Source organism: Haematobia irritans, chromosome 3 (assembly GCF_050003625.1).
Source record: "Haematobia irritans isolate KBUSLIRL chromosome 3, ASM5000362v1, whole genome shotgun sequence".
NCBI classification, from domain to species: domain Eukaryota; kingdom Metazoa; phylum Arthropoda; class Insecta; order Diptera; family Muscidae; genus Haematobia; species Haematobia irritans.
In genome coordinates, this window is record NC_134399.1 from 183,747,970 (window position 1) to 183,820,058 (window position 72,089).

Consider the following 72,089-nt stretch of genomic DNA (forward strand, 5'->3'; position numbering starts at 1 on the left):
GTCTGTCTGTCCGTCTGTCTGTCCGTCTGTCTGTCCGTCTGTCTGTCTGTCTGTCTGTCTGTCTGTTGATGTATTTTTGTGTGCAAAGTACAGCTCGCAGTTTTAGTCCGATTGTCCTAAAATTTGGTATAGGGTCCTGTTTCGGCTCAAAGACGATCCCTATTGATTTTGGAAAAAATCGGTTCAGATTTAGATATAGCTGCCATATATATTTTTCACCGATCTGGTCATAATTGGCGTGTATATCAACCGATCTTCCTCAAATTCCGTACATCCGAATATTTTATGAGTCTCGAAAAACTTGCAAAATATCAGCCAAATCGGTTCAGATTTAGATATAGCTCCCATATATAGCTTTCGCCCGATTTACACTCATTTGCCCACAGAGGCCAATTTTTTGCTCCGATTTAGTTGAAATTTTGCACAGGGAGTAGAATTAGCGTTGTAACTATGCGTGCCAAATTTGCTTGAAATCGGTTCAGATTTGGATATATCTCCCATATAAAGCTTTCGCCCGATTTACACTCATATGACCACAGAGGCCAATTTTTAACTCCGATTTAGTTGAAATTTTGCACAGGGAGTAGAATTAGCATTGTAACTATGCGTGCCAAATTTGGTTGAAATCGGTTCAGATTTAGATATAGCTCCCATATATATGTTTTTCTGATTTCGACAAAAATGGTCAAAATACCAACATTTTCCTTGTAAAATCGCCACTGCTTAGTCGAAAAGTTGTACAAATGAATCTAATTTTCCTAAACTTCTAATACATATATATCGAGCGATAAATCATAAATAAACTTTTTCGAAGTTTCCTTAAAATTGCTTCAGATTTAAACGTTTCCCATATTTATACCCTTCACCACTACTGTGGTACAGGGTATAATAAGTTTGTGCATTTGTATGTAACGCCAAGAAGGAGTAATCATAGACCAACCTTTTAGTATACGGATCGGCTTAGAATTAAATTCTGAGTCGATTTAGCGATGTCCGTCTGTCTGTCTGTCCGTCTGTCTGTCCGTCTGTCTGTCCGTCTGTCTGTCCGTCTGTCTGTCTGTCTGTCTGTCTGTCTGTTGATGTATTTTTGTGTGCAAAGTACAGCTCGCAGTTTTAGTCCGATTGTCCTAAAATTTGGTATAGGGTCCTGTTTCGGCTCAAAGACGATCCCTATTGATTTTGGAAAAAATCGGTTCAGATTTAGATATAGCTGCCATATATATTTTTCACCGATCTGGTCATAATTGGCGTGTATATCAACCGATCTTCCTCAAATTCCGTACATCCGAATATTTTATGAGTCTCGAAAAACTTGCAAAATATCAGCCAAATCGGTTCAGATTTAGATATAGCTCCCATATATAGCTTTCGCCCGATTTACACTCATTTGCCCACAGAGGCCAATTTTTTGCTCCGATTTAGTTGAAATTTTGCACAGGGAGTAGAATTAGCGTTGTAACTATGCGTGCCAAATTTGCTTGAAATCGGTTCAGATTTGGATATATCTCCCATATAAAGCTTTCGCCCGATTTACACTCATATGACCACAGAGGCCAATTTTTAACTCCGATTTAGTTGAAATTTTGCACAGGGAGTAGAATTAGCATTGTAACTATGCGTGCCAAATTTGGTTGAAATCGGTTCAGATTTAGATATAGCTCCCATATATATGTTTTTCTGATTTCGACAAAAATGGTCAAAATACCAACATTTTCCTTGTAAAATCGCCACTGCTTAGTCGAAAAGTTGTACAAATGAATCTAATTTTCCTAAACTTCTAATACATATATATCGAGCGATAAATCATAAATAAACTTTTTCGAAGTTTCCTTAAAATTGCTTCAGATTTAAACGTTTCCCATATTTATACCCTTCACCACTACTGTGGTACAGGGTATAATAAGTTTGTGCATTTGTATGTAACGCCAAGAAGGAGTAATCATAGACCAACCTTTTAGTATACGGATCGGCTTAGAATTAAATTCTGAGTCGATTTAGCGATGTCCGTCTGTCTGTCTGTCCGTCTGTCTGTCCGTCTGTCTGTCCGTCTGTCTGTCTGTCTGTCTGTCTGTCTGTTGATGTATTTTTGTGTGCAAAGTACAGCTCGCAGTTTTAGTCCGATTGTCCTAAAATTTGGTATAGGGTCCTGTTTCGGCTCAAAGACGATCCCTATTGATTTTGGAAAAAATCGGTTCAGATTTAGATATAGCTGCCATATATATTTTTCACCGATCTGGTCATAATTGGCGTGTATATCAACCGATCTTCCTCAAATTCCGTACATCCGAATATTTTATGAGTCTCGAAAAACTTGCAAAATATCAGCCAAATCGGTTCAGATTTAGATATAGCTCCCATATATAGCTTTCGCCCGATTTACACTCATTTGCCCACAGAGGCCAATTTTTTGCTCCGATTTAGTTGAAATTTTGCACAGGGAGTAGAATTAGCGTTGTAACTATGCGTGCCAAATTTGCTTGAAATCGGTTCAGATTTGGATATATCTCCCATATAAAGCTTTCGCCCGATTTACACTCATATGACCACAGAGGCCAATTTTTAACTCCGATTTAGTTGAAATTTTGCACAGGGAGTAGAATTAGCATTGTAACTATGCGTGCCAAATTTGGTTGAAATCGGTTCAGATTTAGATATAGCTCCCATATATATGTTTTTCTGATTTCGACAAAAATGGTCAAAATACCAACATTTTCCTTGTAAAATCGCCACTGCTTAGTCGAAAAGTTGTACAAATGAATCTAATTTTCCTAAACTTCTAATACATATATATCGAGCGATAAATCATAAATAAACTTTTTCGAAGTTTCCTTAAAATTGCTTCAGATTTAAACGTTTCCCATATTTATACCCTTCACCACTACTGTGGTACAGGGTATAATAAGTTTGTGCATTTGTATGTAACGCCAAGAAGGAGTAATCATAGACCAACCTTTTAGTATACGGATCGGCTTAGAATTAAATTCTGAGTCGATTTAGCGATGTCCGTCTGTCTGTCTGTCCGTCTGTCTGTCCGTCTGTCTGTCCGTCTGTCTGTCCGTCTGTCTGTCTGTCTGTCTGTCTGTCTGTCTGTTGATGTATTTTTGTGTGCAAAGTACAGCTCGCAGTTTTAGTCCGATTGTCCTAAAATTTGGTATAGGGTCCTGTTTCGGCTCAAAGACGATCCCTATTGATTTTGGAAAAAATCGGTTCAGATTTAGATATAGCTGCCATATATATTTTTCACCGATCTGGTCATAATTGGCGTGTATATCAACCGATCTTCCTCAAATTCCGTACATCCGAATATTTTATGAGTCTCGAAAAACTTGCAAAATATCAGCCAAATCGGTTCAGATTTAGATATAGCTCCCATATATAGCTTTCGCCCGATTTACACTCATTTGCCCACAGAGGCCAATTTTTTGCTCCGATTTAGTTGAAATTTTGCACAGGGAGTAGAATTAGCGTTGTAACTATGCGTGCCAAATTTGCTTGAAATCGGTTCAGATTTGGATATATCTCCCATATAAAGCTTTCGCCCGATTTACACTCATATGACCACAGAGGCCAATTTTTAACTCCGATTTAGTTGAAATTTTGCACAGGGAGTAGAATTAGCATTGTAACTATGCGTGCCAAATTTGGTTGAAATCGGTTCAGATTTAGATATAGCTCCCATATATATGTTTTTCTGATTTCGACAAAAATGGTCAAAATACCAACATTTTCCTTGTAAAATCGCCACTGCTTAGTCGAAAAGTTGTACAAATGAATCTAATTTTCCTAAACTTCTAATACATATATATCGAGCGATAAATCATAAATAAACTTTTTCGAAGTTTCCTTAAAATTGCTTCAGATTTAAACGTTTCCCATATTTTTTTACTAACATTGTGTTCCACCCTAGTGCATTAGCCGACTTAAATTTTGAGTCTATAGATTTTGTAGAAGTCTATCAAATTCTGTCCAAATCGAGTGATATTTAAATGTATGTATTTGGGACAAACCTTTATATATAGCACCCAACATATTTGACGGATGTGATATGGTATCGAAAATTTAGATCTACAAAGTGGTGCAGGGTATAATATAGTCGGCCCCGCCCGACTTTAGACTTTCCTTACTGGTTTTTACTAAAATTGTGTTCCACCCTAGTGCATTAGCCAACATAAATTTTGAGTCTATAGATTTTGTAAAAGTCTATCAAATTCTGTCCAAATCAAGTGATATTTAAATGTATGTATTTGGGGCGAACCTTTATATAGCACCCAACACATTTGACGGATGTGATATGGTATCGAAAATTTAGATCTACAAAGTGGTGCAGGGTATAATATAGTCGGCACCGCCCGACTTTAGACTTTCTTACTTGTTTTTTACTAAAATTGTGTTCCACCATAGTGCATTAGCCAACTTAAATTTTGAGTCTATAGATTTTGTAAAAGTCTATCAAATTCTGTCCAAATCGAGTGATATTTAAATGTATGTATTTGGGACAAACCTTTATATATAGCACCCAACACATTTGACGGATGTGATATGGTATCGAAAATTTAGATCTACAAAGTGGTGCAGGGTATAATATAGTCGGCCCCGCCCGACTTTAGACTTTCCTTACTTGTTTTTGACTCACGATGTGCAATTGCTCAACAAGCTTATATAGATTTAAATATCAATTGCCAGAATCGCAAAATTTTTTAATTAGTTTTTATTTGTGTTGTGGCAACAGCAAAACAAACTGAACAAAAATCTGTTTCGAATTGTTGGTCTATAACAAAAGAATAATAAACAATCCTTTGGGAAAACATCAACCAACTAGAATAGATAATTTTTGCTGGTTTCGTCATTGAGTTTTGAGTTTTTTTTTCGGTTTGAAATGAAAACTCATAGTAGTATTTTAGTATATGCAATGCAATAACTAGTTTTTTACTGATGTTTGTACAGTGGCGCACACACTCAAAAAAAAAAGGATTTTGATATTGATTCCACGCCAAATATGTGGTTTTTTAAATAAAGGTATTTCAAGGAGATTTTGCATATTTGGTTTACAGTTTTGTTGAAATAGAAGCAGTTTTGTTAATATATCGATAATTGTGAATCAAAATTCCATAAAAGATATCTGTATGCTAATTTTAGTCTTAAGACAGGGTCAAAATCTTTGGAGCTAGGTAAACTTTTTTGTGTGTATACTAATTTTTTAATTGGCCAATGTCAACTTGGTTTTATTAATTCTAAACAAGTACGTAAAGTAGAAAGTCAGGCGGGGCCGGCTATATCATATCCTAAACCACCCCTACTGAAGTAGTAATCATAAGCATTTGTGGGGTAACATAGATATAGGTCTGGGAGATAAACATGTTTATGGGTGCTTTGTCTCAATCTTACTATAGCTCATAGTCAGTGTTGCCAGGGAAAATGTTCGGCTTGCAATACAAGGACAAAAAAATTCCCTACTTTCCCATACATTCTCAAACAATTTTCCCTACAATATTTTTCGTTAAATTTAAACAAATTTTACAAATCAAAAATCTGAGTGAAAATGTCCCTACATTGTGGCCCTACATCCCTACAAGACGCTAAATATTACAAAAAACTTACATATAGGGAATTTCCCCTACTTCTAGCAAAACTGGCTGTAGTTGATATTGCACCTACGGAGTTAGCATGCCACTAATATTGAGCCCATTATTAAAAAGAGAAAATCGCTCAATTAGTGTGGATAATAAATCCAAATTTGTAAAAATCGAGCAAAATTCTTACGTAAGAGCTACAAGTCAGTATAAATACGATCGGCTAGTACATCAAAATTTGAAATTTGAGTAACATTGGTTAATAAATAAGAGTATTATGGCCATATTTGGGAAAATGGAACGGCATATATATGGAAGCTATATGTATATCTGAACAAATTTGCATAATATTTTGCGGGTTTGATTAATACCACAAAAGGTTTTTTTGTGCAAAATTTGAGTAAGATCAGTTAAGAAATGAGGCCTCTATGGTCAAACATAAGGTTATTAGGGGCAAATTTTTCAAATATGGGAGCTATATCTACATCTGAACTAATTTCGATGAAATTTTGCACATACCGTTAGTACTATAGAGGACTGGATCTAGCCATCTTTGAGTAAGAACGCACTGAAAAAAATATTTTCGTGAGGCCAAAGGTTTCATGTCCTTAAAATACGAGTGCAAATTTAGCTTGGCATAGAAGACGCATTTTTCTAATATAAAGTTTTTTCCTTGTGCAAAAGTCGATAAACTTTTCAATGAAGTCGTATTGTCCTTATAATTAAGTGATTTCACTTAAAAATGGGTATTATAACATGAAGGAAAAATTTTTTGGGGTAAGGTCAACTTGACTTTAATAATTCAGAAAAATTATATACAAAGCAAAAATTTGTTCAAATGTTTTTTAACACTTTATTTTAAAGACGTTTTTTACTTGAAACATAGTATAATTACTACAGGAAGTCGAGTCTTACCCCCATTTTCATAAAGCTCCGTTTGTGTTCCGTTAACTAACCAACTTTTAAACCGTATTATAGACGAAGTTGTCATCTTGCCTTTATATTCCATAGGCCAGTTAGGAATTTAACTGACGAAAATTTTTGAGTTAAAGTTAACCGGAGAGAAGATATTTGCAATTTACTTTCTGTTAACTGTCAGTTAAAGCCTAACGGAGCTACATGAAAATGGCCGTTAATGTGGAAAATAAAGTTGTGGTTAACTCGTTTTTATAGGACTTTGATAGCATATGAAGAAAAATAGCTGAAAGAGCGAAAAATTAAAAGTTGCTTCCTAGAAGCAAGTACACAAAACCCAAATTTTAAAGAGAATTGTGTCTTAAAAGTATCCTTACTTGTATTCTCCGCTTCTTTGGGTCGGAATCAATACCAAAATTTTTAGTAAAGACAAAATCTTTGGAACTGGACATGCTGTTTTTTCAGTGCGGATAATAAATAAGCGTTGTATGGCCAAATTTGGAAAAAATACATATATATGGGAGCTATATCTCAATCTAACCTGATTTCGATGAAATTGTGCACATACAGTTAGGGCTCCAGAAGATTACATTTGGCCACCTTTGAGTACTATCGGTTGATAAATAAGGGTTTTATAGCCAAATTTAGAAAAATCGGGCGGTACATATATATGGGAGATATAGATAAATCTGAACCGTTTTCGACGATTTTTTGCACATATAGTTAGTGCTATAGATGATTACATTAAGCCAACTTTGAGTAAGATCGGTTGATAAATAAGGGTTTTATAACCTAATTTGCAAAATCGGGCGATACATATATATGGGAGCTATATCTAAATCTGAAGCGATTTCGATGGAATTTTGCAGACTTAAAGGGTAATGAAGAAGATTATCTTGTGCTAAATTTGATGACGATCGGTTAGTAAAAAAGTGCAACGTGACCCCATTGTCGAAATCGGGCGATACATATATATGGGAGCTATATCTAAATTTGATCCGATTTCTTCCAAATTCAATAGCGTTCGTCCTTGTGTCCAAAAAACTCCCTGTACCAAATTTCAATCAAATCGGTTAATAATTGCGACTGGAATACATGAACAGACGGATGGACGGACACCAAGCACTAGATCGACTCAGGAGGTGATTCTGAGTCGATCGGTATATATTTTATGGGGTCTAAAACCAATATTTCTGGTAGACACATTTTTTGGCAGACCAAACTTATTATACCCTGACCACTATGTGGTTTAGGGTATAAAAATTCTTCAAAATTAATGAAATCGTCTTTAAATATGTTCGATGTTGGCATCTTGACTACAAAGCAAAAAAGCGTTTAAAAATATGAGAGTTTTTTAGCACCTTATTTTAAAGCCTTTTTTACTTGAAACAAAGTATAACTTCTATTTGTAGTCGAGTTCGAAATTGACAATTCAAGTTATCGTTAACATGGTTTTAAAGGACTCTGATAGGACATGAAAAAAAACCTGAAAAGCGAATAAATTAAAATTTATTTCCGAGAATAAAGCACGACAAACTCAATTTAAACAAGTATATACAGCAGTAAGTTCGGCCGGGCCGAATATTAAATACCCACCACCATGAACCAAATATTAGGCTTTCCTTTGAAATTTTAGGAGGGCTTGAGGACACTACCCGATGACAAATTTAAAGATTTCACCTATGAGGACTATATCAGATTCTCGATTTATAAGAACCATTTTTGTTTGAGTTTTAGAGGAATCATTAAGATCTCTTGTAAATGTGCAAGAAATTATAAATAACGTCTTAATTTGAAATCTTAAATCTGTGGAAGTAAAATCTGGAAATTTTACATTGAGTTTCAAGCAATTTTCATGATCAGTGCGCCTTCTACACCGTCAAGAAGTGAAGTCGGTCTATATGGAGGCATTATCAAATGGACCGATAAAAACTTAATCCGATACACGTTTTTGTGAGCCTAAAATATCAGAATATTTAAAAAATTCAGGCAAATCAGATAAAAACCACGGTTTCTAGAAACCCAAGGAGTTAAATCGGGAGATAGTTCTTATGGGGGCTATACTAAAATATGGACCGATACTCACCGTTTTCAGCACACCTCTTTATGACCCGAAAATACCTCTAGATTTCCAATTTCAGGCAAATAGGATAAAAACTTCGGATTCTAGAAGCCCAAGAAATAAAATCGGGAAATCGGTCTATATGGGGGCTATACCAAAATATGGACCGATACTCACCATTTTCGGCACACCTCTTATGGTCCTAAAATACCTCTAGATATCCAATTTCAGACAAATTGGATAGAAACTACGGTTTCTATAAGCCCAAGACTCAAAATCGGGAGGTCGTTTTATATGGGGGCTATACCAAAACATGGACCGATACTCACAATTTTTGGCACACGTATTTGTGGTCCTACAATACCACTAGATTTACAATTTCAGGTAAATTGAATAAAAACTGCGGTTTCTATAAGCCAAAGAAGTAAAATCGGGAGATAGGTCTATATGGGGGCTATACCAAAATATGGACCGATACTCACAATTTTTGGCACACCTCTTTATGGTCATAAAATACCTCTAGATTTCAAATTTCAGGCAAATTGGATAAAAACTACGATTTCTATAAGCGCAAGACCCCAAATCGGGAGGTCGTTTTATATGGGGACCATACCAAAACATGGACCGATACTCAAAATTTTTAGCACACGTATTTGTGATCCTACAATACCTCTAGATTTCCAATTTCAAGTAAATTGAATAAAAACTGCGGTTTCTATAAGCCCAAGAAGTAAAATCGGGGGATCGGTCTATATGGGGGCTATACCAAAACATGGACCGATACTCACCATTTTTGGCACACCTCTTTATGGTCATAAAATACCTTTAGATTTCAAATTTTAGGCAAATTGGATAAAAATTACGATTTCTATAAGCCCAAGGCCCCAAATCGGGAGGTCGGTTTATATGGGGAATATATAAAAACCTGGACCGATATAGCCCATCTTCGAACTTGACCTGCCTGCAGACAAAAGACGAGTTTGTGCAAAATTTCAGCACGATTGCTTCATTATTGAAGACTGTAGCGTGATTACAACAGACAGACAGACAGACGGACAGACGGACATCGTTATATCGTCTTAGAATTTCTCCCTGATCAAGAATATATATACTTTATATAGTCGGAAATCGATATTTCGATGTGTTACAAACGGAATGACAAACTTATTATAAAACAAACAAAAATAAAAATAGCACAGCTCAAAATTTAAGTCCAATCGCTTTCAAATGTGGCACAAGTTCTTACTTTGGCTCAAAGACGATATTGGTTTTGAAAACATATGGTTTAGGTTTATATATAGCAGTCATATTCTTCTTCCTTACTTGTTTTTGAGTGTAGAAGTAGAAATTTTCATTCGATTTGTTTAAATTAGGATTATTTTGTTTTGTTAGAGGAATTTATAAAGATCATAGCTTCACTTTTCCCGCAATAGTCACTCAAATACTTTTGCCGACCCACTGTATTCCATCAGAAAATAATGAATCCAGTCCCTGTTTTACTTTGGTAGATTTGGTGTCACTGCTCTTCTGTTTTCTACTCACCAACATAGATTTGCATAGAAACAATGGCTTAGACTCTAAAAGCTCTTGTCTGTTTGTTGGATTTTTGGGGATTTTTGTATGAGATGGGAGCGTCCATAGACACTTTTGGGTACTTCGAATTCTCATATCAGTTGAATGTGATCTGTTTGTGAAGTTTGTTAGTTGTCAATTAGCAATGCAATGTTGGAACAAAAAGTCCAAGTCCTGTGTCCTCCCCCACTCTGTCCACTCAAGCCAAAATCCAAAATAAATACAAACACAAACAAACAACAGTCAAGCAACAACTTTGCAAAAGCATTTCAAAAACACCAAAAATCTCCTACTACTCCGGTAACACAATAATAAACTGCTTGAAGTGGAGCTGAGTGATGACAACTGTAGAAGGGTGACAGTGGCTGATACGGCCCTTGGTATTATTGGATAAAACTGGTCATTCATGACCACAAACAAAGAAAAAACTTTTATGATTGGCATGAGTGGTATGTGAACGTGTGCGGGTGTATGTGTTTGGAATGCGATATGCAACTGACTGATGTATGGAAGTGTTATCGTGATAATGGTTAGGTCCATTGTTGTATGGTCAAATTTTAACCGCACAACAAAGTTTTATTAAATTTATTAAAATCGATTGAAATCGACAAACTGGAGGTAAGGGAAATAAGTGCGATAATTACATTGTGAGAAAAGCAATTTCCGGAATTTATTGTACACCCAGGTTGTGTTCCCAAGATGATGAAAATGGAAAAAAATAAAGAAATGTCCTAGACCCAGGTCATGCATTTACTTCTAGTAAATTTGGTATCACAAAGGACTAAATTGTCAAAGTGAACCTAAAAATTGAGAGTGTTGTTGTGTTCTTAATTTTCCTAACTCCCATGCAATTTCCCTCACATGAGTCCAGGAGTAGACGAGTGTTTTTTATCTTGGGTAGTGCCAGGTACAGGCAACACTCAGAAGGAGACGATATATATATACATGATGTCTTTGGCAATAATGCTCAGCGCCTTTGAGTCGACCTATGTTAGCCATGTCCGTCTGTTAGTCCGTTCGTCTGACTGTGAACACATTATTGTGATAAATGATTCGGTTGCAGTTTTGCTAATGGACTTAAATTTGGGATTTTGGGTCAGAATCAATGAATAGAAATTTGGTTGAAATCTGTGAAGATTCAGATATACGTTCCACCCGATTTACACAATTTATATGACCACCGAGGCCAAAGTTCTACTCCAATTATTACTTAAATTTTTGCAGAGGGAGCACAATTCCAATTCGAGTTATGTGTTATGAATTTGATCAAAACCGCTTCAGATTTAGATATATCTCCCATATATATGTTTTAAATTTGTCATCAAAATACAAACCCTATTCTGAGTCGATCAGAACCTATAAAGTATGTTATGAATTTCTGAGTCGACCTAGCAATGGCCGTCCATCTGTCTGTTGAAATCATATTAACTTCCGAACGAAACACGCTTTCAACTTGAAACTTGCAACCAAATAGTTTGAGGAAAAATTAAAGAAAATTTTACAACAAATCTGCCAAAATTAGAAAAAAAAATTCTGAAGTTTTCGACCATATTTTTGTGAATATTTAATTTTTTTTGAATGAATGAATGATTCCTCGTATTAGCAACAAGTTTTTGGGTGTATACATATCCTTTGAATTGTAAATGAGTAGAATTTGTACCTTGTAACATAACTTGTACCAGCCACGGGAAAAAGATAGAATTAACTTGCAATGGATCGTATGAAATAACACGAGAACTTAAATTTCAAATGCATGAATTTTGTCAACATTTGATTTCTATCGAAAATTTTGTAAAATTTTTATTTCTAAAGAAAATTTTGTCAAAATTTTATTTCTATAGAAAATTTTGTCAAAAATTTATTTTTATAGAAAATTTTGTCAAAAATTTAATTTTGACAAAATCTTATTTTTATAGAAAATTTTGTCCAAATTTTATTTCTATAGAAAATTTTGTCAAATTTTTATACCCTGCTCCACACTGTGGAACAGGGTATTATAAGTTAGTGCATATGTTTGCAACACCCAGAAGGAGACGAGATAGACACATGGTGTCTTTGGCAAAAATGCTCAGGGTGGGTTCCTGAGTCGATATAGCGATGTCCGTCTGTCCGTCTGTCCGTGAACACATTTTTGTAATCAAAGTCTAGGTCGCAGTTTTAGTCCAATCGACTTCAAATTTGGCACAAGTATGTGTTTTGGCTCAGAATAGATCCCTATTGATTTTGGAAGAAATCGGTTCAGATTTAGATATAGCTCCCATATATATATTTCGCCCGATATGGACTTATATGGCCCCAGAAGCCAGATTTTTACCCTAATTTGCTTAAAATTTTGCACAAGAAGAACAATTAGTACTATAGTCAAGTGTGCCAAATTTTATTGAAATCGGTTCAGATTTAGATATAGCTCCCATATATATCTTTCGCCCGATATGGACTAATATGGTCCTAAAAGCTAAAGTTTTGACCCAATTTGGTTGAAATTTTGCACAGGGAGTAGATTTAGCATTCTAGCTATGCGTGCCAAATTTCATTGAAATCGGTTCAGATTTATATATAGCTCCCATATATAGCTTTCGCCCGATTTACACTCATATGACCACAGAGGCCAATTTTTTGCTCCGATTTAGTTGAAATTTTGCACAAGGAGTAGATTTAGCATTGTAGCTATGTGTGCCAAATTTGGTTGAAATCGGTTCAGATTTAGATATAGCTTCCATATATATCTTTCGCCCGATATGCACTTATATGGACCCAGAAGACAGAGTTTTATCCCGATTAGCTTGAAATTTTGCACAAGGAGCACAATTGGTAGTATAGTAATGTGTGCCAAATTTTATTGAAATCGGTTCAGATTTAGATATAGCTTCCATATATATTTTTCGCCCGATATGGACTTATATGGCCCAGAAGCCTGAGTTTTGGCCCAATTTGGTTGAAATTTTGCACAGGGAGTAGATTTAGCATTCTAGATATGCGTGCCAAATTTGGTTGAAATCGGTTAAGATTTAGATATAGCTCCCATATATATGTTTTTCTGATTTCGACAAAAATGGTCAAAATACCAACATTTTCCTTGTAAAATCGCCACTGCTTAGTCGAAAAGTTGTAAGACTCACTCTAATTTTCCTAAACTTGTAATACATATATATCGAGCGATAAATCATAAATAAACTTTTGCGAAGTTTCCTTAAAATTGCTTCAGATTTAAATGTTTCCCATATTTTTTTTACTAAAATTGTGTTCCACCCTAGTGCATTAGCCAACATAAATTTTGAGTCTATAGATTTTGTAAAAGTCTATCAAATTCTGTCCAAATCAAGTGATATTTAAATGTATGTATTTGGGGCGAACCTTTATATAGCACCCAACACATTTGACGGATGTGATATGGTATCGAAAATTTAGATCTACAAAGTGGTGCAGGGTATAATATAGTCGGCACCGCCCGACTTTAGACTTTCTTACTTGTTATTTCTACGGAAAATGTTGTCAAAATTTTATTTCTACAGAAAATGTTGTCAAAATTTTATTTCTATTGAAAATTTTGTGAAAAACTTTATTTCTATAGAAAATTTTGTCAAAATTTTACACACACAAAAACAAAAATATCCCGCCAAATATCGAGAGAACATTACACAGGTATACCTATAACTTTCACATGAAAATCTTAAAACTACTAATAGAGTATAAACACAAACAAATACACGAAAATCGACAAAACATTCAAACCGCGCGAACTCAACTGACACAGCTTTTATCACAACAAGATTTATCGTTGTACTTGGAGAGTGAAAACACTCTGTACAACAGCGTGACACACAAGAACAAAACAACACACATTAAAAAGCTAGATGTACTTAAACAACAACACAAAAAACAGCTTAACATTAGAACTCATAACGACTGGTTTGTGAATAAGACAGAGAAAGACATACCGAGAGAAGTGCAATGGATTCTCTCACTGGGTCCAAAACATGCTCTCCCGCATAACAATAAAAGTTTTCCACTATTACAAGATATCGCCGAAGGAGAAGATTGTGTACAGACAATTGAGAGCAGAGAGGAACAAGAGATGGCGAGAACAAAATTGACAACATTGATAAACGATCATTTACGAAGATCACAAATGAGCTTAAGAGATAAATACATATCAAGCACAGTGGTACAGACACGACAATATTTAAAGGAAAATGATGACATTCTAATTCTTAGTGCTGACAAAGGGGGAAAAACGGTTGCAATGAATAAAATTGACTATGATCTAAAGATGAAAGAAATATTACACGATATGTGTACGTACAAACGAATAAAAATTGATCCCACCTCTAGACTCCAAACGAAGAACAACAAATTAGTGGAAAAACTTTACAATCTCAATATTATTACCGAACAAGAGAAAAACAAGTTGACAAGCAGGACCGCAGTAGCTCCAAGGATTTACGGACTTCCAAAAATACATAAGGAGAGCACACCATTAAGACCTATTTGTTCTTCGATAGACTCGCCATCGTACAATTTATGTAAATACATAGTAGGTATATTAAGAAATATAACACTTGACTCTAAATATAATGTTAAGGACTCTGCGGATTTTAAGACAAGATTGGAAAATATGACGATTGAAGATGATGAAGTTTTAATATCCTTTGACGTGGTGTCATTATTTCCAAGCATTCCGGTAAAGCTAGCAATTCAGACGATTGAAAGAAAATGGACCATAATTGAGCAGTATACGAACATGACGAAGGATTTATTCATAGATTTAATTACATTTTGTATCAAGGACACCAGATATTTTAAATTTGAGGACAAGATTTATGAGCAATTAAAAGGTATGCCAATGGGTTCCCCTGCTTCACCAATTGTAGCAGACATTATTATGGAGGAACTTTTAGACGAAGTATTTAAAAATATTACTAAACCACCGATATTAACAAAATACGTAGATGACATCTTCGCAATCATAAAGGCATCAGAAGTCGACGAAACACTAAAGGCCTTAAACTCATTTAATAGACAAATTCAATTTACAAAGGAATTAGAACAGGACAATAAACTACCATATCTTGACGTAATAATACATAGACAAGGAAACCAACTGAGACTAAATTGGTACCAAAAACCAACGGCTTCTGGGAGACTGCTCAATTTTTACTCTAAGCACAGTAAACGTATAATAATCAATACAGCGACAAATTTCATACGAAGGATATTTAATATTAGTGATCCAGAATTTCATTCTGAAAATGAAAATAAAATTAAACAAATTCTCCAAGACAACAATTTCCCACAACGAACGATATATCAACTCTTATCGAAAGTAAAAGCCAACCTACACAACAACCGAGAATTGACCAAGAAAAAGGATTCAAAAATATACAAACCAGTGACATATATACCAAACTTCTCCGAGAGACTGTCCAAGTCTGACATATACAATAAAGAAAAATATCAACTCGCGTTAAAAACTACAAACACTGTCAACGGATTATTTAGTAAAACAAAAACAAAAATTAAGAATGAAGACCAACACAAAAGACATATATTGGTACGACAATGACAAAATTAAAAACAAGATTGTCTTCACATAAATCGGATATAAAAACAACAGACAAACCAATTGAACAAAAAACAGCACTTGCGGCCCACTGTACATTGACTGGTCACAAACCTAACTTTAATAACGTAGAAATCCTATACAAGGAAAACAACTACAGACGAAGATTTACTCTGGAAATGTTACACATAATTAACACTCCCACTAACGAGAGAATAAACTATAAAAAAGATATTGAGAACTGCGCGAGAATATATCGACATACGATACAAAAACACAGGAGAAAGTGATCACCAGTAGAAAACCAGACAGCGAAGTAACAAGACATCGGATAAAATGTAAATGACAATAGTTTAACTTTAATTTGTGAATTTTGTAATTAACTTTTGTTTAATTTTGTAATTTGTAGCCTTGAAAACGGTCTGACGAAGTCAACCGAAATATCGGAAAATAAAAAACTAGAAACCAACAATTTCGAGTTTAATTTATAGACCTATAGCCGAGATGGTTTTTAATTTTGTCATTGTTGTACCAATATATGTCTTTTGGCATAATATTTCTATAGAAAATTTTGTCAAAATTTTCTTATTATAAGAAAGATATTGAAAACTGCGCGAGAATATATCGGCATACGATACAAAAACACAAGAGAAAGTAATCACCAGTAGAAAAACAGGCAACGAAGTAACAAGACAGCGGAGAAAATGTTAAGTACAATAGATAGTTTCATTTTATTTTGTGAATTTTGTAATTAAATTTTGTACAATTTTGTAATTTGTAGCCTTGAAAACGGTTCTGACGAAGTCAACCGAAATATCGGAAAATAAAAAAACAAGAAACCAACAATTTCAAGTTTAATTTATAGACCTATAGCCGAGATTATGAGATAAAAAATCATAAGAAATAAAATATGGACAAAATTTTCAATAGAAATAATATTTTGACAAAATTTTCTTTAGAAATAAAATTTGGACAAAATTTTATATAGAAATAAAATTTTGTCCAAATTTTATTTCTAAAGAAAATTTTGTCAAAATATTCTACAGAAATAAAATATTGACAAAATGTTCTCTAGAAATAAAATTTTGACAACATTTTCTGTAGAAATAAAATTTTGACAACATTTTCTGTAGAAAAAAATTTTGACAAAATTTTCTATAGAAATAAAATTTTGACAACATTTTCTATAGAAATAACATTTTGACAATGTTTTCTATAAAAATAAAATTTTGGTAGATTATTTCTGGCTCGAGTGGCAACCATGATTATGAACCGATATGGACCAATTTTTGTGTGATTGGGGATCGGCTATATATAACTATAGACCAATATGGACCAATTTTGGCATGGATATTAGCGGCCTTATACTAACACCACGTTGCAAATTTCAACCGGATCGGATGAATTTTGCTCCTCCAAGAGGCTCCGGAGATCAAATCTGGGGAACGGTTTATATGGCGGCTATATATAATTATGGACCGATATGGACCAATTCCTGCGTGTTTGTTAGAGAATATATACCAACACCATGTACCAAATTTCAACCGGATTGGACGAAATTTGCTTCTCTTAGAGGCTCCGCAAGCCAAATCGGGGGATCGGTTTATATGGGGGCTATATATAATTATGAACCGATGTGGACCAATTTTTGCATGGTTGTTAGAGCCCATATACCAACACCATGTACCAAATTTTAACCGGATCGGATGAAATTTGCTTCTCTTAGAGCAATCGCAAGCCAAATTTGGGGGTCCGTTTATATGGGAACTATACGTAAAAGTGGACCGATATAGACCAATTTTTGCATGGTTGTTAGAGACCATATACTTATATCATGTACCAAATTTCAGCTGGATCGGATGAAATTTGCTTCTATTAGAGCAATCGCAAACCAAATTTGGGCGTCCGTTTATATGGGGGCTATACGTAAAAGTGGACCGATTTGCACGAATTTTTGCATGGTTGTTAGAGACCATATAGTGACACCATGTACCAAATTTTAACCGGATCGGATGAAATTTGCTTCTCTTAGAGCAATCGCAAGCCAAATTTGGGGGTCCGTTTATATGGGGGCTATACGTAAAAGTGGACCCATATGAGCCATTTGCAATACCATCCGACCTACATCAATAACAACTACTTGTGCCAAGTTTTAAGTCGATAGCTTGTTTCGTTCGGAAGTTAGCGTGATTTCAACCGACGGACGGACGGACGGACATGCTCAGATCGACTCAGAATTTCACCACGACCCAGAATATATATACTTTATGGGGTCTTAGAGCAATATTTCGATGTGTTACAAACGGAATGACAAAGTTAATATACCCCCATCCTATGGTGGAGGGTATAAAAACAAGAAACCAACAATTTCAAGTATAATTTACAGACCTATAGCCAAGATTATGAGATAAAAAATCATAAAAATTTTATTTCGATAGAAATGTTCGTCAAAATTTTATTTTTAAAGAAAATTTTGTCAACATTTTATTCCTAAAGAAAATTTTTTCAAAATTTTATTTCTATAGACAATTTTTTCAAAATTCTATTTCTATAGAAAATTTTGACCAAACTTTATTTCTAAAGAAAATTTTGTCAAAATTTTGTTTCTATAGAAAGTTTTGTCAAAATTTTATTTCTATAGAATATTTTGCCAATAACTTAATTCCTATAGAATATTTTGTCAAAATTCTATTTCGATAGAAAATTTTTTTAAAAATTTTATTTCTATAGAAAATATTGTCCAAATGTAATTTCTATAGAAAATTTTGGCCATATTTCATCTCTATGGAAAATTTTGTCTAATTTTTTCCATAGAAAAAATTTTCCAATTTTTTTTTATAGAAAATTTTGTTCAATTTGTTTTATGTAGAAAATTTTGTCCAATTTTTTTTTCTATAGCAAATTTTGTCCAAATTTTATTTGTATGGAAAATTTTGTCAAATGTTTATTTCTAAGAAAATTTTGTCCAAATTCTATTTCTATAGAATATTTTGTCAAATTGTAATTTCTATAGAAAATTTGTTAAAATTTTGTTTCTGTAGGAAATGTGGTCCAATTTTTTTCTACAGAAATTTTTTTTCCATTTTTGTATAGAAAATTTTGTTCAAATTTTATTAATATCGAAATTTTTTGTTTATAGAAAATATTCTTCAAACTTACTTACTGAAGAAAAATTTTTAACATTTATTTTAATAGAAAAATTTGTCCAAATTTTATTTCTATGGAAAATTTTGTACAAATATTTTTCTGTCCACATTGGTCCAGAATTATGTATAGCCCCTATATATACCCGTTCCTAGATTTGGCTTGCGGATCCTCTTGGAGGAGCAAATTTCATCCGATGCTCTTAAAATTTGTTAAGTAGCGTTAGTAGCTCTTTAACAACCGTGCAAGAATTGGTTTATAATTATAATATATAGCACCCATATAAACCGATCCCCAGTTTCGACTTCCAGAACCTCTTAGAGCTCACCGCGGGATGACATTTTTAATTTTTTCAATGGTTTTTACTTTTTTATTATACCCAACATCATAGAATGGTGACGGGGGTATAATAAGTTTGTCATTCCGTTTGTAACACATCGAAATATCGATTTCCGACTATATAAAGTATATATATTCTTGATCAGGGAGAAATTCTAAGACGATATAACGATGTCCGTCTGTCCGTCTGTCTGTCTGTCTGTTGTAATCATGCTACAGTCTTCAATAATGAAGCAATCGTGCTGAAATTTTGCACAAACTCGTCTTTTGTTTGCAGGCAGGTCAAGTTCGAAGATGGGCTATATCGGTACAGGTTTTGATATAGTCCCCATATAAACCGACCTCCCGATTTGGGGTCTTGGGCTTATAGAAATCGTAGTTTTAATCCAATTTACCTAAATTTTGAAATCTAGAGGTATTTTATGACCATAAAGAGGTGTTCCAAAAATGGTGAGTATCGGTCCATGTTTTGGTATAGCCCCCATATAGACCGATCTCCCGATTTTACTTCTTGGGCTTATAGAAACCGCAGTTTTTATTCAATTTACATGAAATTGGAAATCTAGAGGTAATGTAGGACCACAAATACGTGTGCCAAAAATTGTGAGTATCGGTCCATATTTTGGTATAGCCCCCATATAGACCGATCTCCCGATTTTACTTCTTGGGCTTATAGAAACCGCAGTTTTTATTCAATTTACCTGAAATTGGAAATCTAGAGGTATTGTAGGACCACAAATACGTGTGCCGAAAGTTGTGAGTATCGGTCCATGTTTTGGTATGGTCGCCATATAAAACGACCTCCCGATTTGGGTTCTTGGGCTTATAGAAACCGTAGTTTTTATTCAATTTGTCTGAAATTGGAAATCTAGAGGTATTTTAGGACCATAAAGAAGTGTGCCGAAAATGGTGAGTATAGGTCCATATTTTGGTATAGCCCCCATATAGACCGATTTCCCGATTTTACTTCTTGGGCTTCTAGAATCCGAAGTTTTTATCCTATTTGCCTGAAATTGGAAATCTAGAGGTATTTTCGGGTCATAAAGAGGTGTGCCGAAAACGGTGAGTATCGGTCCATATTTTAGTATAGCCCCCATAAGAACGATCTCCCGATTTAACTCCTTGGGTTTCTACAAACCGTAGTTTTTATTTGATTTGCCTGAAATTGTAAATATTCTGGTATTTTAGGCTCACAAAAACGTGTATCGGATTAAGTTTTTATCGGTCCATTTGGTAATGCCTCCATATAGACCGACTTCACTTCTTGAGGGTATAGAAGGTGCACTGATCATGAAAATTGCTTGGAACTCAATGTAAAATTTCCAGATTTTACTTCTCTGGTGAAAATCTACAGATTTAAGATTTCAAATCAAGACGTTATTTTATAATTTTCTTGCACACTTACAAGAGATGTTAATGATTCCTCTAAAACTCAAAAAAAAAATGGTTCTTATAAATCCAGAATCTGATATAGTCCTCATAGGTGAAATTTTTAAATTTATATTCGGGAAGTGTCCTCAAGCCCTCCTGAAATTTCAAAGGAAATCCTAATATTTGATTCATGGTGGTGGGTATTTAAGATTCGGCCCGGCCGAACTTACTGCTGTATATACTTGTTTATTTTCTATTTTTTTCTGGCATTCATTGTCCAAAATTTAAATTTTCACTTTAAAATAGAATATTTTATAAAACTTGTCCAGGAGAACTTCATCGGAAGTTGATACAACTTTGTGGAGGATGCCGAGAAAAGAAATGCTTACTTCGATTTTTTTTGCTTGCACATAATGTCCCTCATATGATCTAGAATATCCGATGGTTTTGTTACTAAGTATTGTATTAGAAATCCTTTAAAAGTTTTCCACACTTGCTCATGAAAATATATTCGTCCTTTTTCAATTTTTGATTTATTACAACCTAATGCAAATGTTCTTTCAAGTGCCTCACATCGATTTGGTTTGCCTTCGATTCCTAAACCACACGATTTAGTCTGCTAAAGAACATTTACACAAACCATGGCTCCTTTGTTAGCTGAACAACTTACTTTTTCGTTCGTTCCATACAAATCATTTCATTAATATCAGCCTTTTTAAATAAATCATTATACCATAAATTATCTCTATGGCTGCGTCTAAGACATGAGTAACAGAAACATGACGGGGAACATAGGTTGCTGGTTGCATAAATTATGATAAAAGTAAACAGCAGCGACAACCACAAAAACACATAAAACACCTGACAACGATGATTTCGTTTTTTGTTGTAGTTGTGGTGCTCGATGGATGGACGGACGGACAAAGAAAACCAGAAAGACAGTCAGACAATATTTTAGGACGAATACATTAGTCTGGCAACACGTGCTAAGAAATGGCAAAACCAGCGTTGGTTTAACCACAACAGCTATTGTGGTATAGTTCACCTCCCTGAGGTAGTTTTCTTTTTGAGAACGGTTTGGAAAAACTTGAAGGAAACTTTAGAGTTTTTTTATTATTTTGTTGAGGTTTAAGTTGTGAGTGTGACTTTGGTTTTAAGTGGCCCAGACATTGGCAAAAAAATATGATTTATAGACCCTAAACTTTTTGTTCTCTGGTACAATATGGGTCAAATGAAACAAATTGTGGCTTTATAAGAATTCCTATACATGTGGTTAAGCATAGAACTGAGTAGCTTAAGAGTTTCAGGTGAACAATAGCAACTATGGTTGATGATAAGTTTTTGTGGTTGCCTTTGGAACTCTTGACTAAAGATGGGAGTTCAATACCATATAAGTATTTGGATTGTGGTTATACACAAGCAAGAATAAATCTCACATGGAACGAGATGAACGGTAACACACATGAACAAAATCTTTTGAACATGAAGAATATTATCGAGAAAATGTCCTTAAAACAGTATTGAGGCTCTGGGCAAAAACTAATTTTGACTGGATGCTTCTTATTTGTATTTTGGGTTTTTGGACGTGCAGAAAAGGGTTGTTGGTGTGATATGCAATAAAGTAATGCGTAATTTTTTTATACCCTGCGCCACACTGTGGAACAGGGTATTATAAGTTAGTGCATATGTTTGTAACACCCAGAAGGAGACGAGATAGACACATGGTGTCTTTGGCAATAATGCTCAGGGTGGGCTCTTGAGTCGATATAGTGATGTCCGTCTCTCCGTCTGTCCGTGAACAGATTTTTGTAATCAAAGTCTAGGTCGCAGTTTTAGTCCAATCGACTTCAAATTTGGCACAAGTATGTGTTGCTCAGAATATAACCCTATTGATTTTGGAAGAAATCGGTTCAAATTTAGATATAGCTCTCATATATATATATTTCGCCCGATGTGGACTTATATGGCGCCAGAAGCCAGAGTTTTACCCTAATTTGCTTAAAATTTGCACAAGAAGAACAATTAGTACTATAGTCAAGTATGCCATATCTTTTTACTAACATTGTGTTCCACCCTAGTGCATTAGCCGACTTAAATTTTGAATCTATAGATTTTGTAGAAGTCTATCAAATTCTGTCCAAATGGAGTGATATTTAAATGTATTCATTTGGGACAAACCTTTATATATAGTCCCCAACACATTTGACGGATGTGATATGGAAAATTTAGATCTACAAAGTGGTGCACGGTATAATATAGTCGGCCCCGCCCGACTTTAGACTTTCCTTACTTGTTTTAAATATTATTGTCCCAAGCAGAAGATATCCGAAATAACATCAAATTTTAGAATCAGGTTAGTGTTGTTCGACTTGGCTATCAATTGTACGAATTATGACCTTCAGGTGGCCGACAAAGCCATCACATGCTGCACGAAAGTGACTCTGCGGTATTTTGGTCCATTCTTGCATAGTCCATTCTGGCATAACCTTAAAAGCACTTCCAAAAAATTTACTGCAAAGATGTTCTTTATTTTGACTACTCAGGAAGTTTTTTTGATTCAATTTTTTATAACTCGTCTTTTTCATATTTTTGAAGTGTAAGTGTAAATAAGTTTGTGCATTTGTATGTAACGCCAAGAAAGAAAAGTCTGAGACCCATCGTTTAGTATACCGATCGTCTTACAATTAAATTCTGAGTCGATTTAGCGATGTCTGTCTGTCTGTCTGTCCGTCTGTCTGTCTGTTGATGTATTTTTGTGTGCAAAGTACAGCTCGCAGTTTTAGTCCGATTGTCCTAAAATTTGGTATAGGGTCCTGTTTCGGCTCAAAGACGATCCCTATTGATTTTGGAAAAAATCGGTTCAGATTTAGATATAGCTGCCGTATATATTTTTCACCGATCTGGTCATAATTGGCGTGTATATCAACCGATCTTCCTCAAATTCCGTACATGCGAATATTTTATGAGTCTCGAAAAACTTGCAAAATATCAGCCAAATCGGTGCAGATTTAGATATAGTTCCCATATATAGCTTTCGCCCGATTTACACTCATTTGCCCACAGAGGCCAAGTTTTTGCTCCGATTTAGTTGAAATTTTGCACAGGGAGTAGAATTAGCATTGTAGCTATGCGTGCCAAATTTGGTTGACATCGATTCAGATTTAGATTTAGCTCCCATATATATGGTTTTCTGATTTCGACCAACATTTTCCTTGTAAAATCGCCACTGCTTAGTCTAAAAGTTGTAAAAATGACTCTAATTTTCCTAAACTTCTAATACATATATATCGAGCGATAAATCATAAATAAACTTTTGCGAAGTTTCCTTAAAACTGCTTCAGATTTACATGTTTCCCATATTTTTATACCCTGCTCCACACTGTGGAACAGGGTATTATAAGTTAGTGCATATGTTTGCAACACCCAGAAGGAGACGAGATAGACACATGGTGTCTTTGGCAAAAATGCTCAGGGTGGGTTCCTGAGTCGATATAGCGATGTCCGTCTGTCCGTCTGTCCGTCTGTCCGTCTGTCCGTCTGTCCGTGAACACATTTTTGTAATCAAAGTCTAGGTCGCAGTTTTAGTCCAATCGACTTCAAATTTGGCACAAGTATGTGTTTTGGCTCAGAATAGATCCCTATTGATTTTGGAAGAAATCGGTTCAGATTTAGATATAGCTCCCATATATATATTTCGCCCGATATGGACTTATATGGCCCCAGAAGCCAGATTTTTACCCTAATTTGCTTAAAATTTTGCACAAGAAGAACAATTAGTACTATAGTCAAGTGTGCCAAATTTTATTGAAATCGGTTCAGATTTAGATATAGCTCCCATATATATCTTTCGCCCGATATGGACTAATATGGTCCTAAAAGCTAAAGTTTTGACCCAATTTGGTTGAAATTTTGCACAGGGAGTAGATTTAGCATTCTAGCTATGCGTGCCAAATTTCATTGAAATCGGTTCAGATTTATATATAGCTCCCATATATAGCTTTCGCCCGATTTACACTCATATGACCACAGAGGCCAATTTTTTGCTCCGATTTAGTTGAAATTTTGCACAAGGAGTAGATTTAGCATTGTAGCTATGTGTGCCAAATTTGGTTGAAATCGGTTCAGATTTAGATATAGCTTCCATATATATCTTTCGCCCGATATGCACTTATATGGACCCAGAAGACAGAGTTTTATCCCGATTAGCTTGAAATTTTGCACAAGGAGCACAATTGGTAGTATAGTAATGTGTGCCAAATTTTATTGAAATCGGTTCAGATTTAGATATAGCTTCCATATATATTTTTCGCCCGATATGGACTTATATGGCCCAGAAGCCTGAGTTTTGGCCCAATTTGGTTGAAATTTTGCACAGGGAGTAGATTTAGCATTCTAGATATGCGTGCCAAATTTGGTTGAAATCGGTTAAGATTTAGATATAGCTCCCATATATATGTTTTTCTGATTTCGACAAAAATGGTCAAAATACCAACATTTTCCTTGTAAAATCGCCACTGCTTAGTCGAAAAGTTGTAAGACTCACTCTAATTTTCCTAAACTTGTAATACATATATATCGAGCGATAAATCATAAATAAACTTTTGCGAAGTTTCCTTAAAATTGCTTCAGATTTAAATGTTTCCCATATTTTTTTTACTAAAATTGTGTTCCACCCTAGTGCATTAGCCAACATAAATTTTGAGTCTATAGATTTTGTAAAAGTCTATCAAATTCTGTCCAAATCAAGTGATATTTAAATGTATGTATTTGGGGCGAACCTTTATATAGCACCCAACACATTTGACGGATGTGATATGGTATCGAAAATTTAGATCTACAAAGTGGTGCAGGGTATAATATAGTCGGCACCGCCCGACTTTAGACTTTCTTACTTGTTTTTACTAAAATTGTGTTCCACCCTAGTGCATTAGCCATCTTAAATTTTGAGTCATAGATTTTGTAGAAGTCTATCAAATTCTGTCCAGATCGAGTGATATTTAAATGTATTTATTTGGGACAAACCTTTATATATAGCCCTCAACACATTTGACGGATGTGATATGGTATCTAAAATTTAGATCTACAAAGTGGTGCAGGGTATAATATAGTCGGCCCCGCCCGACTTTAGACTTTCCTTACTTGTTTTTTACTAACATTGTGTTCCACCCTAGTGCATTAGCCGACTTAAATTTGGAGTCTATAGATTTTGTAGAAGTCTATCAAATTCTGTCCAGATCGAGTGATATTTAATGTATGTATTTGGGACAAACCTTTATATATATCCCCAACACATTTGACGGATGTGATATGGTATCGAAAATTTAGATCTACAAAGTGGTGCACGGTATAATATAGTCGGCCCGGCCGGACTTTAGACTTTCCTTACTTGTTTTAAATATTATTGTCCCAAGCAAAAGGTATCCGAAATAACATCAAATTTTAGAATCAGGTTAGTGTTGTTCGACTCGTACGAAAGTGTTGTTCGTTTGTACGAATTATGACCTTCAGGTGGCCAACAAAGCCATCACATGCTACACGAAAGTGACTCTGCGGTATTTTGGTCCATTCTAGGCGAAGCGCCGTCTTGCAATGATCGATATATTGGCAATTTTTAGTGCCAACTATAGTCCCAGGGGCAAAAGTTCAACGTCCCGGCAAAAAAAAAAAAAAAAAAAATTGGAAGTACTTCTATTTATTTTGACTACTCAGGAAGTTTTGTGATTCAATTTTTTATAACTCGTCTTTTTCATATTTTTAAAGGGTAATTTTAAATTTTTTTTTGTTTGAAATAGGTTAAAGATAGAGTAAGGATTAATAAAATTATTTTAACTTTGTCAAAAAAATGTTAAATTCATTGTAGAAAAATTTCGAATTTTTGGAAATATTTGAGGTGAAAAGTTTCGAACAAAAGTTAGAATGCATTAAAAATCATAAAAAATTATAAACAAATTATTTATATTGCAAAATATCACAAATTCGGATCACACCTTAAGAAGTGAAGCAAAATCAGTGAAACGGGTGTGGAAATGGTGGACATCCGTCCTATGACAAGCACATGTTAAAATCATCGCTTCTGCGTCAATTTTGCACCACTTTCTTATCCAAAAAGCACATTTTCACTACTTTCTTGGCGACGCTTTTTTGGTGGGGTATAAAGATCCCAGCAAAAAAAGAGCATCCGTAAAAGTACTTTAGATCCCCAATTTCTAATCCGGAAGTAGTGCAAACTTGGATCATCTCCAATTAATTTTACATGGGCTTGTCATACGACGGAAGTACTCCATTTGTAGATCCTTTGCATTGCTTTAGAAGTTATGCCTTTGAAGTTCATTTGGATGAAGAAATTTAAAAAATTAAAAACAAAAATTTTTTCTCCAATTCCACTTTTCATTTTTATCAATATTTTTTATTACACTTTTATTTTCTTGTTATCCAATTTTTACAATTGAAAAAACTTCTTCGCTTCCACCGGGGGTTGAATCTGTTTGTGATATGAATCTAATATGTTATGACATCACGGAGTGACATTCTAACTACTTCCCGAGATGTTCGTTATTATTATGAAGGAAAAACTAAAGAACGCTGGCTCAAATCTCACCAGCGACAATTTTTTATTAAATATTTTTCTATTATATATACCCCGCCTATAAACCGATCACTAGATTTGACCTACAGGGCCTCTTGGAGGAGAAAAATTCATCCCAGCAAAAAAAGAGCATCCAAAAAAGTACTTTAGATCCACAATTTCTAATCCGGATGTAGTGCAAACTTGGATCATCTCCAATTAATTTTACATGGGCTTTTCATACGACGGAAGTACTCCATTTGTAGATCCTTTGCATTGCTTTAGAAGTTATACCCTTGAAGTTCATTTGGATGAAGAAATTTAAAAAATTAAAAACAAAAATTTTCTCTCCAATTCCACTTTTCATTTTTATCAATATTTTTTATTACACTTTTATTTTCTTGTTATCCAATTTTTACAATTGAAAAAACTTCTTCGCTTCCACCGGGGGTTGAATCTGTTTGTGATATGACATTCTAACTACTTCCCGAGATGTTCGTTATTATTATGAAGGAAAAACTAAAGAACGCTGGCTCAAATCTCACCAGCGGCAATTTTTTATTAAATATTTTTCTATTATATATATATCCCGCCTATAAACCGATCACTAGATTTGACCTACAGGGCCTCTTGGAGGAGAAAAATTCATCCGATCCGGTTGAAATTTGGTACGTGATGTTAGTATACGGTCTCTAATAACCATGCAAAAATTGGTCCATATCGGTTCATAACTAAAGGGTGGTTAAAATTTCAAGGGCCAATGTTGATTTGGAATAAAACACAAACCATTTAGCAAATTATTGTAATTTTATTTTATTACGATATATTGGTATTATTCAATTATGTATGGAACAAACTATCGGCCAAATGGGCGCCGCGACCTCGGTGGCACACCTTCATCCGATGGTCCAAATTTTCGATGACGCTGAGGCATAATGGAGGTTCTATGCCGTTAATGTGCCGAATTATCTCATCCTTTAGCTCTTGAATTGTTGCTGGCTTATCGACATACACCTTTCCTTTCAAATAATCCCAAAGAAAAAAGTCCAACGGTGTCAAATCACATGATCTTGGCGGCCAATTGACATCGCCATTACGTGAGATAACACGGCCATTGAATTTGTTGCGCAAAAGAGCCATTGTTTCGTTAGCTTTGTGGCAAGTGGCACCGTCCTGCTGAAACCACATATCGTCCACATCCATATCTTCCAATTCGGGCCATAAAAAGTTCGTTATCATCTCACGATAGCGAACACCATTCACAGTAACTGCCTGACCGGCCTCATTTTGGAAAAAATACGGCTCGATGATGCCGCAGCCCATAAACCGCACCAAACAGTCACTCTTTGTGGGTGCATTGGTTTTTCGACAATCACTCTTGGAGTCTCATTCGCCCAAATGCGGCAATTCTGTTTATTGACGAATCCACTGAGGTGAAAATTTGCCTCATCACTGAAGACGATTTTCTTCGAAAATTGATCATCCACTGTTGCCATTTCTTGGAACCATTCTGCCCATTCAAGACGTCCATGATTCAAATTGAGGAAGTCTGAAATAGAGAAATGTCAAATAAAATTCGGAAAAAACTTGGCGTTTAGGTGTGGTTCACATTCAACATCGGCCCTTACAATAAACCGATCCATAGATTTGGTTTTGGAGCCTCTTGGAGGAGCAAATTTCATCCGATTCAGTTGAAATTTTGTATTTTGTGTAAGTATATGGACACTAACAACCATGCCAAAATTGGTCCATATCGGTCTATAATCATATATAGCCCCCATATAAATCGACCCCAGATTTGGTATTGGATCAAATTTCATCCCATTAAGTTGAAATGTTGGTACATTGTGCTGGTATAAGGTCGCTAACAGCCATGTCAAAATTGGTCCATATAGGTATATAGTTATATATTACCGCCAGATCGATCCCCAATTACACAAAAATTGGTCCATATCTGTTCATAATTGTACATAGTCCCCATATTTCACTTCTGCCTATCTAATTATCGCGCAAAAGTTCATAATGGTTTATAGACTCCCCCATACATACTGGTCAAGAACTGAATTATATAGGTATTTAATTTGCCTGTTTTGTCTAATATATACTTCTATGAACTTACAATTTAGAAGACGAAGTTAAGAAGTTTTAAGATACCTTGCCATCGGCAAGTATTACAACAACCTAAGTAATTCGATTGTGGGGGTTACAGTCTTTAGTAGAAGTTTCTAGCAATCCATGGTGGATGCTACATAAGATTCGACGAACTTACGGCCATATATTCCTTTTATTTTGTTATTTTCTCCATATATTTTTGTATAAATATATTTTTGCCATTAAAAAAAAAAATAAAAAAAAAAAAATAAAAGTTATCGTAATTTGCAAAACCTTCTCAAAAGACCCTCCATGGAAGTGAAAAAGTCAAAATGGCATAGGTTCAATTCCAAGCGGGATTTTTGTTGTAGTATTATTTTTTTTACTTTTTTATAGATTTTCTATTCCTTTGTGAAATTTAATTGTCCAAAACTGAAATTTTCACTTAAAACAGTATAATTCCATACTTTCTAAGACTTGTCCAAAAGGACTGTATCGGAAGTGAAAAAATCGATAGGGGATCCCGTGATGCGCTTTAAAAGAAATGCTTGTGGACTTGTCCGAAAAGACTGCATCGGAAGTGGAAAATATTGATATATACAGCACTAAGTTCGGCCGGGCCGAATATTAAATACCCACGACCATGAACCAAATATTAGGGTTTCCTTTGAAATTTCAGGAGGGCTTCCCGAAGATAAATTTTAAGATTTCACCTATGAGGACTATATCAGATTCTGGATTTATAAGAACCATTTTTGTTTGAGTTTTAGAGGAATCAATAACATCTCTTGTAAGTGTACAAGAAAATTATAAAATAACGTCTTGATTTGAAATCTTAAATCTGTAGAAGTAAAATCTGGAAATTTTACATTGAGTTTCAAGCAATTTTCATGATCTGTGCGCCTTCTGCACCCTCAAGAAGTGAAGTCGGTCTATATGGAGGCATTACCAAATGGACCGATAAAAACTTAATCCGATACACGTTTTTGTGAGCCTAAAATACCAGAATATTTACAATTTCAGGCAAATCAGATAAAAACTACGGTTTGTAGAAACCCAAGCAGTTAAACCGGGAGATCGTTCTTATGGGGGCTATACTAAAATATGGACCGATACTCACCGTTTTCGGCACACCTCTTTACGACCCGAAAATACCTCTAGATTTCCAATTTCAAGCAAATAGGATAAAAACTTCGGATTCTAGAAGCCCAAAAAGTAAAATCGGGAAATCGGTCTATATGGGGGCTATACCAAAATATGGACCGATACTCACAATTTTTGGCACACGTATTTGTGGTCCTATAATACCTCTAGATTTCCAATTTCAGGTAAATTAAATAAAAACTGCGGTTTCTATAAGCCCAAGAAGTAAAATCGGGAGATCGGTCTATATGGGGCTATACCAAAACATGAACTCACCATTTTTGGCACACCTCTTTATGGTCATAAAATACCTCTAGATTTCAAATTTCAGGCAAATTGGACAATAACTACGATTTCTATAAGCCCAAGATCCCAAATCGGGAGGTCGGTTTATATGGGGACTATATCAAAACCTGGACCCATATAGCCCATCTTCGAACTTAACCTGCCTGCAGACAAAAGACGAGGTTGTGCAAAATTTCAGCACGATTGCTTCATTATTGAAGACTTTAGCGTGATTACAACAGACAGGCAGACGGACAACGTTATATCGTCTTAGAATTTCTCCCTGATCAAGAATATATATACTTTATATAGTCGGAAATCGATATTTCGATGTGTTACAAACGGAATAACAAACTTATTATACCCCCGTCACCATTCTATGGTGGTGGGTATAAAAACGATGCATGACATAAAAACAAGTATATACGGCCGTAAGTTCGGCCAGGCCGAATCTTATGTACCCTCCACCTTGGATTGCGTCGAAACTTCTACGAAAGACTGTTATCCACAAATTTCAACTCACATGGTTGTTAAATATCATATACTACCACCACTTACCAAATTTCAACCAAATCGGATGAATTTTGCTTCTTCAAAAGGCACCGGAGGTCAAATCTGGGGATCGGTTTATATGGGAGCTATATATAATTATGAACTGATAGGAACCAATTCCTGCATGGTTGTTGGATACCATATACTAACATCACGTACCAAATTTCAACCGAATGGGAAGAATTTTGCTCTTCCAAGGTGCTCCGGAGGTCAAACCTGGGGATCGGTTTATATGGGGCCTATACATAATTATGGACCGATATCGACCAATTTTGCATGGGTGTTTGAGGCCATATATTTACATCACGTACCAAATTTCACATGAATCAGATGCATTTTGGTCTTCCAAGAGGTTCCGGACGTCAAATCTGGTGATCGGTTTATATGGGGGCTATATATAATTATGGACTGATATGGACCAACTTTTGCATGGTCATTAGAGACCATATACTAACATCATGTACCACATTTCAGCCGGATCGGATGAAATTTGTTTCTCTTAGAGGCTCTGCAAGCCAAATCGGGGGATCGGTTTATATGGGGGCTATATATAATTATGGACCGATGTGAACCAATTTTTGCATGGTTGTTAGAGAGCATATACTAACACCATGTACCAAATTTCAGCCGGATCGGATGAAATTTACTTCTCTTAGAGGCTCTGCAAGCCAAATCGGGGGATCGGTTTATATGGGGGCTATATGTAATTATGGACCGATGTGGACCAATTTTTGCATAGTTGTTAGAGACCATATACTAACACCATGTACCAAATTTTAGCCGGATCGGATGAAATTTGCTTCTCTTAGAGGCATCTCAAGTCAAATTTTGGGGTCCGTTTATATGGGGGCTATACGTAAATGTGGACCGATATGGCCCATTTGCAATACCATCCGACCTACATCAATAACAACTACTTGTGCCAAATTTAAAGTCGATAGCTTGTTTCGTTCGGAAGTTAGCGTGATTTCAACAGACGGACGGACGGACGGACATGCTCAGATCGACTCAGAATTTCACCACGACCCAGAATATATATACTTTATGGGGTCTTAGAGCAATATTTCGATGTGTTACAAACGGAATGACAAAGTTAATATACCCCCCATCCTATGGTGGAGGGTATAAAAACAATTTTTTTAGAAAAATATTTGATAAAAAATTGCCGCTGGTGAGATTTGAACCTGCGTTTCCTATATTTTCGTTCACACTAATAAAGAACATCTTAAGAAGCAATTATTTAGAATGTTATTCCTTGGTGTCGTATTACGATCATATCACGGACATTTGAATTGACCTTTCGACGCTTTATGTTCAATGGCGTTTGTGGCCGAGTGTGCTAAGGCATTCTGTTATGGTGCCTGCAAACCCAGGTTCAACCCCTGCTCGGAGTGAAAAAGTTTTACAAATTGTAAAAATTAGATAATAGGAAAATAATAGTGTTAATAAAACATATGGATGAAAAAAAAGTGAAATTGGTTGAAAATTTTTTTTTTGCTTTTTAAATTTCTTCATTCAAATTAACTTCCAGGGCACAACTTCTAAAGCAATGCAAAGGATCCGTCCTATGACAATCCCATGTAAAATTCATTGGAGATGATCCAAGTTTGCACTACTTCCGAATAACAGATTGGGGATCCAAACTAATTTTATTGGAAGCTCTTGTTTGCTGGGGTACATAGAAAAAAGGTCTTCTAGAAATAGTGGTATTTAACAATCCTCTTGTTAACATAGTTTTTGTAACAAGTATAAATTTTCTTAACCATTAAATGCACAAGGTCACCGATTCCTCCGAAAAATATATAATATGCAAAATGGTAAATAAAGAAATTTCAAGAAAAAAATTATATGTTTTTTTTTTTTTTTTTGAAAAAATAAGAATTTTTTTCTGGTTGTATCTTAAAAGACACGGTCCCCATTTAAGGGTTAATTTTAGTGTGTAAAATTTAAAATGGAAAAATAAAATAATAGCCATTTCTAAAAACTGGTTTAAAATGTCCCAAGGCATTTCTCGGCAAATGAGGAATTTGCAATAAAATAGTTGCTAGTATTATCCAAAACGTATTTACTTTGAGATCAAATACGAAAAAGTTACGATTTTTACACTTTTAAAACTTTCCTTTTCATACCCTTCACCACTACTGTGGTACAGGATATAATAAGTTTGTGCATTTGTTTGTAACGCCAAGAAGGAGTAATCACAGACCAACCTTTTAGTATACGGATCGGCTTAGAATTAAATTCTGAGTCGATTTAGCGATGTCCGTCTGTCTGTCTGTCTGTTGGTGTATTTTTGTGTGCAAAGTACAGCTCGCAGTTTTAGTCCGATTGTCCAAAAATTTGGTACAGGGTCCTGTTTCGGCTCAAAGGCGATCCCTATTGATTTTGGAAAAAATCGGTTCAGACTTAGATATAGCTGCCATATATATTTTTCACCGATCTGGTCACAATTGGCGTGTATATCAAACGATCTTCCTCAAATTCCGTACATCCAAATATTTTATGAGCCTCGAAAAACTTGCAAAATATCAGTCAAATCGGTTCAGATTTAGATATATGACCACAGAGGCCAATTTTTAACTCCGAAATTTTGCACAGGGAGTAGAATTAGCATTGTTGCTATGCGTGCCAAATTTGGTTTCAATCGGTTCAGATTTAGATATAGCTCCCATATATATGTTTTGCTGATTTCGAGAAAAATGGTCAAAATACCAACATTTTCCTTGTAAAATCGCCACTGCCTAGTCGAAAAGTTGTAAAAATGACTCTAATTTTCCTAAACTTCTAATACATATATATCGAGCGATAAATCATAAATAAACTTTTGCGAAGTTTCCTTAAAATTGCTTCAGATTTAAATGTTTCATATATTTATACCCACCACCATAGAATGGTGACGGGGTATAATAAGTTTGTCATTCCGTTTGTAACGCATCGAAATATCGATTTCCGACTATATAAAGTATATATATTCTTGATCAGGGAGAAATTCTAAGACGATATAAGCATGTCCGTCTGTCCGTCTGTCGGTCTGTCTGTCTGTCTGGCTGTCTGTTGTAATCACGCTACAGCATTCAATAATGGAGCTATCGTCCTGAAATTTGGCACAGAATCGTCTTTTGTCTGCGCGCAGGTCAAGTTCGAAGATGGGCTATATCGGGCCATGTTTTGGTATAGCCCCCATATAAACCGACCTCCCGATTTGGGGTCTAGAGGTATTTTGGGACCTTGAAGAGGTGTGCCAAAAATGGTGAGTGTCGGTCCATGGTTTGGTATAGCCCCCATATAAACCGACCTCCCGATTTGGGGTCTTTCGCTTATAGAAACCGTAGTTTTCATCCAATTTGCGCGAAATTGAAAATCTAGAGGTATTTTATGACCATAAAGAGGTGTGCCAAAAATGGTGAGTGTCGGTCCATGTTTTGGTATAGCCCCCATATAGACCGATCTCCCGATTTTACTTCTTGGGCTTATAGAAACCGCAGTTTTTATTCAATTTACCTGAAATTGGAAATCTAGAGGTATTGTAGGACCACAAATACGTGTGCCAAAAATTGAGAGTATCCGTCCATATTTTGGTATAGCCCCCATATAGAGCGATCTCCCGATTTGGGGTCTTGGGCTTATAGAAACCGTAGTTTTTATCCAATTTGTCTGAAATTGGAAATCTAGAGGTATTTTAGGACCATAAAGAGGTGTGCCGAGAATGGTGAGTATCGGTCCATATTTTGGTGTAGCCCCCAAATAGTATCAATTACTATTTATACCCTTCACCACTACTGTGGTACAGGGTATAATAAGTTTGTGCATTTGTATGTAACGCCAAGAAGGAAAAGTCTGAGACCCATCGTTTAGTATACCGATCGTCTTAGAATTAAATTCTGAGTCGATTTAGCGATGTCCGTCTGTCTGTCTGTCTGTCTGTCTGTCCGTCTGTCTGTCTGTTGATGTATTTTTGTGTGCAAAGTACAGCTCGCAGTTTTAGTCCGATTGTCCTAAAATTTGGTATAGGGTCCTGTTTCGGCTCAAAGACGATCCCTATTGATTTTGGAAAAAATCGGTTCAGATTTAGATATAGCTGCCATATATATTTTTCACCGATCTGGTCATAATTGGCGTGTATATCAACCGATCTTCCTCAAATTCCGTACATCCGAATATTTTATGAGTCTCGAAAAACTTGCAAAATATTATCCAAATCGGTTCAGAGTTAGATATAGCTCCCATATATAGCTTTCGCCCGATTTACACTCATTTTCCCACAGAGGCCAAGTTTTTGCTCCGATTTAGTTGAAATTTTGCACAGGGAGTAGAATTAGCATTGTAACTATGTATGCCAAATTTGGTTGAAATCGATTCAGATTTAGATATAGCTCCCATATATAGCTTTCGCCCGATTTGCACTCATATGACCACAGAGGCCAATTTTTGCTCCGATTTAGTTGAAGTTTTGCACAGGGAGTAGAATTAGCATTATACCTATGCGTGCCAAATTTGGTTGAAATCGGTTCAGATTTAGATATATCTCCCATATATAGCTTTCGCCCGATTTACACTCATATGATCGTAGAGGCCAATTTTTAACTCCGATTTAGTTGAAATTTTACACAGGGAGTAGAATTAGCATTTTAGCTATGCGTGCCAAATTTGGTTGAAATCGGTTCAGATTTAGATATAGCTCCCATATATAGCTTTCGCCCGATTTACACTCATATGACCACAGAGGCCAATTTTTTGCACCGATTTAGTTGAAATTTTGCACAGGGAGTAGAATTAGCATTGTAGCTATGCGTGCCAAATTTGGTTGAAATCGGTTCAGATTTAGATATATCTTTCATATATAGCTTTCGACCGATTTAGACTCATATGACCGTAGTGGCCAATTTTTAACCCCGATTTAGTTGAAATTTTGCACAGGGTGTAGAATTAGCATTGTAGCTATGCGTGCCAAATTTGGTTGAAATCGGTTCAGATTTAGATATAGCTCCCATATATATGTTTTTCTGATTTCGACAAAAATGGTCAAAATACCAACATTTTCCTTGAAAAATCGACACTGCTTAGTCGGAAATTTGTAAAAATGACTCTAATTTTCCTAAACTTCTAATACATATATATCGAGCGATAAATCATAAATAAACTTTTTCGAAGTTTCCTTAAAATTGCTTCAGATTTAAACGTTTCCCATATTTATTTTTTACTAACATTGTGTTCCACCCTAGTGCATTAGCCGACTTAAATTTTGAGTCTACAGATTTTGTAGAAGTCTATCAAATTCTTCCAGATCGAGTGATATTTAAATGTATGTATTTGGGACAAACCTTTATATATAGCCTCCAACACATTTGACGGATGTGATATGGTATCGAAAAGTTAGATCTACAAAGTGGTGCAGGGTATAATATAGTCGGCCCCGCCCGACTTTAGACTTTCCTTACTTGTTTTTTACTAATATTGTGTTCCACCCTAGTGCATTAGCCGACTTAAATTTTGAGTCTATAGATTTTGTAGAAGTCTATCAAATTCTGTCCAGATGGAGTGATATTTAAATGTATGTATTTCGGAAAAACCTTTATATATAGCCCCCCAACACATTTGACGGATGTGATATGGTATCGAAAATTTAGATCTACAAAGTGGTGCAGGGTATAATATAGTCGGCCCCGCCCGACTTTAGACTTTCCTTACTTGTTTTTAAATCCTAAATACTGAAATAGCATCACATTTGAATAACTTGTGCGCAATTAATGCTTCGGATGCTTAAAAAGATAACTCTGACTCATGTAAAATTCATTATTTCTGAGCCAATTTGGCATCACTTCCAGCTCCAAAAGGACATTTTCATATTTTTTTGGCAACGCTTTGTTTGGCGTGATGATTGCAATCTTCGGATGGTTGCATTACATATCAGTCACCCTGTGCAGAGTGCTAATTATATCAAAGACATTCCCATCCAACTTTAAGGAATTTATGAAGTGCTTTCGACTCTTGGAAGCCGTATGACGTTTAGTTTCCCATTCTATAGAAAACCCCTATCGTAATTTCTCCAATCTACATAAATTATACCAAAGACCTTTTTTTATGGTAGCACTCTCCACAAGAATTCATATGAATAGTAGGGAAAACTATTACTGTCATTCTTTATTTTGTTTTTTTTTTTTTTGCAGTCACTCTCGAAAGGTTAGAAAATTTAATAAAAATTTGTTTAGATTCCTCATAAATGTTTGAAATATTTAAGTTATGAGATTACTTGGCAAAAACAAAAAACCAGAGAGATGAACTGAAACAGTATGGATATTCTTTATTGTCCTTTTCATGTTTAGTCACAATGAAATTTGTTTTTCTTTAAAAATTTGAATCACAAAATTTGGCCGTTTTGTAAAACAGCTGCTCTTGGTGTTCTTTGGAATGTTATGGTGTCTTTATGGGTAAAACATTTGTGTCGACTAACCTTTGCTGGCCTAAACTCATAAATATATTTGTGCCTTCCTCTCCTGGTGGGCAGCATCAAATTTCACACTCAAGGAAATCCTCTTTGAAAGGACAGATATTTCCCTTGCCCTCATCACACTCAAAAACAAGACTGCAGAAGGAATGGGAAGGCAAAAGGCTAACACCACAACAGAAATTCTTACAGTCTTATATGAACACATAATTTAACACATTTTTAAGTCAGAATACCATAGAATGGTAGTAGATATACCAAAAAAATATCCAACCTGAAAAGACATAAAATGTATAAATTTTCTGGCCAGAGTTCTTTTATTTCTCCAACATCCCTTCCACCCTTGTTTCGTCATCTGATGTGTGTAACAGGAATATAACCTTTGGATACACTTAGAGGCATTCCAACATTTTGTTCTTCTTGTTTCGTGTCTTTTGGAATTCTCTTGCAGATGCTCCTAATGAGATATGAGGTGTCGGCTATGCTATATGGGGTCTATGCTTGGGTGAAAATATTAAACTTTTAAATTCACTTAGGGTCCCATTGAAGTTGAATATTTTCCTCTTGACAAAACACAATGTAACAAAGTCAAGAATTTATGAAATAAAAACAAGTTCTTTTTGTTGTCATATTAAACAATAAACTGAAGACCCAAATGAAGTTATGTTAAGAGAAAAATATTTTCATAATATTTTATGCAGAACCTAAAAGGAAGGAATAGGGGATAACAATTCTCCAAATATCAGAAAAACTTATTTTGTCTTTAGCTGCTTAAATAGGATTGCTCTATGAAAGGGACGTCAATTGGTAATCAGCCACATTAAACTTAAAATTCTGTAAAAATCTTAAAAAAATAAAATTTTTTAAAAATCAAGAATATACGGCCGTAAGTTCGGCCAGGCCGAATCTTAAATACCCACCACCATGAATCATATATAATAATTTACTTTTAAAAAATTATTCGTCGTTAATTGGAAATGTATAGAATTTCAGGATATTTCATATATGCAAAAGGGACGATAATTCGCATTCAAAATTTGATAAAAATGGTCAAAAATAAGAAAAAAATATATGCGCAATTTTTTTTCTTCACATCTTTTAACATGCATTCTGCGCCGAAAAGGACTTTAACCCTCCGATGAGTGAGAAGGTCCCTAGGGACCTTTTTGCCTTTTCAAACTGAAATTACTCCTACTTCGGCCACTACAACCCACCCCCAAAGTTACTCTGTATTCCAAGAGTATTTAGTTGCGCATCTTTTGGGAAAAAAAAAATCGATCGGATCATTACTTTAGGAGTTATTGAGGTTTTAGTGAGAATGGTACACGGACGGGTGAATAGGTCCGCATGGACCTTGATTTTACGATTTACAACGAAATGAAGCCTATAAAAAGGACCCAGCAAAAAAAGCGTCGCCAAAAAAGTAATGGAAATGATCTTTTTGGATCCGGAAGTGGTGCAAAATTGACGCAGAAGCGCAGAGAAGAATTTAACATGGGCTTGTCATAGGACGGAAGTCCTCCATTTCAACAGCCGTTGCACTGAATTTGCATCACATCTTTAGGTGTAATCCGAATTCAATATTTTGGATGTAAATCAAAAAATTCTGTGATATTTTTCAAATAAATAATTTTTATAATTTTTAATGGAAACGTTTGACCTCAAATATTTTCAAAAATTCAACATTTTTTCAGATTGGATTTAGGATTTTTTTTTTGACAAAATTTAAATGTTTTGTACCATTATATGAATTCTTACTCTGTTTTTAACCTATTTGAAACAAAAAAAGTTAAAATTATCCATTAAAAGTATGAAAAAAACAAGTTATAAAAAATTTAGTTAAAAAACTTCCTGTGTAGTTAAAATAAAGAACATCATTGGGAGTGCATCTTCTGGAAGTGCTTTTAAAGTTGTACCTATGGAAGAACTTCCAAATTTTTTTTGCTGGGGAGTGACAGACGGCGGTCATTCTTGTTACTGCTAACGAAACAATTGGCCATACCAAATATCGAAGAACGTGCCCTGAACAACCATATAACCTTACATCCAAGGATGCGCAATGCGATAGAAGCATTCGATGTCAGGGTAAGAAAAACATCTTCAATTTCAAGAATAGAATATATATTTATTTGTTTTTTATTTTTCTTTTCATTTCAGGTATTACCAAGACCGATGGAAAGCAATATACCGTCGTTTGCGGCTAGGTCAAGTAGACCGTCATGTAGGCTTTGCCGTTCTGAGCACGGGTGGCAGCGGAAAATGCGGGCATACTGTTTCGGCTGCGGCAACGCTGTTTGCGGAGAACATAGTACACTTTTACATCGCTGCAACACTTACGCACAGGGCAGGGGACAAGAAGTACACGTACACATATATATATATATATGAAAAAAACATGATTTACAAAAATTCACACGGCCGTGAAGTTCAAAACTGTCACACATCGGAGGGTTAACCAGTAAGCACTCTCAAAACATTTAAAATTTGATGAAAAAGGACGTTATTATTACCACACTCGAAAAAACAAAAGTTTATTTGGATCCAACGATTTCGACCTTCCTTTAAGGATTTTGGTATTGATTCCGAGCCAAAGAAACGGAGAATACAAATAAGGATACTTTTAAGACGCAATTCTCTTTTAAATTTGGATTTTGTGTTCTTGCTTCTAGGAAGCAAATTTTAATTTTTCGTTTTTTTCCACCTTTTTTTCTTCATAGGCTATCAAAGTCCTCTAAAAACGAGTTAATGACAATTTTAGTTTCCAAATTCAGACTCGATAACGTTTTCAGTGTATAATGAGTGAAAAGGCTGTTAATTCGTGGTCACTTAGAAAAAAGTCAATTTGATGAAAAATTTTCAAAATTTCAAAAAACTTAATTTGCTCATATCAAGTTAAATATGAGTTCTAGAGGAAAAATTGATGTCACTTTCAATCAAATTGGACAGATTCGTTTACAGTTTGTCGATTTTTATGGATTATAAGTTTTTAAATAAATTTAAATTCTCTGAATTTATACCAAAACAGAACAAGTCAAGAAAAAGGTTAATTTTTTTTTTGTGAAATTTGAAATACTGAAATGACACAACAACTGAAGAATGCAAAATCAATGTACCGGGAGCTTAAAAAGATGACTTTCGCCCATGTAAAATTAATTGCTTCTGATCCGATTTTGCACCATTTCCGGATACAAAAAGAACATTTTCATTGCTTTTTATACCCTCCATCATAGGATGGGGGGTATATTAACTTTGTCATTCCTTTTGTAACACATCCTCTGGGAGCCACCGTGGTGCAATGGTTAGCATGCCCGCCTTGCATACACAAGGTCGTGGGTTCGATTCCTGCTACGACCGAATACCAAAAAGTTTTTCAGCAGTGGATTATCCCACCTCAGTAATGCTGGTGACATTTCTGAGGGTTTTAAAGCTTCTCTAAGTGGTTTCACTGGAATGTGGAACGCCGTTCGGACTCGGCTATAAAAAGGAGGTCCCTTGTCATTGAGCTTAACATGGAATCGGGCAGCACTCAGTGATAAGAGAGAAGTTCACCACTGTGGTATCACAATGGACTGAATAGTCTAAGTGAGCCTGATACATCGGGCTGCCACATAACCTAACCTAACCTTTGTAACACATCGAGATATTGCTCTAAGACCCCATAAAGTATATATATTCTGGGTCGTGGTGAAATTCTGAGTCGATCTAAGCATGTCCGTCCGTCTGTCCTCTGTTGAAATCTCGCTAACTTTCGAACGAAACAAGCTATCGACTTGAAACTTGGCACAAGTAGTTGTTATTGATGTAGGTCGGATGGTATTGCAAATGGGCCATATCGGTCCACTTTTACGTATAGCCCCCATATAAACGGACCCTCAGATTTGGCTTGCGGAGCCTCTAACAGAAGCATATTTCATCCGATCCGGCAGAAATTTGGTACATGATGTTAGTATACGGTCTTTAACAACCACGCAAAAATTGGTCCACATCGGTTCATAATTATATAGCCCCCATATAAACCCATCCCCAGATTAGACTTGCGGAGCCTCAAAGAGAAGCAAATTTCATCCGATCTTGCTGAAATTTGGTACATGGTGTTAGTATATGGTCTCTAACAACCGTGCCAGAATTGGTCCTAATTATAATAGCCCCCATATAAACCGTTCTCCAGATTTGGCTTGCGGAGCCTCTAGGAGAAGCATAGTTCATCCGATCCGGTTGAAATTTGGGACATGGTGTTAGTATATGGTCTCTAACAACCGTGCCAGAATTGGTCCATATCGGTCCATAATTTTAATAGCCCCCATATAAACTGTTCTCCAGATTTGACCTCCGGAGCCTATTGGAGGAGCAAAATTCATCCGATCCGGTTCAAATTTGGAACGTGGTGTTAGTATTTGGCCGCTAACAACCATACCAAAATTGGTCCATATCGGTCTATAGTTATATATAGACGATCTCCAATCACACAAAAATTGGTCCATATCGGTTCATAATCATGGTTGCCACTCGAGCCAAAAATAGTCTACCAAAATTTTATTTCTATAGAAAATTTTGTCAAAATTTTATTTCTATAGAAAATTTTGTCAAAATTTTATTTCTATAGAAAATTTGGTTAAAATTTCATTTCTATAGAAAATTTTGTGAAAATTTTATTTCTATAGAAAATTTTGTTAAACTGAATTATATACGTATTTAATCGATATTTTTTGATTAAATATAGACTACGTATGGACTTACATACAATTTAGAAGACGGCGTTAGGAGGTTTTAAGATACCTTGCCATCGGCAAGCGTTACCGCAACTTAAGTAATTCGATTGTGGGTGGCAGTGTTTGGAAGAAGTTTCTACGCAATCCATGGTGGACGATACATAAGCTTCGGCCTGGCCGAACTTACGGCCGTATATACTTGTTTTGTCTACAATGGTTTTTTGCTGATCTATACTATGAAATCTTCTAGTCTATACCGACCCTTTTTGAGCCGTTTTAAAGCCTAGCATTTTGCCTATCTATATAATTTTTCATTCATTTTATTTTAAGCATGACGCTGATAGTGACCTTTATAAATTTAATTGTCACACTAGGACAGCCTTTGTCTGAATGTGGGATATGCATCGCCTCATTTTCCAACAACTTTCTCTGATATCATGATGACCTTTACTTTCATGTGCACCTGTAATTTACATACAACAATAATTGTTGCAGCATACCTACTACGTATGTGTGTTCTTGTTGATGTGGTAGCATGTGGTTGTTGCAGATGGCCTCTCTACCATACAACACAATTCAAGATTCATATTGCGTTGAAATAAATATTTAATTAAAAGCCAAATGCGCAAATAAACATTAATAAAAGGATGACACTTAATTAACACACTCACATAATATTTTAATTATACTCATGTACTCACTCATTCAAGGAGCTACACTCTCACGCATAAGCATACACACACACAAGGGATCTTGGGCATGCACTGAATACTTTCAAGCGGTGTCTCATTGCCACCAACCACCGAGATTGAAATAGAAACAGAGGTATTATGAAGGTGTTGTGGTCGTGTGCAATTACATACACAATGTAATTGTGTGACAATGTTCTGATACGGAGTAATGCGGGTCGAAAATGACTTTTCGAAATACTCTAAATTAACCAGATTTAAATAGTTCACAAAAAAAAAAGTAATTTAATTTTTTATTATAACATATGTAGATACAAAATCCCAGAAGATGGCTAGTGGCACTAAACGAAGTATTGGAAATAAATATTGAAACAAATCAATATCCTATTGTTTCTATGGCCTCAAGCTACCGAAATTTATTTTATAGAAAATTTTGCCAAATTATATTTCTATAGAAAATTTTGTCAAAATTTTATTTCTATCAAAAATATTGTCAAGTTTGTATTTCCATAGAAAATTTTGTTAAAATTTTATTTCCATAGAAAATTTTGTAAAAATTTTATTTCTGTTGAAAATTTTGCCAAAATTGTATTTCTACAGAATTTTTTTCAAAATTTTATTTCTACAGAAAATGTTGTCAAAATTTTATTTCTGTTGAAATTTTTGCCAAAATTGCATTTCTACAGAAATTTTTTTCAAAATTTTATTTCTGCAGAAAATGTTGTCAAAATTTTATTTCATTCCTTTTGTTTGTTATTGGTGGTTTATACTTTAATCATTATCGTTGTTTTTGATTTCAGCTATACTACAATTGTAGCTTAACCAACAGAGGAAAAGTAAAATTTTTTCTATAGAAAATAATGTAAACATTTTATTTCTCTAGAATATTTTGTCAAAATTTTATTTCTATAGAAAATTTTGTTAAAATTTTATATCTGTATAAAATTTTGTCAAAATTTTATTTCTATGGAAAATGTTCTCAAACTGTTATTTCTATAGAAAATTTTGTAAAAATGTAATTTCTATAGAAAATTTTGTTAAAATTTTATTTCTATAGAAAATTTTGTTAAAATTTTATTTCTATAGAAAATTTCGTCAAAATTTTGTTTCTATGAAAAAATTTTCTCCAAATTTTATTTCTATAGAAAATTTTGTTAAAATTAAATTTCTATAGAAAACTTTGTTAAAATTTTATTTCTATAGAAAATTTCGTCAAAATTTTATTTCTATAAAAAATTTAGTCAAAATTTTATTTCTGTAGAAAATTTTGTCAAAATTCCTCTTAGTTGGAGAGAAATATTTTGCAAAATCTATCAAAACATCAAGAATTCTACCAACCTACGAAATAGTAACAAATTTACCATTTTTGTTAGAATTCTATCGATTGTGGTAAGAGTGGTGTATAAATGCCCAAAAAGTCAAGTCGTGAGCTAGGTATATATGGCAACTCTACCAAAACATGGACCAATGCACACATATATTTACGAACATACATATATTTTTGGACATAAAATACTTATAAATTTCGAATTTCAGGCAAATCCATGAAATCAAATCGATAGAGTAGTCTATATGGGGGCTATACCAAACCATCGACCGATATACACCACATTCGGCACTCCTAAAATAGCTCTAGATTTCCAAGTTCAAGCAAATTGGATAAGCATTGCGGTGTCTAGGTGCTCAAGACCCCAAATAGGGTGTCGGTTTATATATATTCGAATTTGACCTGACTGTAGACAAAAACGAATCTGTACCAAATTTCAGGACCAAAGCTCCATTATTGAAGGCTATCGCGTGATTATATCAGACAGACGGCCAGACGGACATGGTTATATCGTCTTAGAATTTTCCATTATCCAGAATATACGTTATATGGTTGGAAATTGATATTTCGATGTGTTCACCATTCTGGTGGTGGGATAAATTAAATTTTTCCCCTGTATAAAGAACGAATAACTTAATTTAAAAGATAATTCCGTTTAAAATGCAAATTTAGGTTACCTAACCTAGGTTAGGTTAGGTGGCAGCCCGATGTATCAGGCTCTCTTAGACTATTCAGTCCATTGTGATACCACATTGGTGAACTTCTTTCTTATCACTAAGTGCTGCCCGATTCCATGTTAAGCTCAATGGCAAGGGACCTCCTTTTTATAGTCGAGCCGAACGGCTTTCCACATTGCAGTGAAACAACTTAGAGAAGCTTTGAAACCCTCAGAAATGTCACCGGCAGTATTGAGGTGGGATAATCCACCGCTAGAAAACTTTTTGGGGTTCGGTCGAAGCAGGAATCGAACCCACCATCTTGTGTATGCAAGGCGGGCATACTAACCATTGCACCACGGTGGCTCCCAAATGCATCCTAAGTGCAATTATCTACTTCTCTTGCTCTGAATAAGTACGCAATAAACGGCGTTTTTTAGTGTATCTCTGTGCTCAATCACAGACGGGACTCCACCCACATCTTTCGACGACCCACGATTGAACGTAATCACATGAATAATGGATTGACCACTTTTCTCGCGACAGTGTAGCATTCCTCCTTTGCGTAGTAAGAATATAATATTTTTGAGGAACTGTGTAAATTTCTCAAAATTAAGCTAAATTTCTCGACTGCATACCATCATCAAAGCATAGGCACAGTAGAGCGAAACCATAGCGTATTCAATGAGTACCTTAGGTCTTATTTGAAAGATAATCTAACTGATTGGGATACATATTTGAAATATTTCACTTTCTATCATAACACTACACCTAACATCGTGTTTGATTGTAAATTCACACCATTTGAACTTGTTTTTGGTAAAACGGTACGTATGCCTTATGAAACAAAATCAAGTTTAGATCCACTTTACAACTTGGAAAATTACAGTAACGAAGTGAAATTTAGATTGCAAAAAACTCACTCTATTGCAAAAAGTTTAATTGAGGTACATAAAAACAGAAACAAACAATATCATGATAAACTGTCTAACCCTTTGAATGTAAATATTAATGACAATGTTTTATTACAAAAAGAACCATACGATAAACATGGAAATGTATATGAAGGACCTTTCATTGTAAAACATATCGATGGAGTTAATGTAACAATTTATAATAACTTAACACGAAAAGAAAAATGTGTTCATAAAAATAGGATAAGAAAACTTTAACAATTTTTATAATTAATTATAATTAATAAATTATAAAGAACTTTTGAAATTTAAAATGTAAATATATATGAAGCTTTTGTACGAGTCCTTAGTTTATTAAGTTTGATCACCTTAATTATATATTTTAAGTTTTCTTTGTAAATGGAAGCTATATATAAGATATTATTTTATATATTACACACTAGTTTAACTTTAAAATATTTAGTTTTAAATTTCTTATATAAAAAGGAGGTATAGCGCCATCTCTAAATCATATCATTTTAACTGTCATTGATACCAATAGATATGTTCAATAATCACTCTCTTGTAAATTACCTACGTATAATGTTTCTTTAATAAATGAATTCACTCATCATCGGACTCGTTCGTTTCATTTGACTACTCTAACTTAGTGAGTGACGCTACATTACTCATGATGGCATTTTGGGTATCAGCTTTAGTTCGCGGTAAGCTCCAAGAAAATCTCCTGAGATATTGGACTTGTCCCTCCTAAAACTGGATACATCACGCCTTAAAGGTAGACATACTAAATCTTGATTTATATTGATGTAGTTTGGTGGAAAATTTTCCGAATTGATTTAGCTCAGATTTTGATAAAACTACATTGTCGGAACCAAGCGGTTTAAGACTTTTCGTAATTAATAAGAAAAATTTATGGAACTACTCAATTCCATAGGAATAATCGCCCCATCGCAATATTTGTATTCCAATGTAAGGGAATCATTGCGTTTTATGTATTCGAATACGACGAAAAACAACAGAAAAGCTAGAGTTTGTATTGTAATTGGTGTTAACCTTGCTGTTGCTAGAAGAAGTACCAATGCATGGAATAGCAAACAGTGTGAGTGTGATACAGACACTCATCCATACACATACAAACACTCGCTCAGTGATTCAGTGAGTGAGGCTCAGCGTTGCCAATTTAGCTTTTTTCCCGCTAGATTTGGCTTTTTTTGAAGACGTTTAGCGGGGAAAAAATGCATTTAGCTTTTAGCTTTTTTTCTGGCTTTTTTTTCATGACCCTTTTAGCTATTTTTGGCTTTTTTATTTTCGACATGTTCCTATTGAAATATGAAATAATTCGAAGCTCAATTGAAGCATTAATAATTATTCCAGTCATTATCCGGGCATTTTTGGAGCAAATACACCTTGTTGTAAAGTTTTTTCCTCGTATTCGTAAAAGTTATCGTAAACTTTAAATCTACTATTACCATACAAATTCCTTATATAAACTGTCAGTAAATTATTAGGAATATTAGCATTTGACTCGTTTATCCTTTTTATGTTATTATAATATTCTAAATTTATTATGATATTACTAAACTAAAATAGTAAATGTGAATTGCTTTGTACACTAAAAAAACATTGTCGTGAGGCCAAAGATTTCATGTCCTTAAAATACGTCCGCGAATTTTGGTTATAATAGCATTTGTGAATTTCATGTCCTTAAAATACGAACGCGAATTTTCGTTATAATAGCATTTGTGAATTTCTCTTATATAAACTTTTTTCCTTGTCCAAAAGCCGATAAAGTCGTTTTGTCCTTATAGTTAATTGATTTAACTTAAAAGTGGGTATCTTTACATGAAAGAAGGCTAGGGTCAATTCTACAAAATTCTTAAAATTAATGAAATAGTCTTTAAATTTGTGGAGTTTTTGTATCTTGACCACAAACCAAAATATGGTTCAAAAATAGAAGAGGGGTTTCAACATTTTATTTTAAAAACGTATACATAGAATAATTTCTACTTAGAGTCTGAATTTGGAAATTTAAGTTTTCGTTAGCACGTTTTTAAAGCACTGTGGTAGTTCATGAATAAAAAGCTGAAAAAACGAATAAGTTCAAATTTGACTCGGAATCAACACCAAAATCATTAGTGTTCAAAATCTTTGGAACCGAACATAGAAATAATAATAATAATAAATAAAATAATAATAATAAAGTTTTGAATGTGGTATTATTTTTTTAACATAAAAATATGCAATAAAAAAATCGTAGTGATAGGATCAAAAAATCTGCTATTTATTAAAGGAATGGATTTACATTTACGAAAATTGGACAACAGTAGGTTTGTAGGGAAATTTTTGAATAAAAGTTATTCAGTATAAACTTGCAAGATAGTTAGAATGGGTTTTATTCTCTTGGGAAATATTAGGAGAAGTGTACTCGTTCACGAATTTATCATTAATTCAGTTAAAATGAAATATGTTGATATTTTCGAATGCAGTTCTATGTGACATTGTGCAATATATCGCACATTTGACTTGTTGATGATTAACCAGCTGATAATTGCAAGTTTACTGGGAAAAATGTTTTTACTAGGAAATATAAACGAAGGACTTCCAGTAAAAATTTGTGATAGTAATCCAAATGTATCGAGTACGCAAACAGAGCTAATATGACTTAGATTTTCTTACGGTCTCACAGAAATGGAAATAAAATGAATACAATTAAAATAATATGCATTTTAAGTGAAATAAAGCCTTTACATCTGTTAAATTTCAATCAAAAACGTGACTTTTGATACAAAAAAATTTAGCTTTTTTTCTAGCTATTTTTTAAAATTTTTTAGCTTTTTTTGGCTAGTTTTTTGGACAAATCTAGCGGTTTTTGGTGAAACAATTCTGGCAACGCTGGTGAGGCTTGTTTAATTTACAACACTTAACGGCTTTTACATGACCTTTAGGCTATAAAATAAAAGTGGCATGTGTGAGAATGTATGTACGGCTTTGCATGAGAGAGAATACTACCAGTGCAAGTACTGCATCCATGCATACTCATACTCATACATATATGATGGCATGTATGAAACTTCATTCGTTAGCACCTATGGCTGGATGATGATTATGTTGACATTGTTACCTCTATTTGGTGTATATGAATTACACTGAAAATTTGAAACTCATACTTTCTCTCTCTCTCTCTCAGTCCATAGTTTGTAGTTGGAATTAATTGTAAGCAACACTTTTCTAATTGGCCGTCTATGTGTATTCGTATAAGTGTTTTAGTTAGTACAATAACTAAAACCTTCTGCCATGAAACTCAACTTTGTGGGTATGAGTTTAGAACATACATAAATTACAAGTGGAAAAAAGACAGTGTTTTTTCCCCACCATTATTTTATCTCTCTTACTTTTTGCGTTTAATTTTTCTTGTGTTTTTTCCTATTTTGGGTGACAAAAGATACATGTGTTTTGTCGGTGTTAGAGTGTAAAACAAATTAGTTGGGATTTAGAGTGCGAAATGATATGTTTTTAATTAAATCTTAACAAATTGTTTTGGGGACGAGCGTAGAAATTTGGTCGAAGGTCACCACTGAAAGAGTTATGGTTTAAATAGAGACAAAAAAACAGTTTAAATCCTTGAAGTACTATGGTCGTGATAAATTATGAGAATTTTCTTTATTTAAAAACAATTTTTATTAGCGCTCGACCATTTTATTTATCTAATAAAAGAATTATGTCTATGTGACGGAATGACAAAGTTAATATACCCCCATCCTATGGTGGAGGGTATACGAGTAATTAAAACTAATTTAAAACAAGTATATACGGCCGTAAGTGCGGCCAGGCCGAATCTTATGTACCCTCCACCATGGATTGCGTAGAAACATCTGCGAAAGACTGTCATCCACAATCGAATTACCTGCATTGTGGAAATACTTACCGATGGCAAGGTATCTTAAAACTTCTTAACATCGTTTTCTAAATTGTGAGTTAGTCCATACGTGGTATATATTAGACAAAAAAAAAGTTATGTGTAAGTAAGTCTACAAATAATTACGAATCGATAGTCCATATCGGTACGTGGAGAGCCAGAATTGCACGGTACGTGGAGAGCCAGAATTGAAATATTGGGGTCGCTTATATGGGGGCTACAATTATGAACTTCCCAGTAAAAAAAGCGTCGCCAAAAAAGTAATGAAAATGTTTTTTTGGATCCGGAAGTGGTGCAAAATTGACGCAGAAGCGATGAATTTAACATGGGTTTGTAATAAGACGGAAGTTCTCCATTTCAACAGCCGTTGCACTGAATTTGCATTACTTCTTTAGATGTGATCCGAATTCAATGTTTTGGATGTAAATTAAAAAATTCTGTGATATTTTGTCAAATAAATAATTTTTATAATTTTTTATAATTTTTTAATGGATTCTAACGCTTGTCGGAAATGTTTGACCTCAGATATTTGCAAAAATGCACAAATTTTTCAGATTAGATTTAACATTTTTTTCGACAAAATTTAAATGATTTGTACCATATTATGAATTCTTACTCTGTTTTTAACCTATTTGAAACAAAAAAAGTTAAAATTATCCATTAAAAGTATGAGAAAACCATGTTATAAAAAATTGAATTAAAGGAACTTCCTGGGTAGTTAAAATAAAGAACATCATTGGGAGTACATCTCCTGGAAGTGCTATTAAAGTTGTGCCATTGGAAGAACTTCCAAATTTTTTTGCTGGATCGATATGGACCAATTTTTGGGGATCGATTTATCTGAGGGCTATATAAAGGGTGATTTGTTAAGAGCTTGATAACTTTTTTAAAAAAAAAACGCATAAAATTTGCAAAATCTCATCGGTTCTTTATTTGAAACGTTAGATTGGTCCATGACATTTACTTTTTGAAGATAATTTCATTTAAATGTTGACCGCGGCTGCGTCTTAGGTGGTCCATTCGGAAAGTCCAATTTTGGGCAACTTTTTCGAGCATTTCGGCCGGAATAGCCCGAATTTCTTCGGAAATGTTGTCTTCCAAAGCTGGAATAGTTGCTGGCTTATTTCTGTAGACTTTAGACTTGACGTAGCCCCACAAAAAATAGTCTAAAGGCGTCAAATCGCATGATCTTGGTGGCCAACTTACCGGTCCATTTCTTGAGATGAATTGTTCTCCGAAGTTTTCCCTCAAAATGGCCATAGAATCGCGAGCTGTGTGGCATGTAGCGCCATCTTGTTGAAACCACATGTCAACCAAGTTCAGTTCTTCCATTTTTGGCAACAAAAAGTTTGTTAGCATCGAACGATAGCGATCGCCATTCACCGTAACGTTGCGTCCAACAGCATCTTTGAAAAAATACGGTCCAATGATTCCACCAGCGTACAAACCACACCAAACAGTGCATTTTTCGGGATGCATGGGCAGTTCTTGAACGGCTTCTGGTTGCTCTTCACTCCAAATGCGGCAATTTTGCTTATTTACGTAGCCATTCAACCAGAAATGAGCCTCATCGCTGAACAAAATTTGTCGATAAAAAAGCGGATTTTCTGCCAACTTTTCTAGGGCCCATTCACTGAAAATTCGACGTTGTGGCAGATCGTAAGTCTATTCATGATGAAATGTCAAAGCATACTGAGCATCTTTCTCTTTGACACCATGTCTGAAATCCCACGTGATCTGTCAAATACTAATGAATGAAAATCCTAACCTCAAAAGAATCACCCTTTATAACTATAGACCGATATGAACCTAGTTAGGCATTGTTGTTAACGGCCATATACTAGCACAATGTACAAAATTTCAACTGACTGCGATGAAATTTGTTCCTCCAAGAGGCTCCAAAACCAAATCTCGGGATCGGGGCTATATATAATTATGGACTGATATGAACCAATTCCTGCATGGTTGTTGGATACCATATACTAACATCACGTACCAAATTTCAACCGAATCGGATTAATTTTGCTATTCCAAGGGGGTCCGGAGGTCAAATCTGGGGATCGGTTTATATGGGGGCTACATATAATTATGGACCGATGTGGACCAATTTTTGCATGGTTATATATATATATATATATATATATATATATATATATATATATATATATATATATATATATATATATATATATATATATATATATATATATATATATATATATATGTGGGATCATGTTGCAAGGAAAATCCATGGGAAAACACAACACAGGTTAATTTCCATATATTAATAATAAATTCACTTCAGTTTATTAAATTATTGTTATGTGATCTTATAACTAAAAATATTTAAATACAATTAATAATTCATTGCTCTAACACTAGTGATGAGGGCAACTAATGTGCAACGACTTTAGCGCGACGACGACTCTATGGTAACTCGATAACGACTGTATTTGAACTGCCCACTACGATAATGATCAAACCCTTTTGCAACATTGTCTTTGCTCTTTGTGGTGGCAGCGCAGTAAGCAAGGGGATCTTGTGTACGGTGCTTTGCAACAACAAGTCAATACGCATTACAAAAAGAATGTAAATCAATAAGCATAACAAGAATAAAATAGAAATATGTAGCACCGTTAAACATTCTCAGGCTTAGGTATTATGACATCGGCAGAATCATTATCAATAACAGCATTAGTCTAATATATTAATACTCATCCCACATTCGGCCGTCCTGACACTGACTTCGACCCCGAAGTCGGATTCCACGGCTTCATAAACTCAGCAACTGTCGAACATTTTCTAGGACCCTCACACTCACCTATTTTCTCAACTTCATATCTGTCGTGATTAAATTTTGTTACAACTTTGTAAGGACCTAAATATTTTGCTCTTAACTTCATTCCAGTACCATATTGTGTACGCCTAATCGCAACTAAATCGCCTAATCCATATTGTTTAGCTGGTATTCTATTCTTATCGAAACTTTTCTTATTTTCCCTCTGAATTTTAGAAATATTCGCTCTCACTTCTTCGCGAAGCAGATCTCTTTCATAGTTCAGTTCTTCGATAGAGAGCTGCTCTAAAGTACTTGCCAATTGAATATTCTCTTTTGTCTTCATTTCGACTCCAGTCAATATTTTGAAGGGTGTATTATGTGTACTTCTAGACGGAGTGTTATTCAGAATTTGTTGTACACGATCAACATACCTATACCAACTGTTCGGTTTCTCGGCACACATTTTAGCTAACATGGGCACGATTACACGATTTATTCTCTCCACTTGCCCGTTACCCCTAGGTACCCCTGTGGCAATTAATAAATGTTGAATACTCTCCTCTCTACAATAATCTTCAAATTCACCTGAGGTAAACGCTGTTCCTCTATCGGTAATAAACCGATCAGGATTACCAAACACAGCTGATTGTTTCCGTAATCTGTCTACTACCTCGTGACTGGTTGTGCTTTTCGTTGGATAAAGCCAAACGAATTTAGAAAACGCATCGATTACCACCAGTATATGATTATACATCTTATTTGTATTTTCCATTGGGCCCACATGGTCCAAATGATAAGTCGCAAACGGTCGGTCTGATTTGTCTATCGGATTCAACAAACCCTCCTTCTTTCCTGACTTTGCCTCAGTTATTATGCACTCTACACAACTTTTTACAACAGTCTCCACTTTCTCGTCTAATTTTGGAATATAAAACTGTTTCTCAACCAAATCTTTTGTCTTTCTAGAAGCAAAGTGACCTTGGCGATGAGCCATCTTTATTATTTCCTCCTCCATCGATTGTGGTATTACAATTAATTCTCTTACGGGGTCTTTGCACACAATTCCATACTTGAGAAAATAGTCCTTATAACTGCCTACTTCTAATACACTACGAATAGCTTCGATCCAATCGTCAGTCATTTGTGCTTCTCTTATTCGATGCTTCAAGGGATCTTGTATCATCAAACATGACATACGACTGAGAGCGTCTACATGTCGCATTTTGGTCCCTGAGCGATGCTCTATGCCATAATCAAAGTCCTGCAAGAAAAGTGCCCATCGAGATACTCTGAGAGGAACATCAGATTTGCGCATGGTCATAGCGAACGCATTGCAATCAGTAACTATCTTGAATTTAACGCCTATGAGATAAATCCTCCACTTTTCAATGCCTCAACTATGGCTAAAACCTCTAGTTCATACGAATGGTATTTTTCTTCTGTCGGAGAAGTCTTTCTGCTCATATACTCAACTGGATGCAATTGCATATCTTCAGAATCCCTTTGCAGAAGTACCGCCCCATAACCATACATACTCGCATCTGTGTGTATTTCCGTTTCAGCATTCGGATTATACAGTCTCAACACTGATTCGCTAGTAAGAGCGTTTTTAAGTTGTTGTATCGCTAACAGCTCCTGATCACCCATCCTAAATGTCATATTCTTTCTCAGCAGATCTGACAGTGGCTTAGCTACCAAAGCGTAATCCCTAATAAAGCGTCTGAAAAATGATGTCAACCCCAAAAATCTTTGTAACGACTTAACATTTCTTGGGACAGGAAAATTTTTAATAGCTGAAACCTTTTCTTCCGTCGGGAAAATTGACGAATTCTCAATTCTGTAGCCTAAAAAATTAATACTCTTCATTAAAAATTGGCATTTGCTCCATTTAATTACAAGGCCGTTTAATGACGCTACCTTTAAAAATTTTTCCAATTTTTCCATTCCTTCTTTTTCGTCTTTTGACGGAATCACAATGTCGTCCATGTAGATAATAACAGTCCCGTCTCTGACCAGTTCATGAAAAACTGCTGAAATATACCTACAAAACACGGCAGGGGAGTTAGAAATTCCGAATGGAACGTAGCAAAACTCGTATTGACCATTCTGTGTGACAAACGCAGTATACTTTTGTGATTCCTTCTCTATTGGCACATGAAAAAATCCATTTTTCAAATCAATGGTTGTGAAAACCCTTCCCTCTTGTAAACGTTGTATGACATCGTCCAAAATTGCTATGGGAAAATTATCTCGAACAATTTTCGAATTCAGGCGACGATAGTCGCAACACAATCTTTTCGTGCCATCTTTTTTCGAAACGAGAACCACTGGAGACGAATACTCCGAAAAGCTTGGTTTTATTATACCCTCGTCCAGCCATTCACCCACTTGTCTGTCAATAAATTGCTGGTCAACGTATGACGTCCGTCTTGGTCCACACGCTACTGGTATATCGTCAGTCACAACAATCTTCATTTTAATTGGGTATGTCGACGGTTTCCTCGGTTCATAATTATTAACAAAATTTTCTATCTTGCCACGAAAATCATTACCTAAATGTGAAATATCCAAATCATCGCATGCCCTATGGTCTAGTGTCATATGTATCATGTCAGGAAATTCATTATGAAGATCAGATATTGAATTAGCGTTCAACCCTGGTTCATCATCAACTACCAAATCATTCATACCGTCTGTCAAGGATATCTCTGACTCATCTACAACCTGCTCTTGGTAAGTCTGAAAAATATTTACAGGAGCCCACTTTCTCCTAAACTTGGCCATGTTCCCATTTATCCACAATTCCATTTCAGCCAAAACATCATTACCCAAAACAGCAGAATAAAATATATCGGATTCTTTTACCACATAAAAAAGAATTTCCATATGTTCGCCATCTAATTTTGCTTTAGTTTTGAAAGAGCCCATTGCCTCAATTGTCCTACCTCCAATACCAGAAAAAATTTTGGACACTGGTTCTACCGGTATGTCACCTAATTGAAACAAAGTGTCATGACGAATAAGACTCACGTCACTACCAGTATCTACCAAAGCAGATATTTCCTTACCGAAAATCACAAAATCTTTAAAAATTCTATTTGAAGGCTGTAACCAATCATCAGTCAATGTATTTACACTTTTCCGTTCTGATTTCGTACGTTCTTCGTTGGGCCTAGTTGATTCCTTTATTTTGTTACATTCAAAAGACTTGTGACCGACACCTTCGCACTTGAAACATTTAAAATCTTTTGAACGACAATCTCTTGAAACATGCCCAATTTCACCACACTTGAAACATTTTATACCTCCCTTTATCTGTCTCGATTGACCTTCCATGAATCTAGCTTTACTTCCTTTGAAATTTGATGATTTCTCAAATGCATTGACTTTCTCATATACGTCTAATTTCTCTTTCAAATCCGAAATGTCACGAGCTTGGTATAAAATTAATTTATTCGATTTTGTATCTGGTATTCCCTCAATAAAATATTCGATAATACTTATGTCGTCTAAATTCACAGAACTGCCTATTTCCATTAAAATATACAAATATTGTCTCAATGACTCCTCCGGCTTTTTCTTGCGATTTTTCAGCATTCGATGTACTGTAATTGAAGACAATTTGGTGCCAAATTCATTTCTCAAAATTTTCTTCAATGAATTCCAATCCCTTACGCCAGCCTGACTTCTGACAAATATTTTGGCCGCACCCGCTAACAACTGTTTTGCATAAATATAAATCTGTAACTCATTCCACTTTACTACATGCGCACAATCCTCTAACTCCTGTACCCACGTCTCTATATTTGGTGTTCCCTCACCTGTAAAACGTGATAATGAGTCCTCAATATCTCTGAGTGTAAAAGTAGAACGTTCCGTCCCTACTCTTGCTATATCGGAAGCCGCATCTCCGAACTCGGAATCATCAGTGACAGCAACGGTTGCATAATGACGTATGAGCCGTTCTTGTAAATCTGTTTTGGTGCCTTCTGTCGCTAAACCTAAGTCACCCGCCTTTACCTTTAACTCATCTACTGTCAAAACTAATATTTCTTTCAACTCCATGGTCGTGCACAAAAGTTTTACACAATTCTTCACCAAATTAATAGAAAATATTATTAATTAATTTAAATATTCCAAAAATCAAATTATTTATCTTCACAAAGAAAAAATATGAAATTATCTCAAAAGCAAATTATTTCTTTTCACCAAGAAAAAATATTATTAAATTATTTCAAAACAAATTATTTCTTTTCACTAAGAAAAATTTTATGAATCGAAACAAGAAATAATAATTTTAATTTTTACTCTGGCAAAGAAATCGGTAAAAAAAATAGAAAAAATATGTGGACAATATTTCATTAGAAAATTATCTGTACTCTCTTCATAAATCTCTTTACAAAACTACTCTATTGTAAATCTCTTAAAAATCCAAAATCAAAATAAAGATAAACAAAAATATGACTTATCGTATTTATCTTGATGTTGACTCGCTGGCTCTCTCCAGTTAATTTCACCACCACTGCTGATTGCTACTCCAAATCAATCAGTCCTCTACGTTGACTGCTGCTTCACTTCTCAGCACTCAGACACTCGGTCACACATAAGCGTCCTCGGCTTGGATCGCTCTCTTAAAACACTGCACTCTTGCTCTCTCCTTTTCTTACTTGCGTCCTCGGCTTGGATCGCACTCATCAGTTTTTTCTTTCTTCCTCAAAAATCCACTCAGTCCACCAAAAATGAATGTTAATGCATATCAATTTCGTACAGACATTCGTGTTTTTGTTTTTGCCAAACTTTTTGCATACTCAAAATTCTTTTTTTTCGTTTGCAAAAATTGTATGTATGTAACACAATGTTGGGTTGGCAGTTTGTCGTCTTTTTTCTTAATTCTTTGTCGAACGCACTTTCGTTTTTTTTTCTCGCAAAACCACAACAACACTTAATAACTGTTCTTTTTATTATTGTTGTTGCACACTTTGGACATTAGAAGGGTAAAGTTTTTGCATTTAGTGATGCAACTCAAGCACCAAATTTAATGTCACTTATGTCTTTTATTTTGAAAATTCTTTTCGATCACATATTTTCACATAAGTCAATAATTCCACTGTTTGCCATGAATTTAATTTTTGCTTGATCCCGGTTGAGCCCCCATTTGTGGGATCATGTTGCAAGGAAAATCCATGGGAAAACACAACACAGGTTAATTTCCATATATTAATAATAAATTCACTTCAGTTTATTAAATTATTGTTATGTGATCTTATAACTAAAAATATTTAAATACAATTAATAATTCATTGCTCTAACACTAGTGATGAGGGCAACTAATGTGCAACGACTTTAGCGCGACGACGACTCTATGGTAACTCGATAACGACTGTATTTGAACTGCCCACTACGATAATGATCAAACCCTTTTGCAACATTGTCTTTGCTCTTTGTGGTGGCAGCGCAGTAAGCAAGGGGATCTTGTGTGCGGTGCTTTGCAACAACAAGTCAATACGCATTACAAAAAGAATGTAAATCAATAAGCATAACAAGAATAAAATAGAAATATGTAGCACCGTTAAACATTCTCAGGCTTAGGTATTATGACATCGGCAGAATCATTATCAATAACAGCATTAGTCTAATATATTAATACTCATCCCACATATATATATATATATATATATATATATATATATATATATATATATATATATATATATATATATATATATATATATATATATATATATATATATATATATATATATATATATATATATATATATATATATATATTTTTTTTTTTTTTTTATTTATTTTTTTTTTTTTTATTTATCATTTAAACATAAAACGATTGCTTAAATATATGCACTACAACTAGTCTTTAATTTCAGGTAAGACTAACTACTAATTTATTTAGGTTAAATTATAAGTTAAGTGCAGCTTAGATTAGTTTGTTTAATCTATATGCAGGGTGAAACGCTGCTTCAAATCATTCGACTTGAATCGTCCCAATCGACGCAGTATTTGTTTATCATCTAAGAGATTTGGGATTTCCTCATTTTTATGGGAAATAAGTCTTTTTTCGTGGGATTTTGCCAGAAGAGTTATTTCGTCTCTCACTGAATTTATTTTGAGGTCTCGGTGTAAATCCGTATTTCGTATGTACCATGGCGCTTTGGCTACATTCCTCAATACTTTATTTTGGAATGTTTGAATAATATTAATAGTCTCGTCTTTGGCACAGCCCCAGAGTTGACTTCCATATGTCCACACTGGCTTTCGTACTTGCTTGTAAATCATTAATTTGTTCTGAGTGGAGAGTCTAGAATTTCTACCCATAAGCCAATTTAATTGCCGATACTTTATATCAAGGTGTTTCCTTTTCAACTTTACGTGTGGTTTCCATTTCAGTTTGGCGTCTAAAGTCATTCCAAGATATTTTGCCGAGTTTGCAACTGGTACTTGATTACCATTTATGAAAATAGGTTTATAATCGATATTATTGTAAGTGAAGTCTACATGGATTGATTTAGAGTGGTTTAATTTTAGCCCCCATTTCCTTGTCCAGTTTTCAATCTTTGTAACAGTATGTTGAAGTTTCCTTGTTGATATTGATGTATCTGTGCCTTTTGACAAGATAACTGTATCATCAGCGAAGGTTCCGAGTACACTATGCTCGTCATTCGGTAGATCATATGTGTAAAGAAGATATAGAATAGGTCCTAGTATGCTGCCTTGTGGTACTCCTGAAGATATTCGGTATAAGTCAGAGAATTCTCCACTGTTCTTAATCCGAAAATATCTATCAGTTAAATATGATTTCATAAGTTTACAAATATCGTCTGGGAGAATGGTATTTATTTTCCTTATTAGAGATGTATGCACTACTCCATCAAAGGCTTTTGAGATATCTAAAAATATTGCTGAGCATACTTCCTTCTGTTCAAAGGCATTCTCTATTACTTGCGTAATTCTATGTTGTTCGATAGTCGAATGACCTTTACGTTGTTCGATAGTCGAATGACCTTTACGATAACCAAATTGATGATTTGGAATTAAATTTCTCTTTTCGATTTCTTTGTCTAGTCTGTTGCAGATAATTTTTTCGAATAATTTCCCAATGGCAGGTAGGAGGGATATAGGCCGATAAGAACTTACATCATAGGGATCTTTGCCATCTTTGTGGATCATTAGAACTTCAGCCACTTTCCAATAACTTGGGACATGTTTAAGTCGAATAGCTGAGTTGAAGATTTTACATAATTTTGCTATACCTTTGACAGGTAGTTGTTTCAAGATTTCATTATTTATTAGATCAAATCCTGGTGATTTGTTATTTTTTAGATTTTTTATCTCTTGAACTATTTCTTTTGGAGATACGGAAGATATTGGAGTTTTATCTGTGTTTTGTATAATTTGTATAGGTTCGTTTAAATTAGTGGAAAATATTTCCTGAAGATATTTGGCAAAAACCTTCGCTTTTTCTTCATCAGACTTCGCCCAATTACTTACGCCGTCTTTAATAGGACATTTCATTGTCAATGGTCGGTTGAACTGTTTAGCTGCTTTCCAGAGAGAAAAATCTGTCTTGCTGTCATAAGTAAGTCCATCTATGTATCGATGAAAATTATCATTATTTATTTTACGTGTTTCTCTTCTTATATTTTGTGTTACTCTATTTAGTAGATTTTTGTCTTGAGGAGACCTGCTATGTTGCCATCTTTTTCTAATTTTACGCTTTTCTTTTACCATTTTTCTAATATACAACGGGTACGAGTGTGCATGATTTTGTATACTAGTTTTTGGAGTGCTTTCCCATCCAGCATTTTGAATTATTCTTGTGAAGAGCGAAACTTCATTTTCTAGATCCTCTGCCGTTGAGATAATAGAAAACGAATCAATGTTTCTTGATACCAAGAGTTTGAAGTACTTCCAATCTGTATATTTATTTACTATTTTAGGATTATTCGGTTTTATTTCAACCGTTCCATTGTAATATAAATATATAGGTGAGTGATCTGAGCTTAGGTCAAAACCTTCTTTAATTCTTATATTTCTGTTAGATATTTTTCGAGTAATAAAAAAATCAATAAGATCTGGAGTTTTATTAGTATCATTAGGCCAATATTTGGGGGAGCAAGTAGATACTACCTCACATCCGAGATGTCGTACTGCTTTTAACAGTTCTCTTCCCTTCGTTGTTGTAAGTCTGGATCCCCAAGCAGTATGTTTTGCATTGAAGTCTCCACCGATAATGTGTTTGTGTTTTTGAGAATTTAGAATTTTTAAGTAACCTTCAAACTTGATACTATGCCTAGGCGGACTATAAACTGCCGTGATCGAGATATTCTGTTTTTCAACCATAATCGTTATAGTCGTAGCTTGAAATTCTTCTGTTTGGAATTTTTCTTCTTCCCAATGTGGGATAGATTTCTTTATTAAGACTGCACTTCCTCCTCTAGCCTTGTTGCTTGGATGTATTGTGTGATAAATGCAATATTTTTCAAATTCAGTATATGATTCCTTTGTGAAATGAGTTTCACTTATGAGACAGATGTCGACATTATTGATTTCAAGTGTGCACACTAATTCATTTTTGTGATTTAGAAGGCCATTGGCATTCCACTCCATAATACATATTTGGTCTCTCATTCAAATACAGAATAGAAGTTTTCTTCTATTTGAAGAAGGCGATTTTCGTATGCTTTATTTTGTGATTCAATTTTTTCTAATTTTTGAAGTATTTGTGAAAGAATATTGTTATTTGGATTTGCTATTGCAGAATATGTATTTTCTCTGAAAGAAGGACGATTTATATTTAGTCTTGCTGAGCTATTACTAGATAAAATCGCATGATTTCGTTGATCATCGACGTTGACTAAGTTCCTTGAATGAGTAATTATCGGTTCGTTAATTACTGACTGTCGAATATTTGGTATTTGGCTATTCGTGTATTGAGATCATGAATTTGCAGATTTTGGTGGAACAACTAGTTTTTTAGTTTTATTTTCTCGTATTTTTTGGAGTTCTTTGGCTACGATGCATCCACGATAGTTTGCTGGATGTTCTTCTCCACAATTAACGCATTTTGGGTTAACATCCATGGGTTTCGTGCAGTTTTTGAACTCATGTTTACCGGCGCATTTTACACAACGAGGTTGTTTTGAACAATAATTTTTGGTATGGTTGAAGCTTTGGCAATTAGAGCACTGTGGTATTATTTTTGGTAGTTTAAGTGGTTCAATAACTACTATCGTGCTAAGAATATCTCTAATATTATATATTTTATTTATATCTTCAGAATGATCGAAGGATAGTACAAACATGTCCAACTTATCTTTGGTTCTGAATTTAGTTTTATTGAAAACACTTAGGATGTTAAATCCTTTTTTATGCAGATCGTTTTTTATATCCTCAGGATCGCAAGTGTGAGATAGGTTTTTGGCCATGACTCTAATTTGTCTATGCTGCTTATCTTCATATGTATGCCAGGTAAAGTTCGAGACATTTAAAACTTTACTTATTTCACGGTAGTCTTCACTATCAGAAGTATTAATTTTATAAGCGTTATTATGTAAAAGCTTTACTGTATATTTGTTTTTGGCTGAATTTTGAAGTTAATTTTGCAATTCATTATATTTTCCATTAAAAGTTACTATTATCGGAGGAGGTCGATTTAGTGGAGCTGATATATTTTGTTCTTGTTGTGTATTTGCGTTTCCAATGTTTGATGTAGTAGGCTCGGAAGAGCGACTTTGATTTTTTTTACTTTTTCTGTGCCTCTGTACTATCCAGCCGGTTTCACGAGCAAGCTCATCTTCATCGGTAAAATATTCCATGGGTTGATCCATTTGATTTTCTGGTATAATTTGTGTACATACCTGGGCCTCATCTGCAAAACGTACAGTTTTTTCGGAATTTTTTTGTTTTAGTAGTGCAATTTCATTTTTTAGTTGAGCGTTTTCATCAGCAATGTGATTAACGATTTCTTCTAATTCTTTAATTTTTTGATTAAGGTTTAAGTTTTCAGCTTCTAATACTTTGAGTCGATTAACTCTGAACTCTGACAAGCTAGTTCTGGGGGTGCTTACTGGGTTTTCCATTGTTGTTGATTAATCGAAGATAACAACCCACTAACTTTACGAAGCACTATGTGGCAACGTAAGTGGGGATTAGTGTTGTACGACGATTTGGTGTATTATTTAACGATATGGCAATCTCTTAATGTATCAATTGCCACTATTTTGAACGAAGATAACAGATGTATTTTGTTTATGTTTTTAAGTCTTACTGTCTCTGTCAGCGAGTATAGTTTATAAATTGTTTTTGCACAAATTGAGTGTTTTTATTGTGAAAACAGTTAAAAGTGTGATTAATTTATTCATTAAATTAATGAGAATCAGCGCCGCGCCGTACATATTCACAACGTTGGACATGGGACAGATCTCGGTACGATTTTAATGATGCCTTAATCAGCAAAATTGTTCGTAGTATTTCGGTGATTTACTTTGTTTACTAAGGAGTGTTTAGAAAGCGTCCGGCCGTAATAAAGCAAAACTTGAATAGGCCAAATCTGGGAATCAGTTTATATGGGGAGGTCAAATCTGGGAATCAGTTTATATGGGGGCTATATATAATTATGGACCGATTTCGATCAATTTTTGCATTGGTGTTTGAGGCCATATATTAAAACCACGTGCCACATTTCAACTTAATCAGATGAAATTTGGTCTTCCAATAGGCTCGGGAGGTTAAATTGGGGGATCGGTTTATATGGGGGCTGTATATAATTATAGACCGATGTGGACCAATATATATATATATATATATATATATATATATATATATATATATATATATATATATATATATATATATATATATATATATATATATATATATATATATATATATATATATATATATATATATATATATATATATATATATATATATATATATATATATATATACATATGGTGCAATGCTAAGAAACGTCTTTGAAATAAAGTATTCAAGTACGCAAAACTCAAATTTAAAACAGAATTGTGTCTTATTGATATCCTTATATAAGTTCTCTGCTTCTTTGTCTCGGAACCAATATTAAATAATTAATGTAAGGACAAAATCATTGGAACAGGCATGCATTTCTAGGGGAATTTATAACTTAAAAATTCACTCCATATGCACAACTGCCACTGAGGTCTATTTTACAGGACTCATGAAATAATATTTCTCGGACGTATTTAAATAGTGGGAATATCAATCACCGAGCAAGATGTATAGAGTTGTAAGAAGGCTATGATAAGACCACATTTTTTCCAAATTATTAATTATTTTTTATTGGTCACGTTCTTATTAGCCTTACTTCCATAATAACAACTTCTTAATTATAGTATTTTAAAATAAAATATCCAATGCGTTTATTGACTTCATTCTAATTGTCCTTCCCTTCAAAATGTTTATTTAACTTGTTAATCTACAACTATCAATTTACCACTTTAAATAACAAAAACCCAAAAACACCTGCCCATTATTACAATGCAGGAAAGATATTGTACAACCAAATATTTAACAGCTAAACACTTGAAATTTTATGCCGCCCATATCGTTTTAATCTCCATTAAATAAACCTCGAAATCTGTTCGTAAATATGGGTTTTGAATACATTTGAAAATAAATTGTTTTGCTAGTGCTGACAGACAGGCCTGTAATTTTCCACTTAAACTCTTTTTTCATATTTCTGTTTTACAAAACAAAAGGAGGTGGTAGATATTTAAACTCTGTGGTTTTACATGGACTACATATCTGAATGTTGAAACTAAAATTAAAAATGTAAATTGTGTGTTTTTTTACAGCAAAAAAAAAAAAAAAAACAAATGAATTGGTAGTCCTTTTATTAAAACCCAATTGAAACATTCATTTTTCCGTCCCGAACACAACCCTTCTCTTACTGAACTATCGAAAATAGTCTATTGAACTCTTTACTGCTGCTCTGGCTAATATCATGCTAACAAAAAGTAAAACAAAAATTCAACATGAATTCGAAAATGCTCGTAAATAAAATAAAAAAATTTACATATCACTTAACTATCAATTACGCCGAATTTGATTGTTTGTGTCTGTATGTGTGTTCGTTTGTCCATACGTTCATTCGTTTACCCTGCTACTATGCAGATGATGGCTATACATATGCGTGATGATGACCACTAGTTGTTACACAAACAACGTGGTTTTTTTCGGGAGGTGAAACTCTTTTTTTATTGGATTGTTTACACCACTGAACATGATAGCTTAATAAGTGCTAACAACGGTGAAAGAAAAACCGAAAATTTTAAAATGTTTATTTTTGGAATTTATTATATTCACTATTATATTAAAAGTTGTGTTAGTGTTTTTCTAAAAATGTCTGTAATGGCTTCCATTATCTTTTTCTCGTGGTGTCGGTGGCGTATGAGTGCTGTACTTCTCCAATACTTATACGTACTTGTTTTAATGGCAATACGAACACTGTGGCGTATAAGTGATAAATTCTTTGTGACAATAAGGAACAAATAACTGCGGCTGGTAGCTATATTATACCGTTCACTATAGAATGGGGGGTATATTATTGTGTCATCCCGTTTGAAATACATCGAAATATTGATCACATAAAGTATTTATGTTATAGGTCGTGGTGAAACTAGTGTTGAAATCACACTAATTTCCCACCAATACTATTTTGACAAAATTTTCTATAGAAATAAAATTTTTACAAAAATTGTATTTCAAAATCTTTAAAAAATTTTCTATAGAAATAAAATTCTGACAAAAAAAATTCTATAGAATTAAAATTTTGACAAAATTTCCATAGAAGTAAAATTTTGAGAAAAATTTCTATAAAAATAAAGTCTTTACAAAATTTTTTATAGAAATGTAGTTTTGACCAAATTTTCTATAGAAATTAAATTGTGATAAAATTTTCTATAGAAACAAAATTGTATCAAAATTTTCCATTTAAATAAAATTTTGGCAAAATTTTCTCTTGAAATAAAATTTTGTCAATATTTTCTGTAGAAATAAAATATTGACAAAATTTTCTATACAAATAAAATTTTGTTAAAATTTCTTTATAAATAAAATTTTGACAAAATTTTCTATTGAAATAATCACAATTTTATATAAAAATACATTTTAGACAAAATTTTCTATACAAATAAAATTGTTGTTGTTGTTTTTGATTTCAGCTTAAAGCCATGAATTTACTGCAAGCGTAGTTTAACCAACAGACGAAAAGAATGTTTCGACGTTTCGGAATTACCACATTCCTCATCAGCATCCTCTACTTGCAGCAAAACTATCAACCAATTATCAGAAGAAATTCAGGCAGTTCACCAAACCCAAAGTGAACCACACTTGAACCTTCCGAATATAGGGCTTTGCCCAAATAAATTTGACAAACATTCTTTTCCTCTGTTGGTTAAGCTACACTTGTAGTTTAGTCAATGCACGGTTTTAAGTTGAAATCAAAAACAACGATAATAATTGAAGAATAAACCAATTATAACCAAAACCAAACAAGTATATACGGCCGTAAGTTCGGCCAGGCCGAATCTTATGTACCCTCCACCATGGATTGCGTAGAAACTTCTACGAAAGACTGTCATCCACAATCGAATTACTTGGGTTGTGGTATCTTAAAACTTCTTAACATCGTTTTCTAAATTGTGAGTTAGTCCATACGTGGTATATATTAGACAAAAAAGTTATGTATAGGTAAGTCTACAAATAATTACGAATCGACATGGAAATTGAAATATCGGGGTCGTTTATATGGGGGCTATATAGAATTATGAACTTGATATGGACCAATTTTTGTGTGATTGGGGATCGATTTATCTGAGGGCTATATATAACTATAGACCGATATGGACCTAGTTAGGCATGGTTGTTAACGACCATATACTAGCACAATGTACCAAATTTCAACTCGGATGAAATTTGCTTCTCCAAGAGGCTCCAAAACCAAATCTAGGGATCGGTTTATATGGGGGCTATATATACTGATATGAACCAATTCCTGCATGTTTGGTGGATAACATATACTAACATCACGTACCAAATTTCAACCGTATCGGATGAATTTTGCTCTTCCAAAGGGCTCCGGAGGTTAAATCTGGGTGTCGTTTATATGGGTCCTATATATAATTATTGACCGATTTCGACCAATTTTTGCATGGGTGTTTGAGGCCATATATTAACACCACGTACCAAATATCAACTGAATCAGATGAATTTTGGTCTTCCAAGAGGCTCCTGAGGTCAAATCTGGTGATCGGTTTATATGGGGGCTATATATAATTATGGACCGATTTCGACCAATTTTTGCATGGGTGTTTGAGGCCATATACTACACCACGTACCTAATTTCAACTGAATCAAATGAATTTTGGTCTTCTAAGAGGCTCCGGATGCCAAATCTGATGATCGGTTTATATTGGGGCTATATATAATTATGTACCAATTTTTGCATGGTCATTAGAGATCATATACTAACACCATGTACAAAATTTCAGCCGGGTGGGATGAAATTTGCTTCTCTTAGAGCAATCGCAAGCTAAATGTGGGGGTCCGTTTATATGGGGGTTATACGTAATAGTGGACCGATATGGCGGCTCATTTGCAATACCATCCGACCTACATCAATAACAACTTCTTGTGCCAAGTTTCAAGTCGATAGCTTGTTTCGTTCGGAAGTTAGCGTGATTTCAACAGATGGACGGACGGACATGCTCAGATCGTCTCATAATTTCACCATGACCCAGAATATATATACTTGATGGGGTCTTAGAGCAATATTTCGATGCGTAGTAAACGGAATGACAAAGTTAATATAGCCTCATCCTATGGTGGAGGGTGTAAAAATTAAAATTTTGACAAAATTTTCTATAGCAATACAATTTTGAGAAAATTTTCTATGGAAATAAAATTTTGACTAAATTTTCCTTAGAAACAAAATTTTGACAAAATTTTCTATAAAAATAAAATTTTGATAAATTGTCCTTTATAGAAATAAAGTGGTGGCAAAATTTTCTATAGAAATGAAATATTGACAAAAGTTTCTATAGAAACAACAATTTGACAAAATTTTCCATAGAAATAAAATATTGACTAAATTTCCTATAGAAATAAAATTTTGACAAAATTTTCATTATAGAAATAAAATTTTGACAAAATGTTCTATAGAAATAAAATTTGGAAAAAAATGTCTATAGAAATAAAATTTTGACAAAATGTTCTGTAGAAATAACATGTTGACAACATTTTTTATAGAAAATAAAATTTTGACCAAATGTTCTACAGAAATAAAATTTTGACAAAATGTTCTTTAGAAATAAAATTAAAAAAAAAAAACAAGTAAGTAAAGTCTAAAGTCGGGCGGGGCCGACTATATTATACCCTTCACCCCTATGTAGGCTAAAATTTGTGTTACCATCTCAACTACTTTACATTTGCTGGAAGCTATATAAAGGAGACAATTTTTTACTTCTACAAAATCTCTAGAATTAAAATTTAAATCGGCTAACGCTATCCAGTTAATTGGAGGAAACTTCCATTGAAAATGGGTCTAAAATGTGTAACAGTCTACCATATTTCCCAAACTCTGGTGTAGGTATATATGGGAGATATATATATTCTGAACCGATTTTGACTAAATTTGATATGTATAGTTAGAATAATAATTCTGCTATCTATGCGAAATTTCACGTAAATGGGAGTATAACTTTGGCCCCCCTGGTCATATGAGTGCAAATCGGACGGAAGATATATATGGGAGCCATATCTAAATCTGAACCGATTTCAACCAAACTTGGCACAATTACCGATACTACTAAACGTACTCCTTGTGGGAAATTTGAAGCAAATCACGGCAAAACCCTGGATTTTGAGGCCATATAAGTTCAAATCGGACGGAAGATATATATGAGAGCTATATCTAAATCTGAATCGATTTTGACCATATTTGGCACATACAATAGTATCGTTAAAAGTACCGCTTGTGCTAAATTTGAAGTAAGTCAGGGCAAAACTCTGGCTTTTGAGACCATATAAGTCCAAATCGGGGGAAAGATATATATGTGAGCTATATCTAAATCTGAACCGATTTTAACAAAATTTGGCACACTTAACAATACTATTAAATGTACCCCTTGTGCAAAATTTGAAGCAAATCACGGCAAAACTCTGGCTTTTGTGGCCATATAAGTTCAAATCGGACGAAAGATATATATGGGAGCTATATCTAAATTTGAACCGATTTCAATCAAACTTACCAAGCATTGGTAGAATGTCTGTACTACCCTCTGTGCAAAATTTCACGAAGATCGGTAGTAAACTTTGGCCTCTGTGGTCATATGATTCTAAATCGGACGAAAGATATATATGGGAGCTATATCTAAATCTGAACCGATTTGGCTGATATTTTGCAAGATTTTCGAGATTCATAAAATATTTGGATGTACGGTATTTCAAGAAAATCGGTTGTGAAACACGCTAACTATGACCAAATCGGGGATAAATGTATATATGGCAGCTATATCTAAATCTGAACCGATTTTTTCCAAAACCAATAGCGATTGTCTCTGTCCCAAGAAACGGCCCTATGCCAACTTTGAGGACGATCGGACTGTACTTTGTGCACAAAATTACATATACAGACAGACGGACGGGCAGACGGACATCGCTAAATCAGAATTTAATTCTAAGCCGATCGGTATACTAAAAGATGGGTCTATGGCCACTATTTCTTGGCGTTGCATACAAATGTACAAACTTATTATACCCTGTACCACAGTAGTGGTGAAGGGTATAAAAATCTATAGAAATAAAGTTTTGACAAAATTTTCTATAGAAATAACATTTTGTCAAAATTTTTATAGAAATAAAATGTTGACAAAATAAAATGTTTTATAAAAATAAAATTTTGACAAAATTTTTTATAGAAATAAAATTTTGACAACATTTTTTATAGAAATAAAATTTTGACAAAATTTTCTATAGAAATAAAATTTTGACAACATATTCTATTGAAATAAACTTTTGACAAAATTTTCTATTGAAATAAAATTTTGACAACATTTTCTATTGAAATAAAATTTTGACAAAATTGTCAATGAAAAAAATTTGGACAAAATTTTCTATATTTGTTTTTATTTCAGCTTAAAACCATTGCGTTGAATAAACTACAAGAGTACTTTAACCAACAGAGGAAAAGTATATTTGTCAAAATTATTTGGGAAAAGCCCCACAGACGGCAAAATGTTTGGATGGACAGCCGTTTTGGAATTACCACATTCTTAGTCAGGACCCTTTACTTGCAACTTTGGAAAAATTTTCTATAGACATAACATTTTGGCAAGATAGTCTCTAGAAATATAATTTTGACAAAATTTTCTATAGAAGTTAAATTTTGACAATTTTTTTATAGAAATACAATTTTTTCAAAAATTTCAATACAACTAAAATTTTGACATAATTGTTAGTAAAAATATGATTTTGACAACATTTCTATAGGAATAATATTTTAACACAATTTTCTATAGACATACAATTTTGACATATTTTCTATAGTAATAAAATTTTTACAAAAATTTCTATAGAAATAAAATTTTTACAAAATTTTCTATAGAAATAAAATTTTCTAGTCAAATTTTGACAAAATTTTCTAGTCAAATTTTGACAAAATGTTCGATTGGAATAAAATTTTGATAAAATTTTCTACAGAAATAAAATGTTGACAAAATTTTGTACAGAAATAAAATGTTGACAAAATTTTGTACAGAAATAAATTTTTTTTATAGAAATAAAATTTTGTTGTTGTTTTTTTATTTCAGCTTAAAACCATACATTGACTAAACTACAAGAGTAGCTTAACCAACAGAGGAAAAGAATGTTTGTCAAATTTATTTGGGCAAAGCCCTATAGACTGCAAGATGGTTGGATGGACGCAATAAAATAAAATTTTGACAAAATTGTCAGTAAAAATAAGATTTTGACAAAATTTTCTATAGAATTAAAATTTTGTCAAAATGTTCTATAGAAATAAAATGTTGACCAAATTTTCTATACAAATAAAATTTTTTGTTTTTTTTTATTGTTGGTTTGTTCTTCAATCATATTTGTTGTTTTGATTTCAGTTCAAAACCATTGCTTTGGCTAAACTACAAGAGTAGCTTAACCAACAGAGGAAAAGTATATTTGTCAAATTTATTTGGGAAACGCCCTATATACTGCAAAATGGTTGGAATTACCACATTCCTCATCAGCATCCTATACTTGCAGCAAAACTATCAACCAATTATCAGAATAAAATCGGGTAATTCTCTTAACCCAATGTAAATTACACTCGAACCTCCCTAAAAAAAGGGGTTTCGATAGTTGGCTTCGCCTAAATAAATTTTTATACAAATATTACACTTCTATAGATTTATTAAATATTACATTTCTATTCAAATAAAATTAGGACAAACTTTTCTATAAAATTTTGACAAAATTATCTGCACAAACAAATTGTTTAAAAAATTTTCTATAAAATAACATTTTGATAAAACTTTCTATAGAAATAAAATTTCGACACAATTTTCCATAGAAATAAAATTTTGACAACATTTTTTATTGAACTAAAATTTTGACAAAATTTTATTAAAATTTGGTAGATTTTTCATGACTCGTGTGGCAAGCATGCTTCAAATGCGATAAATTGGTTCATATCGGTTTTTAATTATTTATTATTTATTTATTTATTATTTATTTTAATCATACAGTAAATGTATGATAAAAAAAGGGGGAAAGTAGCATTGGCTGCTAAGGCCATCAGCTATACAAAACGATAAAGAACTAAGCATGTTTATATTGGTATATATTCTGCCTTTTTATCTAACATAGACTTCATATGGACTAATATATAATTTAAGAGATAATGTTAATAAGGTTTAATATATCTTGTCTTCTCTTAATGTTACCAAGTAATTCGATTGTGGCAGAACTTTGCACGAAATCCATAAGATGCGGCCTGACCGAATTTTCGCCTGTATTTGCGTGTTAAGATTTTCCATTTTTATACTCACCACCTTACGATGGTATTTATTTCGCCATTCCATTTGTAACACATCGATATATCGATTTTTGATCTTATGAAGTCTGTATATTTTTTGATCAGGGAGAAATTCTAAGACAATTTAATTATGTCTGTGTGTCTGTCTGTTGTAGCCACTTTACTGCATTCAAACATAATAACGAACACAGTTTTTCGATAATAAAAAAGTTGATCGTTATTTAAACTAATGTTGCTAACTGCTAACTAATGTTGATAATAGCTAAAAACGCTACCTTTAATTGTCGAGCTCATTCGAGAATTGGGGGAATATTCTACAAAATTTAGAAAAAAACGAGGTTCGCTCTGTGAAATGCTCATGTAAAATGTATTCCTTCTGATGCGGTTTTGCATTT

General features: G+C 34.1%; 2 protein-coding genes across 2 annotated transcripts; one reads left to right on the plus strand and one right to left on the minus strand.

The window, feature by feature from the left end:
* Positions 1–13,780: 13,780 nt before the first annotated feature.
* On the plus strand, positions 13,781–39,818 carry LOC142231324 (uncharacterized). The gene is made up of 3 exons (XM_075301937.1): positions 13,781–15,193; positions 37,337–37,349; positions 39,772–39,818. Exons 1-3 carry the CDS (start codon positions 13,781–13,783, stop codon positions 39,816–39,818), a joined length of 1,473 nt encoding a protein of 490 aa, XP_075158052.1.
* A 14,148-nt stretch (positions 39,819–53,966) lies between these two features.
* LOC142231326 (uncharacterized) lies at positions 53,967–56,669 on the minus strand. Its single transcript, XM_075301938.1, has 2 exons — positions 54,733–56,669; positions 53,967–54,324 (listed from the first exon to the last, which is right to left on the minus strand). Exons 1-2 carry the CDS (start codon positions 56,667–56,669, stop codon positions 53,967–53,969), a joined length of 2,295 nt encoding a protein of 764 aa, XP_075158053.1.
* Between the last annotated feature and the right edge of the window lie 15,420 nt (positions 56,670–72,089).

What these genes read in the sequence shown, in the direction of transcription:
- LOC142231324 (XM_075301937.1), top strand. Translation starts at nt 13,781, where the DNA reads ATGAAAATCTTAAAACTACTAATAGAGTATAAACACAAACAAATACAC.
- LOC142231326 (XM_075301938.1), bottom strand. Translation starts at nt 56,669, where the DNA reads ATGGAGTTGAAAGAAATATTAGTTTTGACAGTAGATGAGTTAAAGGTA. An exon ending in ATAGAGAAGGAATCACAAAA is followed by an intron (nt 54,325 to 54,732) that starts GTATACTGCGTT and finishes ATCATTTTTCAG; the next exon opens with ACGCTTTATTAGGGATTACG.